The sequence below is a fragment of the Varanus komodoensis genome, unplaced genomic scaffold, assembly GCF_004798865.1.
Source record: "Varanus komodoensis strain SLA01 unplaced genomic scaffold, ASM479886v1 scaffold38, whole genome shotgun sequence".
NCBI classification, from domain to species: Eukaryota; Metazoa; Chordata; class Lepidosauria; order Squamata; family Varanidae; genus Varanus; species Varanus komodoensis.
Window position 1 is genome coordinate 1,498,884 of NW_025335909.1, and position 72,089 is coordinate 1,570,972.

At 46.1% G+C, this 72,089-nt stretch overlaps 1 protein-coding gene across 8 annotated transcripts; it reads right to left on the reverse strand.

The window, feature by feature from the left end:
• Positions 1 to 2,366: 2,366 nt before the first annotated feature.
• On the reverse strand, positions 2,367 to 58,565 carry GNB1L (G protein subunit beta 1 like). Of its 8 annotated transcripts, none has more exons than XM_044440895.1 (9): positions 58,505 to 58,565; positions 57,345 to 57,417; positions 31,909 to 31,978; positions 24,443 to 24,574; positions 22,254 to 22,382; positions 17,236 to 17,398; positions 13,368 to 13,466; positions 6,730 to 6,945; positions 2,367 to 3,136 (listed from the first exon to the last, which is right to left on the reverse strand). In XM_044440895.1, exons 3-9 carry the CDS (start codon positions 31,914 to 31,916, stop codon positions 2,870 to 2,872), a joined length of 1,014 nt encoding a protein of 337 aa, XP_044296830.1. In that variant the 5' UTR covers positions 31,917 to 31,978; positions 57,345 to 57,417; positions 58,505 to 58,565; the 3' UTR covers positions 2,367 to 2,869. The 8 variants fall into 8 exon arrangements, with proteins under 8 accessions (XP_044296830.1, XP_044296831.1, XP_044296832.1 ...); XM_044440896.1 differs by lacking the exon at positions 58,505 to 58,565 and adding an exon at positions 58,358 to 58,464; XM_044440897.1 differs by lacking the exon at positions 58,505 to 58,565 and adding an exon at positions 58,178 to 58,217.
• Between the last annotated feature and the right edge of the window lie 13,524 nt (positions 58,566 to 72,089).

Here is a 72,089-nt window from a genome sequence, read left to right on the forward strand (position 1 = left end):
ATGTAATGGCTGGAAATGTTCTCAGGTTAACCACACACTGCAATTGCTCATTAGGGGACAGCGGGTTTGGATTTTTCGCTGGAAACTGTGTGAGGTTTTTCACTGCAAATTATAATAAAAAGAACCATGCATAATATGTAATGAATGTAATTGAAGCTATAAGTTTAAAAGATTGGCTATAAAGTTTGCATTGTATAATGGGGTGGGAGTGGAATTTAGAACGCCAGTTCTAGAATAGGCATCGTTCCCCCTCCCAGTCCAGGGGCACGTTCAGGAAAAGCAGCAGCTTTGGATCTCAGGGGCCCAATGTCTTCTGTGACCTCTCCCAGACATGCCCCCAAATGCCTGGGGGAGCTGAGCCTCCCTCAGGGCGACAACTCCCATCTGCCCAGCCAGTTATGGATTGGGGGCATTGTTGTACAAAAGGTAACATGTGCCTGTTACAGCCCCCGAGGAGTCCTCACAATGCTGCCGGACAGCATCCGAAATTTCAGACGGAGGCTTTGAGATGGCTCTTCCCTCGAGATGTTTTCTGGCAGGGCGAGCACGAAAGCGGGCCTGGCTGGGCACACCGAGGGTCCACCCTCAATCAGGGGCCCAGCAGCAAGAGCTGCGTGGGTGTCCGCGATTGCAGGCCCCGGACTTGCGGGTCTTTGGGGCTGCCTCTTCAGGGCCTTGGGTAACCCTCACTTCCTGCTTCTGCTAGAACGTTGCAGAGCGGCTCACCTGCGCTGAGACGGAAAATGAGGCACGGCCTTGTTCAGATTTGCCCTTCAAACACGCCGAAGTCACAGGACCAGCGGGATGGCAGGAATAAAAGGGCAGTTGCTTCGCTGGCCCCCGCTGGGGCAGTGGCAGCTCCAAGACCCCCCAAGAAGCCCCCCCCATTCTCCACCACTGTCTCCTGCTCCTCACCCCCTTTCTCAGCATGGAGGCCTCCCGGTTGCCCAGTAGGTGCAGCAGGGAAGAGGAGGGACACCCTCCCCACCACTGTGGCGGCCTGAGCCAGCCTGAGGGGCGATTCCGGGGGGCTCATGCCCGTGGGGTTTGGGCTCTGGGCAGGTGCCTGGAGGTTGATCCCAGGGGCTTCAGCCTCGCAGTCCAGGCCGACCCCAGGGGCTCCCCGCACACGTGCAGGCGGCTGCTTGGCCTGCCCTGAAGTGATGCGCTCCAAGGACCCAGTCTCTGTCGGCAGAGCGAGCGAGCAAGGGGCAGCCATGAAGACCGAGCGGTTGAGGAGCAAGAACAGCTGGGTGGTGAGGAGGGAGGGTCCCTGGGATGTCGCAGGGGGTGTCCTGCCTGAGGGCCCCTCCAAACTGGCGCTGGGGCAACTCTCTGGGACCCCCTCGCTTCACGGGGCTTACGCGTCTCCGAGGCTCGTCCAGTTCCCAGTCCTGCCACTGCCCAGGCGGGGGCCCCTTGCCAGCACACGGGGCTTTGGAACTAATTGATTCATATGCAGGAAACGCCTGGGGGTCGGAGATCAGCATCCCCTTCGGCTGTGATAAATATCCCGTGTAATTGGTGGACAAAGGCGAGCGCTCGAGATTTATATCGATTAATTGAGGAATGTTCTCGCCCCTTTCCCCTTGTCGCAGGACTGCAGCCATCCCCTGGCTGGCAGGGGAGCCACGACGCCATAATTTAGCTGTCATCGCCGCCTTTCCCGAGTCCTTCGCTTCAGGTACAGCCAATGCTGTTCCCTTGGCCGGGGCAACCCAAGGGCGAGCTTTTGGTGTGGCTCCGAGGGCTGAGCAGCTCTCCGGCAAACGGCACCCACACTGGATTGCTCGCCCGGGAGCTCAGTGCTCACCTCTCCTTGGGCTCAGCTCCACCGTGGGTCGGCCCGCTTGCTCATTCGGCCTGGTTCTGGGTTCCTTGACCTGCCGCGGCATCTTCCTCCTCGCCTGCTCCCAGATCTCCACAAATGAGTGAAGGCAGGGGTCGCTGGGGCTTTCTGCCCGCATTGCAAGCGCCAGTCTCTAAGCTGTTCTCCCTAGAGCAGAGCTAAGAAGCCTCCACTGGTTGTTGGCCTCCCACTCCCATCAGCCCCAGCCCAAAGAGTGGGGGTTGGGAGTCCAACACCAGCTGGCAAGCCAGGGGTCTCCCCACCTTCCTGTGGAACATGTGCTATGCAAACACGTTCAGCCTGAAGGCCAGATTCCATTCCTGTTACGTTTTCAGGGCCCAGTGGATCCCAGCACCTAGCAAAGCAGTACAACGGACGGGAGTGAAAATCATTCTATTTGCATTTCAATCCAAACTTGCTTCATTTTGCACGTTTGGACTGCTACATGACTCCAAACTGTTCTCCTCTGAGGTTCACACTTCTCTGAATTTTGCAGTGGAGCTCCTCAATCAAAGAATGCAGGGGAAAATGCACTTATTGGGGGAAATAGCACTGGAAAATGTATTAGCATTGGCGGCAATTTAAGGGGAGGAAAAAAGCACCCACAGCATCCAAATGCGAGGAACCCAAGGTCGCCTGCAAGTTCTCCCCTTCTCCATATGTCTTAAAAGCATCGCAGACAAGAATGCTTGTAAAGTTTCATATAAGCTTCGAACAAATCTCAGAGTTTGGCTTGAACTGAACTTAAAACTGGTAAAGGAAAACTTGCAGATTTCAAGAGCAGCTGGACTTAAAGTCTGGAACGATGAAAAGCTCAGAGAAACTAAAATTGACTGGAACTGAACTCCAGCGACTCTGCTGCTTGTCTTGGAACTAATACTCCCTTTTCAGCTCAAGATTTTTCCAAGCGCCAGAGCAGTTGTCTCCATGTGGCTGCTTTCCCCTCACCTTGGCCTTGTCTTTCAGTCCTAAACTGCAAACTTTGGTGTGTCTCAGGCCGCTTGCCTTTCCAACTCCTTTTCACGCCTGGCTATATATTGACCAGAGACTGATGCGGTGGTCTTTTGAGCCCGCTGCCAACAGTCTCTCACTAGGCTGGGCATGGTCTGAGAAGGCAACACAGTGGATGGCGGCCGTGTGGTAGTCCAGGACGGCCAAGGGCTTGAGTTTTTTCCAGCCAAAGAGGCGGATACGATGGTCCCAGCCAGCTGTTGCCAAGATCTTCTTGTCGGGCCGGAGGGCCGTCTCAGCAATTCCAGGATTGGTGAGTTGGTGTGTTTGCTGAAGCTGAGGAAGAGACAGATAGCACATGGATAGATGGGGTGAGGCGCAAGGGAAAAGCCAGCAGTGTGACTGCACATTTTGGAGTGTGGGTGCTCCTGACAGCCACATCTGGAAAGTCATACAGCTGTACTGATCCATGTCGACAAGGGGGAAGGGCCCTTCCAATGGCGGCTCCCAACTATGGCATGCCCCCACCCCATGAGGTCAACCTGGACCTAACCTTATCACCCTTTTGGTGTCAGGTTAAGATGCCCCCCATGCCAATGGTATTCAAGGGTTTGAGAAGATTACCCAGCCGAGGTATTGCTCACATCTAACTCTCCATCCCATCTCATGTTAGCGGTCTTTAAGTTATGTTTACCAACTATTTTGGAAATTTTAATGGCATTTTATTGTACTGCTATACAAACCATTCTATACCACCTAAAGAGGTTCAACTATTGGGAAGTGTGGAAACAACAACAACAATGAAACAATTCTAGCACTTTTTGTCTCCACCGAGAGCAGGTGTACTATGTTGTTGCTTGTAAAGCAGATGGGCCTCGATTGTCCATTGAAGACTGAGCCGTCCCAACACACCCCGCCTTGCCACAGTGGACTCCCCTCCAAGCACTGGCCAGACCTAGGCCTGCTTAGCTTCAGGATGGTGACTCGCTCATGCACCTTCGCACCAGGACCTGGGAGCTGCTGGCAGGCAAAGACCTTTGAATTTCTGCAGGCCTTTGGCATGCAAGCAGCTCTGTGGCTCAAGGGGACAGGGCAGGGGTCTTCACCGGTTGAAGCTATTTCTTTTATTGCTGCTTTTCCTCCATGTCTTTTCTTCAGGTGAATTAAGATGTTCTTAGTGTGGCAGGAAGGCTGGCTATAAAGGAAACAAGCAAACAAGCCGGGAAGCGCATGCCAACGCCTTCGCTCCGCTTCGCGCACAGATGGAAAAGCCATCCTTGTCAGCAGACTGCAAGAGTCACGTCCAGTCTGACAGGCCGAAGCGTTACAAAAAATGAACACTACGATGGCCTTGGAGGGGAATGAACTATTAAGTCTTAACATGTGTGGTGGCTTTTTAAAAAGTGCTTGCTTCTAAGAGTTACTTGCCCTGAGCCTCAGGGGCAGGGCAGGCAAAGCTTCGGGACGTTTAATAAATGCACAAGTATGGCTTCAGTCCTAAGTTCGGATTACCGACGATCCTACAGGGATGCTCCATCGAAACCTTTGCAAAAAGTGCCAAAACTTCTTAAGAGGAAAAGCATCCAAAGGGCATGTGGTGGGAAGCAAAGCAGCCCCGTGAGGACTGGAGGGGAAATGTGGAAACCTGACTGGGAGCGTGAGCAGGAAAACCAAGCGGGGGCGATGGAATGGAGTGCCCTAGAAAAGGAAGTGTCTGGCTGGAGCACTGGACAGGAAAATGCGGGCCCCGCTTGCTAATTTTATAGGGGAAGGGAGGGCAAGGAACAGGTGGCAGGGGGTCCTGAGTGGTCTTACGGACCGTGGGATAGTGCTGCCGATTCAAAATTGATGCACTATATGCAGACCTGGAAAGAAGATCCCACAGAAACGGGCGGCCTTTGCATTGCTCGGGAATGCTGCGTTTCAAGGTGATGGGAGGTCACACGCACTCCCCTCCCCTCCGGACTGACTGTGAACTATGGACCCCATCTTTTTTCCTTCAGCCATGTGAGCAAACCTCCGAGATACCTACCCGTAATTAAATATCTCAACTACCCCTCACTGACGTGGTCTTTTATCTAGCCAGACCTTGGTATCATTGTGCGAGACCCTCTTCTTTGTGCCTCCGGTCCAATGAGGCAACGCTGGTGGCGGCGAGAGACAGGGCCTTTTTGGTGGTGGCACTCAAGGTGTGGCATGCCCTCGCCGGAGAGGCTGGGCTGGCGCCTACCGTATGGGGCCTCTTTTGCACCGGGCTAAGAACCGCAAACGTTGTGCGGTGTTCTACTGCTGGTTCTGCCTCGGGTGTGCCTTACGCTGGCATATGCTACTGCTTGGACGGTGTGTGTTTGTAATGCCCTGTGTGTTGCCCAGAGGACCGTGGGTCTTGGGCAATGAAATAATGGCTCCCCTGCTTCCTCACACAAACAGCTCCGAGAGCGGGGAAGAACTCCGGCGCTCCTGAAGGCCCGGACAGCGGCGAGCTGCCACAGCTTCGCCATCACACCGGATCGCGTCGCAACCGGCACTGCCCTGCTGCTGCTGCCGCATCGCCTCTTTCGAAAGAAAGCTGAGCAAGCGAGGGCCACCGAGCCCCCGTGCAGTAAAAATAACGTGCCACTGAGTGGCTTCTCAAGCACCGGCATTACCTCAGGAACGTGGAATGCCCCGGAAAAGCCCCATCTGGTTTGTGTTATTAATCCAATAGGAGAGCGAGCACGGGGGGGAGGGAGGGGGGAGTGGGGAGACCGCCACGTGTGGTTCTGATGCTCTCACTGGACAGCCAAGAGCAAAGCGGAGGAGAGGTGTGTGGGGGTGGTGGCTCAGGGTTGAGGATCCCTCCAGGTCAGAATATCACGTACGGGCGCTTGGTGCTTTTGTCCTTGCACCTGTGTCCGGCTTGCCATTCATGTGCTTGGATGACTGGTCACTCCATCATTGGGCTTAGGATCGGACAGTGTATGGCAAATCCAACTACTCCTAAGCAGGGGCTCCATACCGTGCAAAACACACCACATCTTTTCGGAAATTCTCCTTCCGAGCGCCTGCACTTCCAGTCCTGTTTGGCCCCGCAGCACGAAGGGGCTGCGGAGTCGTGCCCCTAATTAAGTTCTGCTTAACCTCTCGGCAGTGGCATGGTGTTTGTCGAAAGGACAGGTTACGCTCCAGCCATGATCCTTTGCTGTCATTAGGCGACCCTAGTTTCTCGAGAGATGTCTTAATGAAGCAGCTGCTGCTTAGGAAGACTGCAACAGCGTACACCGTTCATTCGTATTAATGAACTCCCTTTCCAAATACAGACAGGGATGTCCCAAGAAGCCCAGCCATGTCTTAACTGCAGATCACTGAAGACCGAAATTTCACCAGGCTCTTCCCAGAGATGCCGGGATGCCCCCAATGGCAGCTCCGTGGAATAAAGGACTGAACAATTGCCCATTTTTTGCCATTAGGAAAAAGTGCCATTTCATTCTTCTGAAACCTGGAAAAAGCTGGGTTGTGGGGTATGTTTGCCCTGTTCATCTCACCCGGGGCTGCAAGACTTGGCTCACTCCCACGTTAGCCTTCTGTGGATTCTCCAGAAAAACCAAAGCTTAAAAATACAAAGAAGCAAGAACTGACGAAAGATGAGGAGCCCTTTGCAGTCTGCCTTGTTTACAGCAAACGCAGGCAACATAGTGCCTGCTAGAGGCTTGGGACTACAACTCCCATCGCCCCAGCCAGCAGGCCCAGAAGTCAGGGTTCATGGAGGCTGCGGTCGGACACATTCTGGAGGGGACTGAATTGCCTGCCCTGTCTCGGAGCCTAACCAGTCTGTGATTAATTAGTGAGGGATCCGCAACAACTCGCCTTCATGGGTAAATATTTTTCCAGTCCATCGAACTGCTAGTGCGAAACAGACACAACGGCACAACGAGGGCAACTCCACTGACCTCGAGGTTCTGCTGCTCGTCGAGGCTCCAGACACAAAGTATCTTCTCAGACGAGCCCGAGACCCCCTTGGCCTTCTCTGCGTCAAAGTCAAGGCCCATGATGGGCTCCTGATGACATGCGAGCCGACTCAGAGTGCTCCCCGTCGACAAATTCCATAGGACCACTGAACCATCCTCGTAGCCCACCAGGAGGAGAGGCGAGGAACCGCTGCTGGGCTGATGGAAAACACAGCAAAACGCACAAAATCAGGACAAGGGAGCCGTGGTCATGAGCTGTATTGCCCATGCCACCCATCATGAGACGTTCTCTGGGCAGTTCGCAGAACTTCAACCCATAAAATATCGCAACACAGCCTAAAAGTCATATATAAACATGGTAGGACGAGAACAGAACAAGACCAAGATGCCAGCTGCAGCGAAACATCATAACTCCTTGTTTTAAAAGTTTGGGGAAATGAAGTCCTCCTGTAGTGCCCAGAAGACCACAAGGAAGCACCAAGGAAGCCTCTCTGGGGAGGGTGGTCTACAACCAGGGGGCCACCACGGAGGAGGTCTTAGCCTTGGAAAGCACCCTCCTCACATGATTCAGTGAGGGCACCTGGAGATCATCTTAGGATCCAGGCAGGTGTAGATGAAAGGGGATGACCCTTCCACATTCACCCACCTGAACAACTACGCCAATAGAGGCACAAGACCCACAAAAGTACAGAAGAACCTGCTACAAAAATGTGTCTCAGATACTCTCACTCACCCGGTTTGCATGACACGACGACCCGCTATGGGCAATCAGCCCTGTGGGTTGCCCAGCTGTCCCAGTCCAGAGTGCTTCGGGCAGAATGGCTTATTTTCGGGCAACGGGCACCTTGACAACCCATGGATTCTTCCAGGGACTGTCTGAGCCGTGATGGCTTGTTGCGTGGTCTGAACCCAGGACAAGAACTCTGTCCGCTGCCCACCTTTTGCCCTTGGACTCGCCGACGGCACCTTTTCTGCCCAAGCGGCATTTGGAGCAGCTATCCCTGTAGCCCCCTCCCTTCAACCACAAAATTGTACAAATATGCCTGCAATTTTTTTGTGTGGGGGAGGGGGAGAATCTTTTACAGTTGTGCTGTCCAATATGCAAAGTCTTGCTTGGATAACTTTCTTGTATGTTTCCAGGAAGCAGCCCAAGGCGGAGTAAGCAACACAGAAAGAAAATGACAACTATAGTGCAACTATAGTGCAACTGGTGCCTAGGTGCCAGAGTTGAGTTCTCAGCTGAAAAACTTCTCTACACACACACACACACACACACACACACACACACAATATTGGAGGAAAGCTGCCAAAGAAGGAGGGCCACATCTTCGATTTATTTTTAAATCTTTTACCTTTTTATTTCAACAATATTTTAATAACTTTGAACATCAGCTGATAGGTTTTAATCTGCAGCCAGGGTAGATCTGGATTTTATTTGTATTATGTTTTATTTTATTTTATGTAAGCCATCCCGAGGCTACGCGATGGGACGGCATACAAATGCTCTAAATAAATAACTAAATAAATTTAGCAGTCCTCTTGATTTTAAGCATTGATTGTGAACATTTTAAGCAGCCAGCTAGTCCAGAATGGGGAGATATTCTGCGACCCCTTTTTGCAGCCAGTTTTCAGAGTGCTCACTCCGATTCCGTGACAGTTCTAGAAACAGAATCATGAGAAGGTAGTGAAATAGGATGTCGCGTGCATGGGATGCCACAGGTGGGCAAAGAGAAGTACCACTGGTGCTGGTGGTGTATTTGCTCCATCTCGTTCTGTAAAATGTAAAGGTTTTTAAGACACGCAGGTAATTGTTGGGAGGGTTTGCACAATTTTTAAACTGGGAAATATATGCAATTTTAAAGGCTGAGAAGTAAATCAAGAGGAAAGTTACACCAATTTAAGGGCAAGGCAGCGAATGAAGGGGGCATTTTATTTATTTAAAGCGTTTATGTCCTGCCCTTCACAATGTTTCAGGGTGATAATTTGCAAAACAGTCAAGGCAGGTGCATACATTTCCTCTCCATGTGCCTCCTCCGGCTTCTTTCTGTGCCCTTGGAAAGCTGAAACAGACAAGGAGATGGAGCAGACATGACTACGTGTATCGGACAGCTCCAAGAGCACGCTTGGGCACTTTCCAAGGACACAAAATGATAAAGGAGCATGAATGCACCTGCGCAATTCTCTGGGCCTGAACACTGAAACAGCACTCCCAGCTGTACATCTCCGAGGCTCCAGAAACCAGAATCAAAGCGGCAGTGAATAAAAATGGGTGGTGGTTTGAGCAGAGACAGGAAGACAAGACAGCTTCTGCTAGAAAGAACAAGCAGATGTTGGGCTGAGAACTGGGAAGAGCAAAGGGGCTAACAAGACACAGAAGTCTCGTCACCGGACAGGTGGACCATGAGTGGCTTCTTTGTAGGGAGTGTTAGCCAGCCATGCGAACCAAACCACGGTGAAAAGCCAACATGCCTATCATGTTCTGGATGTGCCTAGGCTGACTTTTCAAGGAGGGGAAAAGACCATCAGAACTGTTATTCCTACACTTCATTAAAGCCTCATCTTGCCGATAATTTTAGAATTTTAATGTGATTATTTACAGTTTAACCTTGGGTTGGGCCTTTGTAAAACAGTCTGGCTGGAATTTGGCTGCCAGTGGAGCCAAATACCTCCTGTCCTCCTTTCAAAATGGGATGTCAAACATCTTTCCAACACTTCATCAGGAGAAAAAAATTTCTAACGGCACTTGTGCTCCATATGCAAACCAGCCCCTTTCTCAAATTATCTTCACGGCAAATTTTGGGTGCACCGCCACCAAGGGAATGAAATGCTCAAGACAAGCAGGTCATTTTTCCAAATACCATTTTGAAAATTTTCCAAAGTAGCTAGCACCCAAAGAGTTAACTGGTCTTGAGTCCCAGTGTAACCAATTGTGAGATATTTTGATTAATGATGTCACAGGTCAAAGGGCATGGCACCCTGGGCAGTCACCCAATTTATTAAAGCCTCTGAAATAACTCAAAGAAAGGAACGTTACTAGATTACATGTCACACTTAAGGAAAATATTCATCACTGCCTTGAACCAGTTGACTAATGACTCTGTAAATCGGAAGACTTGCCTTGTGAGGGAAGAGACAGAAGTCCTAATGAAAGCAAATTAAAAAACAAACGCCTGTTAACGCCAGTTATGGCTTTAAAAGGAGGAAACCTGGCTGAAAAAGGACACCAACTCCTTCCCACTGAACGTGTGAGCAGCTTATTTCAACAGAACAATGCCCTATTCTCTGCTCCCCTTTAAATCCAACCTCTCGCTAAATTTTAAAATACAATCTAAGCAAAGCAAAGCAAAGCAAACACACTGAAAGTCAGGTTCTTGCTTCATGGTCAGGATAACCCCGTATTGATCCCTGCTCAGTACCAGCACTACCTTTTCAGACTAATAGATCACATTTGTGCTATTATGTGGCTTGCTCTAGGAATAGTCATCTCCTTGCTATAATGGGTGGTCTTCCTGCTGGCGAGAATTTTCCTTGGGAAAAAAAAGGAAGCAAAAGAAAATAGCCTAGCAGGAGCCTTTGCTGTTAAAGTCTCCCTTCTCCCCAAATGGCTCCACGTTTTCTCCCTTGGGTATATTCCAGCCTTGGGAAAGTGCTCACAGGAGCTGTCTTCCCTCAACCTGGTACCCCCAGTTGTTTTGATTTACAAGCCACTTTATTCCTGATCATCGGCCATGCTGGCTGGGGCGCATGAGAGCTCAAGTCTAGAAAGTCTGGGAGAATCCATGTTGGGGGAAGGCCACACCGTAAGAACAATCCAACAGATGTGGGGCACACTGGGGATGCCACGGAACTGGAGAAAACATGTGTTGGAGCCAGGAGTTCCAAACATTTCCCTCTAGAGCTCTGGAGAAGGCAGGCTTGGTTTGGGAGCCAATAAATGCAACGCCCTGTCCCCATTCTTCTCTAAACACCCTCAACAGCTGCGAAACACAGAAGGGTTCCATGCTGAATCATCAGCATCTTCAGTACAAAGGATCTTGAGTCAGGCTTTATGATCTTAATCTAACCTACGCCACAGAGTTATTATGGAAATAAAATGGAGAGTTCCTTGAGGAAGGGCAGGATTAAAACAAGAACATGAAGTCCCTCCAAGGAGAATTCAATGACTCAGCCCTACACAGAAGATCAAGAGGAAACCACAATGTAATGTCAGATGGATCGTTCTAGATATTCGCTTCATATTCTCCAAAGTTTTCCCATTCTTGAACCAGTCTAGGGTGTCCCAGGAGATACGTTCATCCCATATTGTGCCTCCAGGCCTGTCTCGTTCCTTGTTTTGTGCAAGTTTGATCCGCTCCAGCATCTGATGGGGACTTTTCGGTGGCAACGCCTATGTTGTCAAGCACTCTCCCTAGCACTCCATACCTGGCCAACTTTCATGGCCAGTGGAAGCCTCCCAGAATGGAGGAAGAGACCAAAGGGTTGTCTAACCTAGCATCCCATTTTCCATAGCGAACCAGATGTCTCTCGGGAAGCATGGCACGATGGATCCCCGGCCAACTGGGATTAAAAGCCCACCCAATTTGTTGACTTGGGAAGGCCACTGATTCTGTCCATTTGAAGAGTTCTGGTGTTTACATGTCACCCCACACCAAGCTCTGATTGGACCATGTTGGTGCTGACCTGTTGAGAGTTCCTGAGCAGATTGCTTTGGGTTATTCCTGTGTTCTTGTGATGCTATGGCAAATTGGGTACCATTCTTGGGCAGAGAATCTGACTGGAGATTCCATTTCCATCAGGGATTCATCGAGCCCTTTCTTTGCAGGTTGTCAGGAAAGTTCGGAAGGCTCACCTGCTTTCAGTGGCTTTCCCACAATTTCCGGGCTGTCGGTTTTATTAGGGAATTTTATTCTTCATTTTTGCTTTTTGTTGACTATGTTATGGATGCTTATCATGTCTGCTTTGGTGAGCATTCAATGCTGCCGTCGCACCTGTGTGACTTACTACCAGCATAGCAAGGAGCTAGCAATTCTTCAGAAAACTGGGAATTAGGAAAAACACACATTCCTGCAACAGGGAAAGTCAGCAGAACTTTCGGGAAGAGCCCTCCCTAGGTCATCCCAATCCAGAAATATTGCTTTTAGGCTGTCCTGACTCAGGATCCCGTAGGCACATCAGCAGTCTTTGGATACCACCCTTTCTGTGGTTTATTTCTTGCATACCACCTTGGGAGAGTTCTACGCCTAAAGTCGGCCAACATTTTGAATGAATGAACGAACGAACGAACGAACGAACGAATGAATGAATGCACTTAGCAGCAGTTTCTCTGTGTCCAAGGCATCCAGGGGGGCAGTTTCTGCTTGAAATGGGATGGGCAATTTCTTCTCCTTTAAAGGAGGATGTTTTATAAATCTGACGCCTACCAAATGGTCCCATGCAAGGCGCACAGTTCACAGCCAACCGGGTGGGGCTGCATTTGCCCACATTCCCTTCATTTTCCCATCAGGAAAGGTGCTGCGTTGTGCAATGAGGATTTCTTTATTTATTTCAAGCATGAATGCATGTAGAGACTGGAAATGCAGCCAGCGCTTTATATACATTCCAACAATGCATATCCCAGTCAAGCTAATGCAGATTTTCCTTTGCTTCCTTCTTTGACGTGCTACAAAACTAAGAGGGGGAAAAAGTCGTCGTGCGCACACAGATTCATAAAAATAGCAATTAAACAAGTATCTCCTTGAATCAAACTGCTGATCAAGACTGACTGGCAAAAATGGAAGCACCACCAAATTGGGATATAGAATCTCAACCCAATAAACACACACATTACAGATATTTTACAGAAACACGCAACTACCAGAGCAAGAAGATTGATGCAGCTCTAAAGCCAACGTGGAAATACAAATATAAAACTAGCCCTGAACACACTTTGAGCATAAACGGATCTTCTTCAGCTGCTTAGTAATCTGAAAATCACAGCAGCTCACATGCATAAGGTGGATACTGTCTTTGCTCCAAGCCAGACTGAACAGAGACATTTCAAATGAGCTTCAATGGCTTTAATCCTCAGTGACCAAGTTGCAAGATGCTCCATTAACGCTTTCTTTTGAGGAGCAAAATGGCCTGAATCCCAGGAATGCGCAAGATCTTTCCAGCCAAGGGGCCAAATTCCAGTGGTGGAAGGGGCCCAAGCACGAGGCGTGGGGCTAAAGACACCACCCTATTAGAGGTTAAAGTAATGACACCTCAGGGGGGGAATCTCACCCGTTTAGAGTGGGGTGAAAAACTGCACAAACGCCAGGAAACCATGAAGCGATGGGTGGTTGGGGGAAGGAGGCAGAGTCCTGTGGGGAGCCCTGAAGAGCCGGACTGGCCCCTTGGCTTGAGATGCTAAAACGATGCTGCACCGTCGGCAGAAAGGTGGAATGTTCCGGCAGTTCTATGCAGGATGTTCAAATTTCCCTCCTGCTCTTAATAGCATAATTACTTGCCTGCTTTTGACAATCAATCAATCAATTCCCCCAAAGCAAACAAAAAGCCTTAGAGTGAAGACTGATTCATGTGTACCATGTAATCACAGGAGGGGAAAGCATTTCATAATTAGCAAGCTCCCGTTGGCTTACCTGCCACATTTTCAGGCACATGGGCATACCCAGTTTGGCATCAGCTTCTGGCTTCAAGGTACAGACTGACAGCTTGGACGGCAGCTCCAAAACCCAAACCTGACATTAAGCAAACAAGACTGATTGGCTGGAGGCCAGGCACAGAACGCGCGTCTTCCTGGGAGAGTTGCAAGAAGGATGTTGCACGCCTGGCCAGAGGTGAGGGGTGCGGGGGGGAAGGATCGATGCTCGTGCCTCTAATTTCGCAGGCCAGGTCTGGCTGAGGAAGCTCCACTGAAACAGAGGGGAGCAGCAAAGCCTTCCTTCTCGTCCAGTGGGAACAGAACTGGACCAGGACTTGAAGGATCTGGGTGCCAGTCTGGTCTCAGCCCACTGGGTGACTTAAGGCCAGTTGTGGACTCCCAGCCTAACCTACCTCACAGGGTGGTTGTTGTGAGATGGCTAGGAGGAGGAAGATTATGGAACTTGCTTTGGATTCCTTGCAGGAAGGAAAAAGGTGGGATATAAATGTAACGACAACAACTTCACTAACCCAGTGGAAACAGACTTAGAGGTAAAATCCCCAGTCTTTTATTGAGCAGAAGGCACGGCTGGGCCCCTCGCTAAAATGAGCCAGCTATCAGACGCTGCCCACTGTGACTGCGATCCTGTGTATAACTTCCCACGGACCTCAGTGGTGCCAACTTCTCGATGCCTCGTTTCCAAACTACATTGAGCTTTAAGCAAAAGAAACCGGGCCAGCTGAAAACTAACCTCCAGACTGTCATAAGCAATGCAAATGATCATGCAAAGATGCATGAGCCTTTGAATCAGTGGAGTGAAGAAGGTTCCCCAATCCACCTCCTCACTTTCCATATAAGTTGATCTGCCACAAACAAGAGTAAAACCTGAAAGCCTTGGCATCCCCTCATCCCCTTGCCAGGGCAAGGGAAGTCCCATTACCAGTGTCCCTCCATGCGATCGTTTAGTTCTTTGGCAGGAGTGCTCTGTCCCTCCCTGGCCAGCTGCCGGTAAGAGGAAGGAAGCGGGGGAACCATATTGCAAGCTTCAGATGATGCGCAGGATACAAATAACAGACATATGAGGAGACAGCCCCTCCCAGTATGAGCCCTGGCCTCCCCTGCCTGGTTTTATAAGCAGCTTCTGACAGATCCAGTCCAGGGAATACAGCTGTCCTCTGCGGATTGACAGCGGTTTTCCAGGCATCCTCAGTCCAACCTGGACACACCAGGATCAAACCTGGGACCCTTCAGACACAGACCTTATGTTTCACCACTGCGCTACGTCTCTTCCCCAAAGTCAGTGGGACTCGTGTTACGTATGCCTGGCAGTGTACGTACCTCCACATTCCTTTCTACTTTATCCCATTTAATTTCATGCTACTGACAAATGCTCTTGGGGAACTTTACCACCCAAACAATCCTAAAGTAACAACCAATTCAATAATACCACTCATGAAAGCAGCCAAATATTAAACTATTACGAAGCCAGCAAGGGTTAGTACTCAGAACAACAAATGTCTGCTGGGAGAAGAAGATCTTAACTACAGAAAAATACTTTAATAATGTGTGGAACAAGTGACCAGGAAGTATATTTCAGAAAAATACCAGTGTATAAAACGGCCCTTGAAACCAAAAATAGCAAAGCAAAAATTGGAGGTTGTTTTATACTACCAGTGTAAGACAAGCAACAGAATGTCCCCACAAATATGGACCTCATCTTACAGGTGAGTCACCTTATATGCTGGTATATACAGCACATGCCAGGTGGATCACCCTGGGAGGGGTGCGTGACAGCAATTGGGGGGGGGATGACACCTCGGCAGCCACCTGTCATGCCACTGTGGGTGGCGACACCCAAAGAAGAACTCCTGAAGATGTAACAGAGGTATGTGTCCAGCACATTGCCCAGCCAGCAAGCAGCAGCTTCTGACAGGCAATTTAAACCATGAAAAAGGCCTGCGGTAAGTTTTCACTCTGCCCTCCGTACTCCAGCACATTCTGGGTCAGTGCTGGCGAACCTATGGCCCGCGTGCCGCAGCGGGCACACAGAGCCCTCTCTGTTGGCACACGAGCCAAGTCGCCCCAGCATCGCCCCAGCAGCCGAGCATCGGGTAACAGCGCACTCAGGGGCCGTGCGCATTTTTGGAAAGGAGTAGTGGCACCAGGCGATGATGCCACAAGCCGCGACTCATTAGCTGCGGCTCGTCCGAGTTTTCGCATGGCCGGTCAGTGCGCTGCCAAGGATATAGATATATATTTATTTGGACTGGCTGTGAGTTTTAATACATTTGTTTTTATTAACACAAGATTTTAGCTTTGAGTTTTCTTATGGAAAATTGAAATTTAATATCTAAGATTTAGCAAGGAGATGTTCTCATTAAAAGACTGAGATTCTTCTTAATGTTGTGCTGTCCCCCTGGCCTATTTGAATCTGCAGCATCATATGCAGTTGTTTTTTTTCTAGACTAAAACCTCAATATTCAGGTTTTATTGCAGTGTTGTGTTAAAAATAAGTGGGTTTTGGGTTGCAGTTTGCGCACTCGGTCTCTAAAAGGTTCGCCATCACTGTTCTAGGCCACCCCTGGAAGGCAAGAAAGACATCTGAGGCGCATGTTCTGCACATCAGGTCTGGTCTGCCCTTCCATTCGCAAGGGAGAGGGAACATTTCAACAGCAATAGCAGCTTTTCTGCTTCTTACTCTTAGCCCCGCACGTACTTTGACAACTGTAACTTAAAACCAGAAGATGGTTCATGTGGACTGGGAGTGGGTTTTTTCTTCTTTTCTGCTTATTAGGAGAAAAAGTCTCTCTTTTGCCCAGGGTTAATAGCATTCCTGGGTGGATAAAGGTGGCCGTGAGGAAACACGCCCAGCTCCCTCTGAGCATTCAGAACGCGTTTTAAAATGTTTCTGGCAAATTGGCAGAAGAAGGGCTTGTAGCTCATAATTGGTGATTTAAATGCAATCGAGAACAAATAAATGCCTTTTTAGATCTTATTATTCACAGATTGAATGCTTCAAGACAAAATTATTCTTTTGGGGACCAGCCAAGCATAAACATGTATTAAGTCTTCATGTTAATCATAAACCTCAAAAGCGCTGCGGCTGGCAGGGTTACCGGTCTGAGGCTAATTAATAAATAAATGAAAGCTTGCAGGGATGTCATGGAATCTCTGACTTCAGGGTGTGTGTGTGTGTTTATTTATTTATTTGTTTGATGTGTATGCTGCCCCATTAGCCATAAGTCTCTCTGGAAGGCTCACAACATGTTTACCTCCATGTCTGTGACATGGAGTCCATGTCTGTGAACCGCAAAACCAATCCTCTGGCTTGGCAGGATGGGAGTTGTAACCCAACCCACCTGGACAGTACCGGGCTAGAGAGGGATAAACCAGAAGACACCACATCCTGCAGTTTCCTGCTGGCAATTAGGAACATCAGAGAAATCCACAAGGGACTCACATGATTTGTGGATGTCTCCAATTCTGCAGCAGACCAACTTTCTCAGGTTCCACAAAGTCCATGGGGCTGGCGGACTAATTTCTGTTATTTTGTGTATCTTTCCACAAATGTAAGAGGCAGAAAAGCAGACAAAATAAAAAACCACTGATCAAAAATGCACAAACTATAGATGCAAGCACAAACATGGGTGTCATGGGGAACACGTGTGTCTTTTCGCATGTCAGTGCCAATTCATGCACTTTCCGGAGCGCAAATCTCCACGTGCAAATTTACACAAATGTGGATGAATATCTTTGTGCTAATTCTGGGTGAGCCAATCGACAGTGCAAAAGTCACCTGAAAAGCCCAAAATTGCTGAGGAGCAGGGATCTTTTCAAGCATCTCTAACACAGATCAAATCACCTACCTCTTCCAGGTTCTTCCATGCGGTGGCCAGCAGCCACCGTCCCTCGGCCACCTCCAAGAGTGATCCCTTGCAGAAGCCGACGTTCCCGGTGCAAAGCGAGTCCGTTACAGAGTTCCTTCCTTCAGCTAAGTCCCACAAGCAGACATGTTGGTCTCGGCCCTGGCTTAGGTGATTAAAAACACAATCCGTCATACAGCAAAAGTGCCCTATCCAAACATCAGTTTGTTCTCTCTCTCCCCCCCACCCCCATTATCCAGTTTCATTGCAGATCCCCAGTGGAGCATCAGGCACCTATATAAACAATGCCCTGATATATCCAGGCATCTGATTATCCAAACAGAGTTGCCAGCTTCCTGGCAATTGAGATAACATGAACTGGTCTCACATTTCCTTCTTTACATGTCCAAGGGGGATCTGGAATTCGGTTATTGTTTTATCTCTACCAGATTAATTAAATTATCAGACGGATTACTGAGAGAGCACTCTGAACATTAAAGTGCCCCATGTGGGCCACACAAATGCTAATTATTAATTTGAGGGAAAGGGGAGAGGACATGCCTTCCGACTTAGACCTTGAACCTTGGCTGGGAGTCTGCGCAGAATGATGATCCACATGTTGGCTACGGGCTGGGGAGATCCAGCTTCTAGTCCCCACTCAGCCATGAAACTCACTGGGAAACTTTGGGCCAGTCACCCCTCTCAGCCTAGCCTCCCTCAAAAGGTTGTGAGGATGAAATGAAGCGGAGGAGGAGGAGGACCACCATGTAAACCACCTTGGGTTTCTTGCAAGAGGTGAAGAAATGGGATATTAATATGATAACAACAACAACAACAACTTTAAAAACAGGCACACCTGGAGAACCAGGTTATGAAAGGCTACCATAGATGATCCATGATACTCAGAATGCAGTGATGGCCACCAACTTGGAACAGCTGGAAAAGCCAGTTGGATAAATTCATGGAGGATCAATGGCTCTTCTTTGTGGTAGCTACATGCTACCTCTGGCATGGGGTTTGACCCAGCATGGCTAATCCTGTGCGCTTAAGGCATGACCTCAGAACTATCTTCAGGGCACAGGTATGCTTGCAAGGAAGGGAGGAATGAGGAAGCCAGAGATCGCCGCTGCCTGAAAAAGCTTCACTTTCGATTCATAGCTAAATGATGAATGTCTCAAGCAGCAACAGTAGCTGTGAGAGCAACAGGTGTTCTACTCATAGCAAACTCCTCCTCGGGGCAGAATCAAGGCTTGGGGGATACTTGCAACCAAAACACTGTAATCACACTGTAATCAGAATTCGTGGTCTTGACTGCAGAAACCAAGGTCTTGATTAATTCCAATACAAATGGGTTACGATCTGTGATCCCTAAACTAACATGCAGATCAGAAACTTGATGATCTGTTGCATTTTTGGCCGTCCCCTTTAAGGTACAGAGGCAACGCTTCACAGGAATTTGGGATGGCTGTGCCATCTCAGGCAAAAGAGTACTATTGTCAAACAGACTTCTGGATGAGAAAACCGGAAGCACCAAAAAGGCACTCCACCCTCCCAGAAAGTAATTGCACACCAAGATAAACTGCGGCAACAAAAACACTGGCGATATATTGACACAGAGTAATTAGAAAAAAACAAACAGTGATAACGATCGGAAGCTCAATTAACACCACAGAAGATGGGACTGAGATGCTGAAATCAAAAACATGAAAATACATGAAGCCCATTAGCGAGAAGAGCAAAATCTGCATGCCAACACAGGTGTGGAGATGGACTGGAAAACCCATTGATGCAAACCGGGTCTTGCTTCGCATTCTGAAAAGCATGGCTTCCTGAACAAACCCCAAGTTAGATGCCGAGGCCCAGATGCAGAAGTAGATTTTGGATCAGACCAAGGTCCACCGAGTCCAGCTTCTGCTCCCACGGTGGCCAAGTGGCTTTCAACCGAAAACCTTCAAGCAAGACATGGGTGCAACCGCCCCCACACCCATGATCCCCGGCAACTGATAGACATCGGCACGCTTCACTGGATATCGGAGGGAGCACAGAGCCAAGCACGCTAGTAGCCAGTATCTGTGTGTCTCCCTCCCCCCATGAATTTGCCTGATCCTCTTTTAAATCGGTCCAAATTGGTGGCCATCATGATGTCCCGAGGTAGTTAGTTCCGTAGACGGATGAGGTGCTCTGTAACAAAGCGCATCATTTTACGTGTCCCAAATCTCCCACTCATCAGCCTCATGGGATAGCTACAAATGCATGGTGGGATTGAATGACAGTGAATCTTCCTCCTCCTCCAGCATCCAAATCATGCTTTCCTGTTTTCCGTAGGATCCCCACATTGGGGTGGTCAGGAAGGGCCCAGAAGAGTGAAAAAAGAGGCCAGCACGCCTATAGGAACTGATTCCCTAACACAGCCCTCCCCAGATGCACAGGACTGCAAACCTGGACATCACCAGCATGCTGGCAGAGGATGATGGTAGTTGTAGTCCAATATGACTAGAGGGTCCCAGGCTATGGAAGGCTACCCTAAAGTCTCAACTCAGTCAATAGGCTGTTTTATACCACTTTGTTTATTTATTACCTTTATACATCTGCCTGTTGGGCATACTGTTTGACTATATATATACATAGAATCAGAAACAGGATAATTATATAATTCAATTATTATGTCGTTATTTGTTTTTCGGCACCAGGCTAAGACCTTTTTATTTAAACAATATTTTAACAACCTTTAATATTAACTATAGGTTTTAATTTGCAGCCGGAATGAATCACATTTTTAATTTGCATAATTTGCATTTTTTGTACCATGTTTGCTTATTTAGGTAAGCCGCTCCGAGGCGTTAAGCGATGGGACGGCATACAAAAACTCTAAATAAATAAAATAAATAATATAATATAATATAATTACAACCTGATAGATTCAGTGTAGTCTAGCATACAGAGGTTGCATGGAGGCTTGGAAGATCCGGGTTCTAGTCAAAGTTTGACTTGGGGCCACTCTAGGACTCTCCAGCTAAACTACCTCACAGGGCTGTTGTGCAATTAAAATGGAGAGGAAAAGGGCTGTGGAAGCCTCCTTGGGTTCCTTGCAGGAGGAAGAAAGGCAGGATGTACATGTAATTAATTAAATATGTGATACATTTTACTTACTATTTATTATATTTATATCGAATCTTTTTCCCTCTTTTTCAAAGAACTCAAAGCAGTTCACAACATTCTCCTTCCCCTGCTCTCTTATTTTGCAAATAAATACATACATGCATATTTTATATTATATGTTTTTCGGTGCCAGGTCAAGACCTTTTTATTTAATCAATATTTTAATATGTTTTAATGCTGAATTCTATTGTTGTATTTTATTAATTTGCAGCCAGAGTGGATTGTCAATTTATCTATGTTGCAAGCCGTCCAGAGACGCAAGTAATTCGACGGCATACTAATTTTATAAATAAATAATAAATAATAATAAATATTTTGGGAAGAGAAACATGGCTAAAAAGAGCATGCATTAGAAAGTTCAGGAAGAAAGATAACTGGAAGCCTGAACAGTTTCTGAAATGATACTTCCTTCACTGCACAGTACATGTGAGGTGAAAACCCTGTAATTAAGTTAACAACTCAAATTTAGCTCTAGTCTTTTGGGTGTGAATTGTGGTTATGCAGACGACAACAAATATCAATGCTAATCAGGTTGGCTACAGAAGATGTCTTTTCGTGATAAACATGTCAAAACATCCCCAAGTCCTACCACCGCTTTGGCAATCCGCTCCTGCAGAAGGCAGGGTGTTTTGTCTGTCAAAACAACCAGGAGTCCTGAGATACCCGGAAGGCAAACACTGTGGCAGGAGGTTTCCTGGACCCGACCAGCGCCCACATGGGCTTCTGCACGAGACGTTAAACTTGGTACAAATGGCCGCAAGTCTGGATGTGTGTGGGGATGCTGAGGGGGTCTGCGTGCACGGGGACAGGGGGAGCTTGCATCCCTCTCTCTCTCTCTCTCTCTCATACACACACACTGCAAACGGGGAGGCCTTGAAATGCATGAGGTAGAAGTAGTTTTGCAATGTTTCCTCGAACAACAACATGTTGCCTCATTCTAAGTTACGGTCCATAGGTCCATCTATCGCAGGGATGGGCGACTTTGCCATTTCTGCAACCCAGAATCTCCCATGGACAGCAGTCCACAGGTTGTCCCCAAACAGCAGCAATAACAGCAACAATAATATACCATCTTAGGCAGAAATGACATCTAGAGCACCACAGAGCATCTGAGGTGTCAGGTTTGGCTTGTTTGCAGGAAAGGATGCTGAAGAAATCTCCAACCGGCTCAGGCGAGTTTGAATTTCTAGGATTCTGCTGCAGAGTGGCTTTTTCCAAGTTGCACAGACTCCACAGACTCGCAGAGCCCTCGTAAATTTTATACAAGTCATAGAAATAATACATAAAATAGGCCAGAATTGCACATTTCTCTGATAGACTAAAGCATGATTTTTTTTCATGCATTCGCATAGTCAGGGGGAAGTCCTGTATTTTTGGGAATGCAAATTTGTGCAAAAGTGTACAAGCACCTGTACACATCAGTGAGAGGTTAACGGAATGCAAGCCACCTGACAAATCATGAAACATAAACAGAATGGATTTAGATTTGCAAGTTACATTTGATTTTCTTAACATTTTGTAGTGTTACAAATACCATTTTTTCTTTAGTTTAAAAAAACACTTGAAAAGCACATCGCAAATGTATGTGTGTGGGTGGGGGTGGGGGTGTTTATGGGCTGCATATTACCTCTGATCTAGTCCAGTATTGCCTACTTTGACTGGCAGGCTGGAATATGGGTCACAAGAACCCCTCTCAAATGGAGTTTAATCCTTGCGGTTACAGAGGTTCAACTTTATGCCAACAGCAGTCTTGTCTGAAGTCTGTATGCCAGAAGTACCTGGATTTCCAGAATTTCAGTGGGAAGTCCCTTACAAATCTATTATAAATCCAATAAAATACCAATTATGTTTGCATCACTCACCTAAGAATTGCCTCTCTTCTGTTGGGGAACGTTTTCACCCAGTAGACTGATTTTCCACCATGTCCATCCAACGTTCTATCTACTCTGCGTGTCTTCAAATTCCAGATATGGATCAGCCCATTAGCAGATCTAAATAAAAAAGTGTGGGAGAGGAGAGTGGAGAGGAAAACAAATGGCCATTGCTTCATGTACTGGGGGTTCAAGTGTGACAACTTTGTGATTTATTCCATGAAAATCCAAATGACTGCTCTCCCCTAAAAAATCTTTGTGAAAATGAATATCTGCATTCATGTGCCTTGCTTTCTTCTGGTTGTCAAAGAACTTGGAAGAGCATATATGCATTACCATTACCCTATCTTTTGATTTGCAAATGCACAAGGCAACAATATTCCTAAATCCACAGTCTCAAATGATACACAAGGATCAAGAGAACGACCAACAGCAGCCAATGAAATAACAAAATCCAGCAGATGTCCTGCTAGGCTGACATGGAAGTTCTTGGCATCAAGAAACATTTTGCAAATTGAGAGGTGATGGCTAGTGTGCAGCAGAGGATTCTGAGTAGAATGAAGCACAGAATGCTTCCTCGGGACTGAGCAGACCCGTATTCAGGATACTCCTGGCCAGAGGAAATGCCTTGCCATCAACCTGTGCCTCAGAGGATACATTTCAGACAGAGCTGCCATCTCCCCAGCCTCACAGAAGCCTCTAGCTACAAAATCAGTGGATGAACCCTTAATATTTCATTTGCTTCCTCCAAGTTCAGAGCTGGCCGTGCTCTAGGTCTCGTCAACCAACTTAAGGCCTCAGGTGGCTTTGACACCCTGCTGAGACAACATCCTCCTACTGCAATAGTTGAAAATTCTAGAACCCACTTGGAGGTCTCCACACTCCTGTTTTCTTTTAACTGCCCTTGGATGTTACCAGCTTCTTCTGAGAATCTTAGGGGACCACAGAAAAGCAACACCCTTGCTTAGCTCCCACGAGGCAGCCGGGGTGGAATGAAATGGACCTCTTTAGTGAGCCCCTCAGTCTTAGAGAAGACCCTACCCACCTCTTACCTGGGGAACCATGGAGCGAGACTGCCAACGTTTATGTGAGAGAAGGGGCAGATCTGTGTGAGGGATGGGGCTTCTTGGGCATTCTGCCCCCAGATGGTTCAGGGCTTTAAAAAGTGTGTAGCAGGGGTTAAAATAATGCAATAAATCAAACTTAGTAATGAGTGGGCAAACACGGCAGCGAAAGAGTAGCCAAATGAAAGGAGTCCCCATCTCTGCTTGCAGTTTCTGAACCTTAATCACACCTCCAAGTTCAAGTCTGCAGCCCTAAATCTATATTAGCTATGTGAGTTATTTTATATTTCCAGATATATTTCATTGCATCAACGTGCTATCCTTGTTAGAGCATTGGAGTGGGACTTGGGAAAGCAGGTTCAAGTCACCACTGCGTCATGAAGCTCATTGGGTGAATGTCGGCTGGTCACTTCCTCACACCCTAACCTACCTTACGGGGTCGTTGTAGGTAACCAAGACTTCGAACGCGACCATTCCACATGGCAGCGTTCTGCTGCAGGCCCTGCATTTCGTATTATTCTGATCTCATCTACAAAGATTGTTAAAGAGCAGCTAATCATAGCTGGCGTTCTCAGTAGAAAATACTCTATGGCCAGCGAGCTCAGATACACTTGACTTTGCACGTAATAACAGTGGCAAGGATTGCACATGCGCAATGTTGGAGAAATGAAGAGCTACTGGCTGAAGATTTGATCTCGAACAAGATCTTGGACTGTGCAGAAATGGATAGACTGACTTGATCTCTTCAGGAAAAAGAAGATACAGTTTACTACCAAACATGGGACTTTTTCTATCAATGGCTACAGAATCGGAACTCTATTTTGGGCTGAAATACATAGCATTTGTAGAGAGAAATAAGACAGTATGTTTGAAGTCTTTGGAATAATTATTTGTTTAGTGAGTAGAAAACAATAAAACTTTGAAACCTAACTAGAAAATGCTCTATGGGTTGATTCTAATGACAGCCCTATTTAGGACAGACCAATGAAATTAATGGGGCTTAAGTCTGACCGGTACAGGATACAAACTGATTGCACACTTTCCTAGATTGGTTCACACAGCAGCATATACACTCTTTAAGTGCCTGAAATGCCTTACCGTCCTTCTCAAACTCACCCGGAGAAAAGCATGGGGAATTCCGGCTCTGGATCTCTGCAGTGAAAGCACAATGTATTGACTGCATCATTTGCTCCCCGTAGAATGTACTGTGGATCTGGAGGAGGGAGGGCCATCGTGGATTTGAAACTCCTAGAAGGAAAAACATGGTCACAAGGAAGCACAAATCACACAAAGTTCTTGGTCTCTGGATGGAGAAATAAGCAGCTACTGACTTTCATGGTCTTAGGTAAGCTCCAAACAGTCCTGTGAATTAAGGGCTGATGGGCTTGGGCTTTTACCTGCCTTTCCCAGCAACTTTTTAGGTAATTGTAAAGAACTGCTTATTTTTCAATTGATAACATTATACAATCTGTAATTTAAACCTACTTTGAAAATGTGCAGCATGGATTTTTTAAACACATATTGGTTTTCAAAGCTCTTCACAACAATATCAGATAATAAACAAAAATTAATTCTTTAAAAAAAAAACCCAACAGACGGGACTTCAAAAACCAAGGCTCAGTGGGTTTATTTATTTATTTTTGCATCGATAAACTGCTCGCATAGCCCTTCGGGGCTCCCTGGGTGGTGTGCAAGACGCTCGTGGAACTCTGGTGAGACTGATAAAGAATAATCCGTCTTGCTTGAGAAATAATTCCACAAGCTTGTGCCTCTCCTGAAAAAATGGTCCCGCATTTCCACACCTCTGACTGAGGAGCAACATGCAGCTGGTTCTCCGGCAGGGAATCAAGAGTGCAGGCAGGTCCGTACAAGAAGAAGTCATCCATGCAGTTAATATGTACCCAACAAAATACATTTAATACAACGTGATATGTATGGGTACTGGTGAAAAGTCCTAGCTGAATTGGCCCAAAACCTACTGCTAGCAGATGAACTACAGTAATGTTTCTGAGGCCCACTGTTGGCATCCTGCCACTGGAAGGCAGCGAGTCGTGTTCCAGCATGGGATGGGCAACTAAGGAAGGCACAGGGGCCATGTGTGGCGTAGTGGTGAAGAGCACGGGACTGGGACTCAGACGGTCCGGGTTCGAGTCCCCGCTCAGCCACGGAGCCAACTTTGGGCCAGTCACAGACTCTCAGCCCAACCTACCGCACAGGTTTGTTATTGTGGGGATACAATGGAGGAGGAGAATGATGTAAGCTGCCTTGAGCCCTTTGTAGGAAAGAGGCAGGATATACATCGCAAAATAAATCAAAAATAAAAATGTGGTAGGAAAAATAAATACATGAAACGTGGCAGGTTGGGTCACTTGGTAGTGCTGAAAGGGTTAATTTAGCCAGTTTGCGAGCTAAAGTTGACCCCTTGACTGCCCCTTAGCAGCTATGGAGTGCTGACAGGGTCAGAAACGACATTTCTCCATTTTAATGGTCTGTAGCCAGTACCAAGTATTATTTTGTTTTTAAATATTTTTAACTTGAGGGTGGGGGGAAGATGTGGGCCACGAGCCATGTGGTACCCTCCACTGCTCTAGCGCATGAACTGCCACACATTTAAAACATCCGTCAACTAGGTCATTAAGAGAACCGTTAGGTCACAAATCGATCCCCTTGTTCAAAAATATTTCAATATGTCCTCAAAGCACAGCTTTTTTCCAGATGTCTTCGTATGCCACGATTTGATCTGGAATGGTTTCCCTAAGTGTTTACAGTTATATTTATTGAACATTCTTAAAGATTTTTCCAAATAAAATGCGTGGTTGTCCTCCAGCATTGTGCCTTTTATTTCGGTGGCCTTGCTACCATTTTGCTCAAGAGTCGAGACGCCATCACAATGGACACGAACCACTATGGATCTGCCCAAGAAGTTGGAGTTCGCTTTTCATGCCATGAGAGATGCAGACATTTTAAAAAGTGAAGGCCAATGATCTCTCTCTCTCTCTCATTCTCTCTCTCTCTCCCCCTCCCCCCCCCCCCCCCCGGTACTAGCCAAATAATCAAAAAAGGAGGCTATCAAACCAAAGAAGTTCTCAATCCAACCATGTTCAAAATGATACAAGTCTTCAAATGGGTGAGAATTATATTTGGTTCCTTTTTCTTTTATGAGAACTCATAAAATCCTATCTCCTCCTGCAGGAAGGGAGGGGAGGGCAGGGGAGGGCAGGGAAGGGAAGGGGAGGGCAGGGGAGGGACCTAAGATCAAGCGTATTAAGAGGAATGCAGGAGCCTGTCATATGATCTAGGCTGGACGTGGCTGTCCAAGATTTCAGACAAGGAATTTCTGCAGCCCGAAATGGAGATGCCAGGGACCGATCCTGGGTCTCCCGCCGGGTCACACCCCCTCACGTAAATGTGCAGGGATGGTGCAAAACTGTACATTCAACCACACGAATACATTTCCTGGTGGTGGCCCCCCATTTATGGAATAACCTCTCTGCTGTGTCCCGGCTGGCACGAAATTTATATCTTTTTGGTGTTAGGTTAAGATGGCCCTCTTTTCTGCAGGTTTAAACAAGGGGCCTGCAGAGGGGGCGATCACCAGGTGTCTGGCAGAGTCTCTCTCTTTTTTCTTTTTCCCTCTCTACTCTTTTGTTATTCCTTGTTATTGTCCATTTTTATTATTGCTTTTCAGCGGTTTTAAATTTGCTCCCTCTGATTTTATGGTATTTTTACTGTACTTTGTTTTTATGGACTGCGTAAACTGCCCAGAGAGCAACACACACACACACACACACACACACACACACACACACACCTATATATTCAACCACAGTAACACTTAATAAGGGTTACCACTTCTTTTTCCCCGGACCCAAAACAAAACAAAACCGCCACCGTTTCTTCACAGCAGAAGGCATGTAAAGGTCCTTACCATGCTGAGAAGAGCTGTGCCTACTGAATTTGGTTGGTGCAGATGGGTGAAACTTTCATCCATACTTGAAAAGGACTTGACAAAATCCACATACTTCTTCATGAAGAAAGAACTAGAAGATTCCCCCCCCCCCAAAACTGAATGTAGGAGAATGTGAAACTAACTGATTCATCTATCATTAGGTAAGACACATCGATTTTCTCCAGGATTTATTTGAAACAATTATGCTTGGGATCACAGTGTCACATCATGGAAAGTTAAGATGATTTTCAACCCAAATCCTAGTTTAGAGGTTTCGCTTCCTTTCTCCCCCTCTGTTTTACAGTCACAGTGAGGTCCTGGGATTTATAATGCATCGAATCTCCAAATTCCAACATGATCTGCATTGTGGAACAAATTTTATGAGCTATCCCGCTGTTTGCACACAACAGGATAACAAATCCAACATTCATCACTGTAATCCACTTTGGGAGTCAACTGATGTTCATTTCTTTGCTGTTTTGCTTTTACCCATTTAATTGGATTCGTTTTTCACTTTTTGATACAGTACAAACAATAAACCCTTCCCTTTTAGGTTTTGCCCTCTCCTCTTGATCTCATTTAAAGAGCACAGGTCTGTCTGTCTGTCTGTCTGTCTCTCTCTCTCGCGCGCGCTCACACATACAGAAATCACTAAGCAAAAAACTTGAAAAAACAGTATACACTAAATAAACAAAATTAAAGGCTTTTCCATCAGTGTATTTCAGTCCTGCACAGGTTTCTTGGTGGGTGACATGATGCTGCACATCAGTGAAGAAAATTGTCTTGATTGATTATAATATATTTGTTTTTCATGATTTGGTGCAATTTGGTGTTTTTCATAATTTGGTGCCTTTTCAAAGGCAGCAGATTGTGCCCTAAATTAAAGAATTCTAATTCCACGACTTTGCAAACATTCCCAGAAGAAGAATACCTGTTCATGGAATTGCCATACTAGAACGGAATTTTTCATTCGGGCCTGCATATTTTGGATTTTATTGGTTTTCTGCAGCTGTAGAACCATACGCTTAAGCATTTATGTGGCTTCACTAAGCCATGTAGCTTGCCCAGGTCCCACTGGCCGAACATGTCCTCCACATGGACATCTTCTACCCTGACTGGCTGCTTCAGGAACATTTTACATCCCCCATCACTTCTGAGTCAGTTGTCCCCCTTGGCACCCTCTGTGATAGGCTTCATCTTTACAAATAATGCCATGCAAAAATTCATGCTGAGCATGCAAAACCCTCTTTAATGGCACTACCTTGCAAATCTCTCTCTCTCTCTCTCTCTCTCTCTCTCTCTCTCTCTCTCTCTCTCTCACACACACACACACACACACACACGTACGTACGTACGTACGTACGTACGTACGACGTACGTATATAGGTATGTAAGTAAATACAAATATGCCTCGGCCCACAGTCTTCCTGGTTTTGTACCGTGCCTCTAAAGCTGGATTCCGCGAGACACGCTGGGGATCTGCCTTTTCTGCGAAGGAACAATTCTGAAGAGAAAGCCAAAATGAAGCAGAATTCCCAGAGGCAATCCAAAATTATGAGGCCTGATTTAACAGGGCTGCCCCCTGCCCAACTCCACATCACCTCCTCCTCCTTTTCCTAATTACTGACACAGAAGAATTTTGCTGATGACAGGCACTCTGGGTGCATGAATCTGGGGTTATTTCGCTGGCATAAAACTGAGGCTCCAAATATGCATCTTTACCAGGACCCCAAGCCTGGGCTTCTCAGATGTTCGGCACACATCAGGGAGGGGGAGGAATAACTGCAGCTTTGCTCCAAAGCCATCGATATATATAACGCTGAAAAGATGCTTTCTTGCTCTTATGAATACAATAGGAAAGCCTATTTGGCTTTGGGGGGGGGGGGGGACTTTTTTGTTACAGTATAGCAGAAACATAATCTTTTTGTTGCTTTCAAGCTGGGCTTGAAAAACAAAACACTGATCCTTGATGAAGGTCCTTGCAGTACCTCAGGCCCAAGCAAGCCAGCAAATATCTTTTATTGTGTTCTTAGAATTCCAAAGTTGTTTATTTCACCATCAATTACCAAAAACCCTTTGTTTTCTAATTCGTCATAGTCCTTCAAAAGAAAAGGTAAAAGGAAAGGGCTATTTAAGGTAATCTTTCTGACATCTGCCCCCCCCCCCAAAAAAAAAAAGATTCCTGAAGCCTTAAACATAATTGTTTCCCACAGGAAAAAAAATCCAGCAGAATCCAGCAATTCCCTTGTTCTCACTCCTATCACTTGCATTTCCATCACACACAGAACCCAAAACAACATTACAAGTAAAACCATACCGTTCCCTCCCTTCCCTTCCCTGCCCAGCCCAGCCCAGCCCCTGATAATCCCAATTACAGAGCCTAGTCCAAAAATAAGAATTTCTATTCACCTTTGGAGTAAGTCAAGGGATGGTGCCCAAGGAAAAAAAAAATTGTCAGGTATACCAGAAATAAATCTCTTTAGGTACATCTGGCAAACCAACTGGGGGACTCAAACCAGCAGGTGTGCAACCATAATTATGGCTGCAAAGGCATTTGACACATCCAGGTGTGCTGTTGCTCCGATATATGAAATCCCTGTTATTCTTTGGAAATTCCGAGCCTGCCAGGTGCCATTCTTGCGAAGGAAAGCAAGATTAAAGAATTAGCTGATCTTCAAAGTGCTGATGCAGGCAGGCGTATGTGTCACACACAAGCTTGCTCCCATTCTTCAGGTTCTTCATAGCACAACCATATGTGTGTCTACCCAGAAGTTCCCATTTATTTCAGAAGGGTTAACCCATCGGTAAGTGGACATAGGGTGGCCGACTTCATTGCCAAAGCACGTCTTACAGCTGGGCCTCTATACAGAAGTTTGGTGCGGCATTTGCATTAAACTGTGCGGCCGTCCTTGCAAAATATATAACCCACCGTCATCTCTGCCGCAAAAAGGGATGGAGAAGGAAGAGGGGCATCTTCCCCACAGCTCCCTCTGGTTTAAGTCTCCTTCTTACACCGCAACTTTTTTCGGCTTCCTCCTGTACTGATAACTATTCTTGGGAGTCTGATCCTAGTTCTATGCCTTTCTTTGCTGAGAATCTATTCATTTTGACTCTTGGTCTAGCAGGCTTATTTCTGCTGTACATGCCCCATTCCTGCACTAGAAGGAACAGGAGGAGGAACAGTTCAAAAACAAATGGCAGCTGCTTTTACAAGTGATAATTATGTCCTGTCTTGCTTCCATCACGGAACTCAGAGCAGCTTTGCAAAAGAGGTTCTAAGAAGGTCCCCCTCCCAACACTGACCGGATAGCCAAAACTGGTTGCTTCAGACCATGTTTCCCCCCATCATTCATCTTTCTAGGTAAAAGCTGACTAGCAATTACATGCAAGCATCATGTTATAGCTGAACTCACCTAAAACTGCTTAAAAACAAACAAAATTAATGTAATTTTGTAACGTAACTCATGCAGCAATAAAAGTTATTTTGTTTAAAACATTAGCGGTGCTTGGTTCAGGAGACTCACAAAAGGGTCCAACACTGTTTGTTGCCCTTGGAGGCAATGCACACAGGAGAGAGTTGATTTTTATCATCAGTCTATATGATAATTTTTGCTTTCTATATTTTTGTCATCACTTCTGCCTTGATGGACCTTTTTTTTCCCTTTACACACACACTGAAATAATAAATTCTGCCAGCACTTGCCATTTTAGACAGACGCTAGACAGACTTTAATGACCAGATCTTCTGCTCATTAAATCCTCATTAACTCCACCTACTAGGGAAGACTCAGGGCTGGAAGCAATTAAACACATATGCATACCATTTATCTTGTCTGCATTTAAGACCAGAGTAAAAGAGATACGCTTAAATCTGTCTACACATAGCCTGAGCCAAACAGAGCAAACCTGGTTGACACTGACAACGATAGCTTCCGAAGCCATGGTTCGCCAAGCTATTCCATGCCAAGGTGGTTCAGAGGTTAGGAATAACCATCATTTGCCTAATCAGGATGTCACAGCCAGAACCTGGAAACACACGATGAAACTGACAAGCTAGCAGAGGAACTGCATTGTGGGAAAAGATGGAAGACCATTCCGGTGTGGAATGGCCACGCTTCCCTCATTTCTGGGCCTTTTTTCTGTAGCCATTTTTTTCTTCATTCCTCTCCACTGAGGCCTGGGTTTGTTGTTCAACTGTGTTCATGATATTTAGATTCCTATGAGAAACCTGTTAATTAATTTTATTTTTGATAGCCTTGGGTATAATCTGAATGTCAGCTCAGACTTGGAAAGGTAACCCACTCTCTGTCGGCCATACTTCAGCTGTTACCCAAATACTGGGCTTGAATTAGGCGGCCCTGAGCAGCGCCTTAACCAACTTAAGCAGAAAGTGCTGCTTTCTACCATACTGGCCTGGCATGGGAATGTCCAAGAAGCAAAGGCAACTATCACTCAAGATTCTTCCCCAGTTAGTTTTGTGGAAAACATTAGCTTGGTCTAGTTTAGCAAGTGCAATTATGACACATGCTTTAAAAAAGCCTACATAAGGTTCAGGAATATTAGAACCGCAATACAGATCTAGCTTCTATGTTCTGTCCAAGACGCCCGATGGCAGCAGTGTAAATGTACCTACCTGGCCATTATAATTGCTTCTCTAGCATCTGCTCACAAAGCATCTTTACTTGAAAGTGTGCTTATTGTCTCTGGATCCAGAAAAAGGAATGAAAGAAAAGAAGGGGGAAAACGAAAAAACAGAAAAACAAAGGGAAAGAGGAAAGGAACCAATGTCACTGAAAGATCATGTACAGGCCCACAAAATGCTCGACAGCTGGGAAGTTTGTATGAATTAACCTAAGAAATCTGACAGAAGCAAACAAACTATTTCAAGTTATTATCAGCCACCTCTCTCCCATGCACACTCACCACCAACAGCCAACCCCCTCTAAAATTCGGAGTATTTTGCACAGAGTAAATTGTGCCCCGTAAGATCATGCTGTATCAAATGTGACTTTTGGAAAAGCTGGAATCTGAGCTGGGCCCTGGAAGATCATTTCCAAATGCTCCCATCTGTGTGCTGTGGAAGTTCACTGTAAGTATTTTCCGTATGAAAACACATTCAGCAAAGGAGCAAAACCAGGAGTGATGGTGATTATTTTTAGGATACCAAGCTAGCATATGGATCTCGTTGCCATTTATATATTTTAGTCACTGGAAGAAAAAAAAAGCTATTCATCAATATGGACATCCCATATATTAACATAAGCATTCATCATTCTAATGCTCCCGGTGTGTCACACTGATAATTTTTTTTCAGTCTTTCACTCCTGACACATTTGCCTTCAGCTATCAGCCGGCTGACCTTTCCAGACAAAGTTAAAACATTCTGTGCACTGAAAAACTCCTTAGAAAAAGCGCTGAAGGCAGCCCGATAGCACAGAAGGATGTTTCTATCCAAAAACAGAGGCACTGAATCCTTTACTTGGTCCCCGGTTTGAAATACGTATCAAAATGCAGCATGAAAACAGGTGAAGCTGGGCAGGCCTGATTTTTCATACATAAGTTCAACTTTGTTGATGATTTTTTTTTGGGGGGGGGAGAGGTGAATAGAAATGCAGCTGTTCTAATTTATAAAGCTATAAATCCTCCGATAAAATGCAGCGATGAAACTGAAGAAAGCCTAAACAAACCCCATAATAATTTAATTCCAAAGGAATAGGGCTTGTTGGCATGGCTTGTTCTCCTTTCCCAAGGTTAATCGCACTACGAACATAATGCACAGAAAGCCCAACCAGGCAGGTCCCAGCTGGGAAATGGTCCAGCCAAGCAGCTCAAACATGCTCCACTCGTGCAGCAGAAGGCTCCTCGTCTCTCTCTCATACTAGGGCCGTGTGCCACCCAACAAATGCAGCTGACAAGGGACGGCATGGCAGAAAAGGGCAACCCAAATAATTGGGGGGGGGGTTAGGAAAGGCTACAACATTTGGGGCTCTTTAGCTAAGAATGGAGGAGCCTCTTGGTATGGAGGATGCATGATCGAAGTGTATAAAGTTATGCGTGGTGTGGAGAAAATGGATTGGGGGAAGGTTTTCTCCCACTTTCATCTCATAATCCCAGAACCCAATGGGGCCATCCTAAGATGAGTGATGTGATGTTCAGGGCAGATGGAAGGAAGGAGGGCTCTTCCTCACGCAGCAGAGAGTTCAGCTGTGGAATTTGCTACCGCAAGATGTAACGAGAGCCGCCAACATGGGTGGCTTGCAAAGGAGAGTCAACACATTCATGGAGGAGGTGGTAATCAATGGGTCATAGTCATGAGGGTTACACTTTTCCTCCAGAATCAGAGGAGAGGCCTTATGGGGAACATGGCCAGAAGGTGCTGACATGCTCGCATCCTGCCTGTGGGCTTCCAATAGGCAGCTGGTTAGCCAGTGCGTGAACAGAACGTAGGACTAGACAGAGTGAGCTGTGGCTGTTGGGGGTACAGAAGTTAAATAAATAGACTCAGGCAGGCAGGCCGGCCTGTGGTCCCATCCATCAGGGGTCTTCTTAGCTTTTAATTTCATTTATGGAATTCTCTGAGGTAGGAGATAACAGGGACGGCCCTCTGAAGGGATTCCTCTCAGGGGCAGGGCTTGGTGGCTAACCCAGAGCATCCCTGGGAGCTTCTGCAGGCCAGAGGTCAGTTCTGGCCCATAGACAGGGAGTTCTGCACCCCCCCTCCCCATATATAGCACCACACAGTTTGTTGTTTTTAAGCTTATGGCTTTCCCCTCCAAAATTAGCCTCTGTCTTCTTATGCCTGCTGTTACATCTGCCACTTTTGATTTTTTGCGAAAGAGGTTTTGTTATTCTAAAGCATATTTTACCATTGCCCTCTCCCTGCAGCTTTAGCGATCGTTCTGGAGCGAAATGCAGAAAATAAATATGGCTAAGAAAACGTGCCATCCCACTCACTGTATATGCAGAAACTGCAAGGGTTCAGACTGCCAGTATATGGCACGGCTTGGGTTGACCCAAATAAGTACCTTTGACCCCTCAAATGAGAACCGTGTGGATGTGCCCTAGCAGGCGTTCACAGGAGAACGCCCAATCTCCTTGAAAAATCAAAGAATGCAAAACTGCACAAGCGTAAAGTGGAGAAGGGCCGTGTGTGGATCCACCTCACAATGGTCAGGCTCATAAGTCAATTTGGGTCTGCACACTTGATAAATCACGGAACTCTAGCAGAAAATTGGTAAGCCCGGGACCACGGAAAAGAAGTGGGGGTTGTCAGCCTTTCCCGTTCAGCCGTGCAGAGTCATCTGTCAGCCAGAGATCAGTCAGCCCGGCCCCCTTAATTATGGGTGCAGCAACATCAGGTACAAACTTTGTGTACCCAACAGCAAGATGGAGTTAAAAACATCCTTAGATAGCACAGGTTTAATTAAACACCTTCCAGACATTTTAGGAGACGTTTCCTGAAATCATCTCCTTGGAGAGGTTTTCTCATCCTCTCCCCCTTTTAATAAAAAGGGAGAAAACAGCAGAAGCAGTACTATATCAAGTTGTTACAATATCTGAAATTAATCGGGCCAAAGCTGCAATTAAGGACTGCATAATTTTCAGCAATCTAAAGCTACACTTCATTTGGAGACTAATTAATCCTAGACAAATATTTTTCCCATGACAAACCATTTTTTTATGATTGCTCGATTTATTCCCTTCTAATTACACTTTAATTAACCCAGCTTTAGTACAACATTATCGCAGGTTTTGGCACCCAACCAGGGGAAGATGGTAAGCGGATTGAAATTCAGTTGCACAAGAGCTCGGCTCACAGAATACCACTTTCAACACCCTGCTTATTTATTAGTCTGTTCTGTTACTTTCCTTTCCCTCCCACAGGACATAATACTTGATAGACATCTCGCATCGTTCTCTTCTTCTGAAAAGCAAAGAATGTCGCAAAAAGCATTTTTAAAATTTCAAATGGGAACCATGCGTACTTCTCCAGAAGAGGACGGGGCGTGAAGTATGTGTGCCATTGCAAATACTGCGGGTGACCCAAGGGTCAACATTCTGTCCAGTGGAAACAACGTTAGCTAGACACTGAGAGCCAGTGTGGTGTAGTGGTTAAGAGCACGGGACTCGGACTCAGACAATCTGGGTTCGAGTCCCCTCGCGGCCACAGAGCCCAATGGGTGACTTTGGGCCAGTCACAGACTCTCAACCCAACCTACCTCACAGGGTGGTTGTTGTGGGGATAAGATGGAGGAGGAGCATGATGTAAGCTGCCTTGAGCCCTTTGTAGGAAAAAGGCAGGATATAAATCGAAAAATAAATAAATAATAAATAGACTAGAGGCAGCTTCAGGTCAAAGATCTCTGAACCACAGTGTTGAGAAGTCTTATCAATAAAAGTCATCTTTATTCCAGAAGGCCCCATGGGCTAATATCCACACTTTATTGTAACCCCAAATGACTTTTTCATGGCCCTTACACATGAGAAGTCAACACTCCATCATGGTGCTGCAGCCCTTCTCCAAACCATCAAGCAGGGTTGAAAGGCTCGCTGGATCAGACGAAGGGCACACCCAGCCCAGTCTGTGACTCACACAGCAGCCGACAAGCTGCCCATGGGAAACTCACACACAGGATATGGGTGCAATAGCACCTTCCTGCCCACGCCCCCCAGAGATCAATGGACCCAGGCATACTCTCTTCGATACCAGATATGTATAGCCATCAGAGCCCGGAACCATTGATGACCTTCCCCTCCACAATTGTGTCTAATCCCTTTTTAAAGCTATGCAGAAGGATGTCCATCTCTGAATCACATGCCAGTGGACTCCATAATTTAACTACAATCTGCAGGTAAGTCCTTCCTTTCAGCTGTCTTGAATCCCCCACCAATCACCTTTGCTGGATGAGCCCACTGGTTTCCAGGATTATTGGAGAAGGCCCAGCAAGTGCACCTTGCATAATTGCACAGCTCTATCCTGTTTCCCCTTTCTTACCTTTTTTTTTTAAGGTAAACAAGCTCAGCTATTGTATGCTTTCCTCCTAGGTGAGTTTTATTTATTAATTTATTGTATTTATATCCTTCCTTCCTTCCTTCCTTCCTTCCTTCCTTCCAAGGAACTTGAGGTAGCTTACATCATTCTCTTCCTCCTCTCAATCTTGTCCTCACAACCACAACCCTGTGATGTAGGGTGGGCTGGGACTTGGCGACTGGCTGAACGTCACCCAGTTAGATCCATAGCTATGTGGGGACTAGTACACTGGATCTCCTGAGTCCCAGTCCCACACCCTTAAGCACTATACCACACTGCCTCTAACTGGTGGGTTGACCCAACTAGGCATCCGTCTGATTTGAGAATCTGTAGCAAGACTTGGAAGCTGCTGTTCACCAAATATTGTCAGATCCAGATGTGCAAAGCTGAGAAAGATTCACCTAAGATGACACACAGCTGACAAATGAGCTTTTACCAAGTATCAGCTCTGTGGGTGAAGATTTCCACAACCAGCAGCTGCCAGTAAAGTATATTAAGTATACTTTACTTAATAAAAATATTTTGCCCTTCAGAGCACTGACTATCTCCTGGGCACCAAGTGGTGAACAATGCCACCTAAATCCATTTCAAATCTAGGCTGCGCCAAAGCCACATCTGGAAAAGCCAAAGGGAGCGCCTTATAGGGAAGGCCACCGACATTTATAGGGAAGGCCACTGTCAAAAGCACCGAGTCTGAGTGTTTGGCCGGCAATAAGGCACAGCTTGCATTCCTGAGCCCACGCAGGTGCCAAGTCTTCCTATCCAGGGTAAAGGATCGGGAAATGTTATGTCTGCACCAGCCACAAAAGGAGGCACCATGAAACTAAGAGTGGTTTGTCATCACCCGGATTTCGCAGTATGTGAACTTGAACCACCGGCCTTTGAATACGCTTCGAAAAGGCCCCTTATTGTGCTCTGCGGTCAGGCTGGCAGGAACTGAAGCGTCAGTCTTTCATCAGATAATCAGATCATGTCCGTATTCCAACCAAATTTATTAAGGACTTTTACCAGCGCTATTAGCTCAAACCAGAAAATCTAGATCAAAGTAGGACCACGTTTACCGCACAATGAAACCGTTATAAATGTTTAAACATGAGTCAGACCCCCTCCATTGTTGCAACGGATTAATAATTGACATCCACGTCTCCTTTATCCCAACACGCTACCCTACGTTGCTGCAGCTCATGGGGTCAAGATTGGCGAGAGAAGCAGCACTGGCTAAGGTGGGGAGCACCTTCTACGTGCTCAGGTTGTTCTAGCTGACTGGTGTGTTCTTGAAATAATGGGCTTCAGAAATAGGACCTCACCGAACAAAGATGGACCTGGCAAGAAGCTGGAACCCAGCAGGAGAACACATGCTCTGGATGCCAAAGGTTCCAGGTTCGAACTTCGGGTTCCCCAGGTAGGGCTAGAACATCTGCCTGAAGCACTGCAGGACTTCCAACAGACCATGACAACAATACTCGGCTGGGTGGACCCAGGGTTTGACTCGGCTGCCTGGGTACTTCTAAGCCAACATATTTGTGTTGCAATCTTTATTTATCTGGGATATTTCTAACCTGTCCAATCTCTATGCGTCTCTGGATGGCTTGCAAACAAACGTCAATAAATATAACAATATGAAAAATCATAAATACCCCAAACAATACGAAGACTCACAACCCATGACTGAAATAAAACAATTACAGTCTTTTAAACATTAAAATACTGGGTGAATGAAAATAAAAAGATGCAAATTACTGCAACATAAATAATTAACTCCCTTAATCTGGAAAGCCAGATCAGCTCATTTTGCTAAAATTCAGTTTCGGGCTTCTGCCTTTGTGCCTATCATCCTTCCGCACCCGAAATACATCACTGCAGCATGTGCTTTCAACAGTGTCTCCTCTGGAATTAATTTCTTCCATTTCAGTGTAAATTATCTTCTACGCGTCATTGGTACGTCATGTCATACTTGCCAAAATGCTAAGAAAGAGCCACGGCGTTCCAAAGCATCTCCTTTACGAGAGGAGAGCAAAGGAAGCTAGAAAAACGAAAGGACGACTATTGTAACAACAACAGGAAAGAGACGGCCAATGTTCAATCCACAAACTGCCATAGTTTCTACTGAGACAAGTCACTGATACACGGCCGCCTTTGCTCCCAGTATGCCAAATCAGATTCTCCATCTGAAATTCAAACTTTAAAAACCTATGACAATTTACGAAAAGGGGATTACGTTAGCCATTTTCCCCCCTAATCAAAGACTTATTTCATGGCTTCATCCTGAATCCTGCATATTGTCCGGATCCCTTTTCGCCTTTGAAGACTTAGTGAATGATTGAAGTGTCTACTTTCTGAGAAACAGATAACACAAGCCTAGTAATCCAACTCTAAGCTACTGGATAAAGGCAGTTTGTTTCCTCTTAGCCCATCTGTCAACACCTCTTCTGTAATTAGTCCTAATTATTACAAAGGACTAGCCTCTCATTCGCATTATTAAATCAGAAATAGTATCATAGCCAGGTATCTTTCAACGCCTCCCCAACCAGCGACCTTCGATTTCATTGAATCTTCTATCAGTATCCGCCTTTGGAAGAACTTAGGCAGTAATTTTAGCCTCAGCTTCAAAAGATGCAGATCCCATAGTGGAATTCCAGGGATGCATTCACAAACACACCCACAGCATGCGACACGAAATGCAATTGACCTTTGCATTGTTCTCTAGCTAGCAGGAAAAAAGACACAGGCGGATAGAGACACACAGGTCTTCATTCTGCAAGGGAGAAATGCTTATGGCTTTCCAGACTGGCACTGGGTAGCCAAACGCAGAGGGCTATGGCAGGAGACAACTGAAAGCCAAGACACGTCCGGCCCTGTTTGTGATGCTGCATTTAGCAAAATTGGTGAGGAGGGGCAGGGGGAGGACAGCATCAAAATTAGATAAAAATCCATGGAAGAATCTCACAGTTGTGGTGGCTATACAACTTTCTTTTGAATATTCATTCAGCCATTCATTCCTAAGTTAGTTTTGGCCCAAAGGCGACTTACAGCTAAAACCTGCAACGATTCAGAACCTTAACACACTTCTAAAACATTAAATGTTGGTTAAAACTTGAATACTAATTTTAAAAGCTTTTAAACCACAGATCTTGAGAGCAGGAGAGAATGTTTAAAAAAGAAGTGATGCACTAAGGTGTAATCTTAGGCATTCCTTAAGCTAAGGCTCCATCCTATGCATGAGTAGACATGAATAAGGGGTACAACTCCCAGGATGCTGGGAATCGTGGGCTTTTTCTGTGTAAACATGGACAGAGCTTTGCCTTTAAAATACTAAAGAGAGAAAGCACACACAAACAAAATTGCTGCATTGCTGGGAAATGCAGCAGCTTTTGTACAGAAATCCTGTTTGTAGGATTCCTTAAGAATGGTTAGCCATTCTAGTTCTTTGGTCCAATCCAGCAAAGCTGCTCCTTTATTCTTAGGGAGTGTCCTTAGCCTGTATTAAGAAAGCTTTGCCACCAGTTTTTCCCAACGGAAGCTTTTCAAAGTTGGTGTCCTCCAGATGTTCTGGACTCCAACTTTCATGACTCCTAGCCAGCAAAGCCCATGGTCAGGAATGCTGGGAGTTCCGGTCCAAAACATCTGGCAGGGACCAGGTTTGGGAAGACTGCCTTAGAGACTTTGTTTAATTTCTCACCATTGCATATAAATTAGACAGGGATGTGTGTGTAGAGATTATCAGAACACTGATTAGAAGCTGGCAAAGATGCTAAACATATTTTTAAATGCTTGAGAGGAAGTTTTGTTATTGCTACTGGAAAATATATGCATACTCAAAACAACCTAAAGACTTTGCTGGGCTCAAATCGCTGTCTTTATTGCTGTTTACATTTGGGGTGGTGCTAAGTACCAAAAAGATTCAGAGCTCAGGCCCAAAGGGCCACCCCCTCACCCCGAAAAAAGCCTAAATATGAGCATTCCAATTTACACATGCTCTGAAGTCTGTGTGAACACTTGTGCGCTACTGTAAACGACCCTGTCGCCTAAGGACATCCTTATCTGTGGAAAAAAGAAAAGAAAGAAAGGCGAGAGGAAGGCACTGGATTTCAGAATAACCCTGCAGGATTTCAGTCAGGTAGAAAGAAAGATTCAGGGGAGGCAGCAGGAGATGAAGCGCATGTGAGCACAAGTCACTCCATCACCATCTGCTGGCGCTTCTGCAAAAGTTTTGTCATTGCTGCCTGGAAGTGCCTTAGGCGTGTGTGCTTCCCATTCAGCCACGAGGAGAGTAAAAGCCTCAATTTCTGTTTTTGATCCACCATAGTTCAGGTTACATCCAAACACCAAACCGCAGTTTACCTTAACTACAGTTTGTTGAAATAAGCCAGCTTCATAAACAAGTTGGCTTGTTTCTGTAAACCAGAGATGGGCATCAGGTAGGCAAAAAAAAATCCAGAGAACAACAATCCAGTTGACCCTAAGGAGCATGGCCACTGCTGAGGGAATGTGGGAGTTGTTGGCCAAAATATCTGAAGGGCCACAAGTTGCTTACCCTGGCTATAAACCATGGGTAAGAGCTGATAACCCCAGTTTATCTGGATGCAGACACAAACCTAGTTAACTAACTAACCCAGTTAATTAAAAACAGAAGCAAAAGCGGTCAATCTCTTCTTTGCAGTCACAAAACAGAAGATAGGAGAAGGAAGCATATGGACCCAAGACTCAGACATACAACAGTACCTCTCTCCCTTTATTATATGTTATTTTCTGCTCAGAGATTCTTTCCATATAGTGAATACGGTGCATAGATGGACTCATACAAAACAGGAACCATATGAGATAATATTGTTCACGGTCTGTGTAGGAAGGGTCCTTTTAAAATTTAAAGTACTTATTTGTTCAATGTTCCCAAATATTAAAATCTCAGCAAGATATTTATATACTGAGTAACAGTGCACTTACAAAATCTTATGGCCACATAAATTCCTCATGGGCAGTGTTTATGGCTGCATTTCATGCCAAGCAGATTGGGTCTTAATACATTCTTTGAGGATGAGGTTAGGAAAGCTTGCTCACATAAAAGCACAATGTTTATGTTTGTAAAATGCTCTTTTTTTCTGGGATAATTGGTTGGGTCCAGTCCAAGTTAGTTGCTCACAGGATCTGCCGAAATCAATGGGAAGAGTCACGGATGATTTTTAAGTCAAATGGAGCCTTTTTAAAATGGAAAACTGAGGGTACAGTTCAATTCCTACCCAAGTGTACATCTCAAGGAAGGCAACACAGTGTACTTCTAAATAGGCAAGTGTAAGGTTGCAGTACAAGTCCAGTTGACAAGTATGATACTGAATGGGATTGAGGGAGGTTGAGGATGAGCCCCTACCTTCTCTTCACCCCACCTGAACACCTGTCAGAGAACTGTCCAGGAGGGATTCGGGTTTCTCCACCCATTTGGACCCAACCCTATACATGTTTCCGCTTATGTATCTCAGATATCCTCCTGACATGAAAGAGCATCAAAATCAGAAAGCTAGGCTGCATTTACTGATTACTTTGATAGCCCTCTCTTCCTCCAAGGAGCTCATGGCCACCTCAACAACTCTGTGAGGTAGCCTGAGCTTAGAGAGACTAGTCCCCAGTCAACCAGTGAGTTTCAGAGGAGAGTGTGGACCTCCTCAGTTCCAGTCCAACATTCTGTCATGTGGAGTTCAGAGTATCCCAGCTCTCAAGACCATCCAAATTCTCTCTCCAGCAGGCACCAATCTTGCTCGTTCACACATGCTCATTCAGCACTCAACTGTTCACATTAATTCCCATGCAGTGGGGGTCCCCAACCTTTATGACTCTCCAAAATGGCTATTATGGGGGCCTTGCCAGACAAACTGAGCTGAAGAGTTGTGGAGAGGAGAAACATTAGAGGAAGAAGGGAACTTAGGGTTGTGAGGGGAGAGGCACAGCAGGCCAAGGAATAGAGTGGAGGAAAGCAGCAGGGCTAGAGACCAGAAGGGGGAGAAAGGGGCGCCCTATCATTTTCCAGGGATTTGCCTCAAATGTTCTTTTTAGGCAGCACCGAGGTTAAAGGTTGCCTTAAGAGGTCCCCTGTAGGCCTCTGACTTTTAAAGTAGTCCTTCCCCAACCTAGTTGATGAGAATATAGTAAGACGCAGCTGGACGAAAACAGGTTGGAGGTTGGGGGTGGTTGAAGTCTGGCTCCGTTTGCTTCGCTTATTGGTGGAGTCATTTATGATCTGGCAACGCAACTCCTTTTTCTAAAAAAAGTAAATTACATCTTTGTACATTAAATGCATAGTTTATACCAAATTGCCTTTGTAGAAACCACAACTAGTTTTTAATTTTTTTTAACTTTATGAAACTTGGCTGGGTTTTGTGGGCTGAACTTGAAGGTATTTTGCTAGTTCTGTTCCTCTGCAGTCCCCAGAGGGCCTTGGTATGGAATGCGACTGTATATCTAATTACAAAAATCTACTGCACGGTGTCGAAGACCAACTTCCCTGTGCTACTTCTCCTCGAATGTGTAGCCAGGAGGAGCAGCAGCAACAGCAGCTGGGTCAGTGGTGGTGAGAAGGTCATCTCACCACAGAAGTAGCCTACTAAGGGATCTTGACCAAGAGACCCTCAAAAACCCGCTTTCGAATATTCACAGTGAAATGGGATCAATTCCTTCACAGGCCCAGGATAGCAAAGCGCTCCAGAAAGTCCCATCCAAGGAGGTCAGAAGCATGCCTTGATCCCGGTAGAATATGGCTTGTTGCTCTGCTAATGAGCCAGGATTATGAAGCCAACTTCAAACTCTGATTTGTTGTAAATGGAATGTAGTAAGCTATGCAGATTCATTTAGTGGCTGCCACGGTAGGTGCAGCTCAGCAGGAGTTTCCAGTACCATGATTGCTTTTGAATACTACTACTAAAATTCTAATTAAATTTAATAATAATAATAATAATTTGTGCCCTCGAACAGTCAAATTTCTCTAGGTGGCTTAAAACCTTAAACATGCAGTACAAGATACAATACAAAAACATTTACATACAAAAATAATTGAAAAGCATTAAATCAAAATTTTAAAAATGTAGAACCAGTTAAGCCTTTATCATATGCTATGCTATGAATCATATGCTCGTAAGCAGAAGAAGATGAATCACATCTTTGTGGCTACTCAGAGAGGCATGCGTATCGCCCACAATGAAGGACCGAGACTGTGGCGATGGCTACACAGAACCAGCCAAGCCGCTCTTGCTCCCTCAGGTCACTCGACCTGGTTGGCCTGAAGAGCAGCAATACCGTTTCTGACCATTAGAAGGGAGGGCGCTGCAGCACAGTGGAGACCAGGCGGATGGCTTTCTGAAAGCCGCCCAATGCCATCTGCCAAGCTGCCATGCAGCAACACACACACACTAGACAACCGCTACACCCGCCATCACACGGGAGCAACACAACCGGAGACAGGGGCCAGCCTTCGCCAAAGGGAAACATCGCTGAAGACAAGTCTGCGTTTGATATGGTGCAACTGCTCACCGCCCAGCTGGCAGGTGAAGATGTAAACATCTGATTTCCCAAGCTCAGGAAAGAGGAAGCATTACTATTAAATTAGAATCACAGGCGGAAAGACTCCATAGCGTTTCTTTCGTCCCTACTTGCAAGTTGGCGCATTACCTAAAAAGTGTTCCTGACCGCAGTCTATGAAATCAAACAGAGGTGTCTGCATTGCACAATGCAGCGCCTGCACATCCCTGATGAGGGACAGATCAGATTACTTTATGCCTGCTTCTCTTCCCACAAGCCCCAGGTGGAACGAACCTCCTCCTCTCCTTTCTTATCCTTGCAACAAGCCTGCAAGATTGGCTGACAGTCAGCAACCGGCCCAAAGACACCCGGGCAGTTTCATAGCTTTGGGGGGGTCAGAACCCCCCCCCAAACTCCACACTGGCACCCTAAGTGCTATAGCATACACTCTCTGAGTAATATATATTATACACAACACACACACCAATGCACTCTCATGCAGTCAGCTAATCCAGCAGATCCAGCTTTTACTGAAATTGTTTCACAGTTTCTGCACTGAATTTTATACCGTACTTTATTGTACCTGAATTGTTCTTGTCACCCATTTTTATCACTGTACCTGTGGTTATGAACTGTGAACAGCCTAGAGAGCTTTGGCTAGTGGGCAGCAGAGACATGAAAATAATAATATTTTTTTAACACAGCAGCCGGAGTGCTAGCCTGTGATTTTTAGAGGATATTGTTCCGGCTCTGTTTCCTTTCATGGTGCAGAAATCCAGGTGTTTACTCAGCACCAAGCTGCTAGAATGTCAGTTTTCAGGATTGTTCATTTGTCTCCCAGCTGCCATTCTGCTGCATGTGCAGACGGAGTCCAGGAAACCAAGTCCCCTCCCTTTCATGTCTTTATGTCAAGGGCATAAAAAAACAAGCTGGGATCTACCAAGTTAACTCTGGGTAGCTCGTCCTATTGCTCCAAGGGATTCTGACTTAAAGGACATAGAAACAGAGCAAGTCAGAAGGGGTCTCTCAGGTCATCTAGTCTGACCCCTGGCTCCAGCCGGCTCTGCTCACGACATGCCCACCATGCGCATGTCCAGCCTATGTTTGAACACCCTCACCAAGGGGCCTCAACCACCTCCCACGGAAGCCCGTTCCACACCCTCGGGGGCCTGACTGTCAGGAAGTGCTTCCTGGCATCCAAATGGAACCTTAGTTCCCTGAGCTTTGCTCAGGACAGCAAGAGAAGAAATGTTTATTCATCTGATGCTCTCCAGATGTGTCAGACTACAACTCCCAGCATCTGCCGCCTCCTCCAGCACATCTGGCAGGCATCAGCTTGAAGAAGGGAGAAATAGTAATAGCAACACCACCACTTCTGCATGGCTGGTCATGTGCTAGTTGCTTCGCCCTTGGCCTCAGTCTTCTCATCTCTACAATGGGACAACTCACCTGCTAAGTTTGCCTAGGTCTTTGTTCATGTTTAGACTGATGACAAACAGCACAGCAGTTAAAATGTCGGTTTGCATATAAGGTGGTGCATGGTTTATGGGAAGCAAGAAGGGTTCCTTGGATAGGCCTCTGCATTCCAGGAAGAAAATTCCACACAACTCGGATCCTGCAAGCCTGGAATCTGCCCACCCGTTTTGCAGCATCCAGCCTCTCCCCAACTCAGCCCTACCAGAATAGCCTCTGCTATTCCAGGTGTAAATGCTGGCTTTTAGCTGAACTCACACATAAATGCCAAGGCAATGTGCCTAGCCTTTCATCCCTACAGGGAGAATCCTAATTAAAGTATCAACTAATGTTAATCAGTGCTAATTACAGTGAAGTTAAAGGGCTGAGGAGACACAAAAGGAAAAAAAAAATTTCACCCACATCCGCTCTTTTCATAAATGTCAAATTTTCAGAGATTACCCAAACAAACATGGGTTTGTACAGGTTACCCATTCCAACCTGTAAAGTCATTAAATCTTGACTTTTTTCAGGGGTGGGGAAATAAGCGAAAACAAATACAGTCTTGCTCAACCTGGGGCCCTGTGAGACTACAGCTCCCAACATCTCCCAACACAGTTAGAAAGCCACAGGCTGCACTAGAAGGTGTATCTTCCATTTAGGCATGGGGTCATTTGTATGAGCAAACCCAACTGTTACGAACGGGAGAAATATTTTCCGATCTTTCTTGTTTGCAGAGGACGGGGCACCGCTCCCAAGGAAGCTCGTAAGGGATGGAAAAAGCTTTTTATAAGAAGGTTCCCTTGCATAAACGCAAGAGGAAACCACCAACTCCTTCCATTGTTAGCATGAGATGGCCTTCTTCAGTTTCAGCTCAAAAGTAAACTGCCACAAACACTCACAAAAGAAATGCCCTCAGCCTGAAGCAGGACCGCTCCCATGACATCTGCTCTTTGTGAGCCCACCTCCATGGAAGCAAGCCCAAGAGGAGGGGTAGCAAATGGGGAGGAGAATATCCGAGGGTTTGAGATAACATGCCAACCCCACCACCGCTTCCTGTTATACAAGGATCTTGGAACAACAGCTGATCTGCAAGATCCTGCTGTTTTGAATGCACGTGAATCCCTCAATTCTATTCGAGAGGGAGGGAGGGATGGAGGGACGGAGGGAGATTTGCATCCATTTAAGTCAGAGCCGGGCAACTTTTATGGCCACAGACACGTTTGGCAATTTGAGGAACTGTCCCAGGCACCACCACAAAATGGCTGCCACGGGAGGCAAGGCAAAGGACAAGTAGCCGGCCCAAAAGAGCGAGTCGCAAGCAAAAGTGACATCTCGGCTCCAATTCCCTCGAACCCACTTTTTGGCACTGGAAGAAACCCATTCCGCAGCAATAGCAGCTGCCATTAAAAATGACTTTATTTAAAAAGTGGGAAGGGTAGAAAGGCGATTGGCAGCCCAGGGCTGTGTGGCAGCAGTAGGAAATCAGATGTTTTGAATGACAATGCCCATCATACCCAAATGCTGACTGGGGACGATGGGGGTTGTAGTCCAACATAACAGGAAGGCACCAGGCGGCCTACTGTTGGCATACAGTCACGTGTTCAAGCTTCACTTGGATTTGCAGGGGAAGCCTCCATACTTTCCTTAAGGGTTCGCCAGCGGAAAGAAAACTGGTGCTCATAGCGGGAGCCTGCACATCCTGAACTGGGAACTTTTGGCTTGGCTGCTCCTCATGGTAAACGGGCCAAAAGTTCCAGGCTCAGTCCCGAGCATCTCCCATCTGAATAGGACTGGTAGGTGGAGATGGAAAAGATCTCCACGGGGAGAATGGAACCAAGGTTCCATTTGGATGCCAGGAAGCATTTCCTGACAGTTAGGACCCCGAGGGTGTGGAATGGGCTTCCATGGGAGGTGGTTGAGGCCCCATCGGTGCGGGTGTTCAAGGGTAGGCTAGACATGCACATGGTGGGCATGTCATGAGTGGAGCTGGCTGGAGCCGGGAGTCAGACTAGGTAACTCGCTCTGTTTCTGTTTCTAAGACGTCTGAACTTGAAGTTCTGCACAACCACTACCAATCAGAGCAAAAGCCACGGGGCGAGGGGAACGTTTTGAGCCGGTCTGCGGCGATGCTGTACGATTCTTTGCGTGGAAGAGCTTTGAGTGCCAGCCCTGAAAACCAACAGTGCAGAACACCAAGGTGATCGAGTCCCAGTAAGTCCCCGACTAGGTGCATTTTACTCTATGTTTGGGGGGCCCTTTCAGGTTCCCTAGGTGGCCACATGCCCTGCCTCAATCTGCCCCCCCAGCTTTCCCAGTTTTTAATTCATAATTTATTATTATATTTATATCCCACCTTTCTCGCCTTGTGGCACCTGGCTACATGCAGTTCCCTCCCTCCAAGCTCCGGCCAGCCCCAGACCAGCTTAGCTTCCACAGAGCATGGGCTTTCAGATCATACTCTTGCCCTTCGTTGGTGGGGTGGGGGGTAGTCTTTCCCATATTCTGAAAGGTTGAAATGCCACTCTTGAGACCTAGCTACCGGCAGCAGGACACTTTAAAATGTTGGCATTTTTAGTATTTTGCCTCACCCCCCTTTTGTCCAGCTTGTAATCACGACTGCAGTGTGGATGTCCAACTTCCACTGGGGAAAGCCAAAGCAAAACAGACTTCATTTATTCCAAGGATGTATTAAGCTGCCCTTAAAGCAGCAAACCTAACATAAATGACAGTACTACTTTGAGTTGATCATTAGGTGTACAGCAGACTAGCAAAATCCAGCTTAAGATCATGCAGACATCCGTTCTCTTTAAGGAACTAGAGCACTGAAAGGTGTATTTTCAAGACCTTGAAAGCCTCCCAGGAGAAGGCCCAGCAAACATGAATGCAAAGGGGCTCCAATGCTGTGGGGCCACCACAAAGAAAGCCCTGTCTCTCCTTAGAAATCCAAGTGCTCAAGCCTAGCTGGTTTGTGGAACATGCTTTGCAAGAGCATCACCCTTTTAACAATAACAACATGCAAAGTTTATCTGCTACCTTAGAGACTTGCCTCAGGATAACATGACAGTTGTGAATGAAGAGCCAAGCCCAATCACACCACCCCAATTAAGGAGCAATTAATTAATTCCTCCACCCAGGACAGAGCAACCTTAAGAATCAACATAGCTTGTTTGTATGTGTGCGCGGGGTTAAGATTTCAAACGTGCTTGCCTGAAATATCAGTATTTACCTTTGGTTGAAAATTCCTTCCTGGGTTTCCAATTTTCCTTCCTTTATGCAATTAAACTCCCACCATCTAGCATAATGCAGAATTCAAAAAAGAGCCACCAGATTCGAATATACATTGAGGGTTTGCTGCAGCTGAGAGGATATTTGAAAAGTTGAAGATGTGTTTTATGCACAGGGTCTGCGTTACAAACAGATCTCTACAAAGTACAGAGACTGAATCCCACCTCATCACACCTCTAACTCATAAAAAATAAATTGCTTCAAGTATCTCAAAGGCCGATCTTGGGAAATATGCACATCATAATAAGCCTTTGGCTTCAGGCTCGGAGGCTGGAACAAGATGTGTTCCAAAACCAGCCTCTGCCAAGACAGCACACCTGCAGGGGGTGGAATATTTGACAGGGAGAAGCAGCAGGTGGAGGGGGACACTTCTGCAGCACCCAGTTTCATCCGCACAGACTCTCCAGCCTCGACACTTTCCCCTCCCCGGGTTGTTCCTTGTCTCTATGTCAGCAGAGGAAAGAAAGGGTTAAAAGGGTGGCACAGGAAATCCAAGGGGAGAACCCCCTTCCTGCCCAAGAAGCTTCCTTTGTTCAAGAACCCCGCACTGCTAGGATTGTAGTGGAACCGGGGCTCACAGGATCAAAGCACCAGGGCTTCGGGAGGAACCGGAAGGGTGAGACAATCTGCCATTCCCTCTGAGCTTATTTGAAATCCCCACAGCAGCTGCAAAGGCAAAGATTGATTTTTCCAGCGGCAAAATATCCTAGTCATTCATTTCTCGTGTAATGGAAGTACATTGTAAGGGCTTTGTTTGAAATGCAGAGGAAAGACCAACAGAAGATTCAAAATATGCACTCACAAAATGAAAGATCAACACATTTGCTTGTGTTCTTCACACACTTCTTGTGGGTGCAGCTATCGGGATTGTCATTATGGCGACGAGTACATAAATATTTACTATTATGTGCACTGAACTTAGTTAGGACTTAGTTTCCATTGAAGTCATTGGGATCTAAGCTCAACTACTGTAGCCTGGATCCAAGTCTGTGTCTACCCGATTCATTTACGATGTCCGTGTAGCTGAAATTACTTAACTACTTCAAAGGGAATCGCAAAGTATTTCTGATTACTGTCACTGAAATATAGTAGCTAAAGTGTTAGGAAATTTTAGGAAAGAATTTGTAGTTGGAGGGAAAGTCCTCTAAAAGTAATTAGTGTATCTTTCTCAAGCCGTCTTTGCAAACTCTTCGGTTCTTGCACAGAAAAAGAGAAAAGGAGCAAGCTGAAGCTTTTAGTCAGCCAGTGGCTAAGCAAAGTGAAATATTACTGGCCTGCGAGAAATAATGGAAACCCTAATCTGGCCATGCATTTTTGGATGAGCGTCTGAGCTCATGCGCCTTCGCATTTCTGGGAAGATTACATAAAAGGAGTTTCTCCACCCTTTCTCATCTGAACACTAAAGCAGATTTATGGCCCAGGTTATGTTCTGTGTTTTCTCCTGGGGAGGAAACAAAAACGAATAAGGAAAATAGTGGACCAAGCTCATTTATTTTTACAACCAGGATTTTCTTTCTAATCAACACAGAACCACAGTTTGGCCTTCCACTTAATATTCTGGGCTTCTCTTTCTACCATCAGCCTCGTAGAACAGATGGTTTCACTGGGGAAAGTCTACCAGCTGTCTGGGCCTGGCAAGCCTCCCCTGATCTTTAGAAGGAATACTTTCTCTTAAAGGGGTAGCCCCCAGGGGCCCTCCAGATGTTTTTGCCTTCAGCTTCATTCCTCACTATTGGCCATATACAGTGCTTCCATATAGCCTGAAGTGTCTGGTTCAGCCTAATCTTGGAAGCTAAGCAGGGTCACGCTTGGTCAGTGTTTGGATGGGAGACCTGAGTCTTGAACTCAGTAGGGGGTTGGACTCAATGGCCTTCTAGGTCCCTTCTAACTGTATGATGTGTTGATAGCAGAAATTGTAGCTCGCTCCTGCAAGAGTGCTAACCCAGCTTTCCCCAACCTTGTGCCCTCCGTATGCTTTGGCCTACAACTCACAGCATCCCTGACTCAATAGGCGTTGAAATCCAGCAGGAGAAGGCAGCCCTGGCCCCTGTATCAAAACACACATACTCAGTATTGAGGGGAGTCCAAGAGACCCCTTCTTCTTTAGCTAACCCATGATATGCACAACTAACCAAAACTGGCTGGTAGAAACTTCCAGGGTCCAGCATAGGCCAAGAGAACGAGCCATTGGTGCCAAACCCAGAAATCCTTGGTTAAATTATGCAGTGAAATCACTAGCTGCTTGGGCGTCTAGTCCCTGGTCTTCTCCAAGTTCTCAGGCAAGGTTCTTCCCTTCATTACTACCTGGGTCCTTTCACCTGAAGATGGGCACCTGGGACCTTTCCACACAAGGCACATGCTCTTCCCTAAGCGAGGAGCCTTCCCTGAAGGGCAGAATGGTGACTGGCTCAACCTGCCCTTCCCAAGACAGTTTCATGCAAAGTGTCTACTGCACCACGGAGCCTGGCCCCTCGCCACGGGACACACAGTGCATCCCCCTCAACCGCTGCCCCTCAAGAGCATCCCCAGTCAGCTTCTGACGCGTAAACACATTCACAGAGCAACCGTGCATGGATTGCCCCAGGCTGTGGCCCAGAACGCCACATGCCTCCAAAGCCCGTCGAATGCACATAGGTGGCACATTCAAAGCCCCCAAAATGCTCGTGCGATTTTTCATGGGAAGCTTGTCCCGAAGTCTCAGCAATCATGCTCAAGCAGCTTTTTAACAAGTTCATTTTATTCTTAAGTTTGGGGAGATTGCTTTAACCGCTCCCTGGAGACTCATAACTTTGAAACAGCCCTGAAGTCAAACATTGATTTTGAGCCTGTGTTAATTTGAAACCTTAGTTTGGCCCTGCCAACCACATTTTTTTGTACACCAACATTTTAATATTAAAGAAGCTATAAATCCATCCATCTGGGCTTGCTGGTTCAAACTCACATTCCCTTCCTTTCAAACCCCACCCATACACACACACACACACACACACACACACTACATTTGGGTTAGATTTGACATGTATGCAAATTTCCACTCGATTCTGTCTATCTTTGTCTAAATAAAGTGGGAGAGGGGAACACAGTTTAAACACCGACTGTTTTAACACTTAAGACTTAAGTCTCCTTGAATGTGAAGAGAACTTGGTCCATCCATCTCGGAGCAGGGGGTCTTGAGAACCGGTTTCTTTTCCTGACAAGAGCCAACTCGCTACAGCTGACTGGTTCGCAGCTTTTATGTTGCCAGTGGAACAGATCTGCATGTTTTTTATGGAAAAGCTTACGGAAAAATCTGTACCCCCGAGGAATAAAAATATATATAAAAGTCACAAGAAAAACAATACAACAGTGTTTGTGATTCATGGTTTATACAGAAGGAACAGGCAAACAGCTGGCTAGGGATCCTAACATATAAGTGGTAATGATGAAAAGATATAGAAACATAGAAACAGAGTGAGTCAGAAGGGGTATCCCGGGTCATCTAGTCTGACCCCCGGCTCCAGTCGGTGCCGCTCACGACATGCCCACCATGTGCATGTCCAGCCTATGTCTGAACACCCTCACCAAGGGGCCTCAATCACCTCCCGTGGAAACCCATTCCACGCCCTCGGGGTCCTAACTGTCAGGAAGTGCTTCCTGGCATCCAAACTGAACCTTGGCTCCCTGAGCTTTGCTCTGTTGGAGCGCATCCTGCTTTCCTCTGCAGGGGAGAACAGGTCTCTACCCACCTCTGTGAGAAAGAAAGTGAACATTTAGATTAACTGAATATCAAAAAAATTGCCCAAAATGTTACAGAAGTATTGTGTAGATGAACTTTAAAGACAGACAATTATATCTATTCTTTCTATTAAGTCCACACACTATTCATCTATTTTTCACAGTACTAATAACTTAGATGCTTTTTCATTCTTTCCAAAAAGCTAGATTCTCAAACTTTGTATTTAGCCACAAAAGTTAAACATGATGGGGAAAAAAGAGATTGCTCAAATGTCAATTGACAAGGTCTGGATTGAATTCCAGCAAGCATTAAAGGAGGAAAAAAAAACACTTCAAGTACTAAAAGGAGGGCCCACACTAAGAATAAGCCCCATTATCCACAATGAAACTTGGTTACATGGTGTGGCACTAGAAGACTTCTTTGAACTGGGAGACAGCCTGACAAACCCATATGAATTTGAAGTATTTCCCTGGCCTTCCTATCCGTGTCCTTCCCAAGACTTCTACACCCATGCTACTTCTCAAACCCTGCCCTATTTTTCTGCAAGGCAGTCGTTCCAAGTCCTTCAAAACACACACATGCTGCAGTGGGAATAAGCCATGAAGTCAGAGTAAGTTTGTGATAAACCCTTTTAAAAACGTGTAAGGTTTTCTAAAAGGCGGGAGCTGGGTTCCCTAGCACATGAGATTTACAAGAAATCTGCCACCTGGTATCCTTCAATAGTGTTCGAGTGCAACCTGCACCCTCCCCAGATACATGCCCACGGGCACCACAGCTGGGGATGGTGAGAGTTGTAGAACAACACATCTGGAAGTTGTTAGACTGGGGACAACATGGTTATAAGGATGCAAGAAAAGCCAAGCCGGATCAGGCCAAGGGTGTGTTGAATCCAAGGTGCTGCTCACACAGTGGCCAAACAGCCATCCATGGGAAACACACGAGAAGCCCATGTGTACAGCAGGTTCCCTCCTGCCCATGTTCCCCAGCTACTGGCACACATAGGCGTACTGCCTCCAATGTTGTTGGAAGCGTATAGCCAGAACGATCAGAAGCCCCTGATGGCCTCCACCTCCGTGAATCTGTCCAATCCCTTTCAAAAGCTCCCCAATGCACTTCATGGGAGCGGCTTCCATGTTTCACCTCTGTGCTGTGTGGAGGACTCCTTCCTTCATCTGTGCTAAATCTCCCACCAAGCAACTCCCGGGATGTGAGAGCATCATGGCAGAAAGAAGAAGTGCCTCCTTCTATCTCCTGCTTCCGCACCAGGCATAAATGTGTACATCTCCATCATGTCCCCTGTTCCTCACCTCTTTTCTAAGCTAAACAGTCCCAGATATTGTAACCTTTCCTCTTAGGGGAGTTGCTTCAGTCCCCTGATCATTTGCGTTGCCCTTTCTTGTGCTTTTTTCCCCAGCTCCACAATATCCTTTATTAGGCTATGCAAGAGCCCGGCCTTTTTACTCATCCCTGACCTCCTGACCCAAAAGGATTGTAGGTCAGTGGCTGTGGACAGATATGCTGGAATGATCTGGTGGATGGGAAACAGAGGGAAAAGAAAACGATCCATAATTCATTCTAACTCACAAACAAATTAGCTGCACAGTGCGAAACCGAGGCAACACTCCGGTTTGAGCTCCTCCTTAACCACCATGCCCATCCAAATGGTTAATTTGACCAATCCCCCATGCAGACTAGAACCAAGCCATGCTTTGGATATAGCCCTAAACATGTTTAGATGGATATGCTTCCAACAACACTAGTATTCCAACTTATTTCCATCAAATCATGCATCAGTTTGCACTCACGGGCATTTAAATTCCAGTTATTTCCAAGCGAAGTCTTTAAACCTGTGCTTGATGTTCAGACTGAAACGGATGTGACTTAAAAGTGCTATCTTGCTTCAAACAGATGTTGGAAATATAAACACAAACCTGGTACCTTCTATCATTTGAGGTGAACATGTGTATTTTAACCCAATATTTTTTGCCTAAACACAAGTACCTTGAGGAAATGCTGCATAAACAGTTAACATTTAAACCTGAAGTCTTTCTATTAGGTATTGTTCCTGATAATTTTGATAAACAAACTATATATTTGACATTACATATAACTACTGCGGCAAGGATTGCATTTGCTCAACGTTGGAGAAGCGAAGAGCCACCTAATGAAGAGTTGATTTTAAAAAAGATCTTGGATTGCGCAGAGATGGTTAGAGAAAGGGGACTACGCGTAGAACAGAATATAGTTCTTAAATGTAAAAAATAGTGTGATGTCGACCCAGTATATCCGATGTCCTGAATAACTGTTGTTTTTAGTTTTGGATTTATAGAGAAAATAATAAATTTTGTTTTTTAAAAAAGTGGTATCTTGCTGAACCAGTGTCCTTGCCATTCAACTCTACCTTTTCCCCTGCACAAGAGGCAAATCACATTTAATGTTCAGTTTTTTTTAAATGAAAAACACAAAATGCCAACAGCACCACCCAGCAGAACGGCAAAAGCCTTTGGCATGACTCCTTTCTAAAACGAGTCCCAAAATACACGCACAGGAATCACTCAAAAAGCCACCACCAAATTCAAACCACTCAGACGCATGAGATCTAGGTCATCTGTTTGGTATTTAGTGCTCATTGAGATTAAGTATCTGGGAGGTGGTTTGATGTGATCTCCAGGGACACAAAGATCACAACCACTGCCTGCTAGCAAGACACGTTGCCCTCTGGCGCTCCAAGGACGCCGGTTCAAGTCATCTCCAAACAATACATTTATGAGGTTTCCAAGCAGCTGCTTAACCAGAATTCGAAACTGCCACAGCATAAAAACGGTCAAATCCACACACATTTCATCTCCTATCAGTACAGACTTCCTGCTGGTCAGAGATGTTAAGAACGTTCCATAGGAGTTGATCCCCGTAAGTGAAGAGTAGAGAACTTCTGTTCAAAGGGATGAATCTAGTCCCTAGAAATTCAGTGCCCCCCTCACAGTCCCCAAACCCAACCCCTGAGTGATTCCCTTCTTTGTGCATTTTCTTCCCTGCTAAAAGGCTAGAATGCCTTTCTTAAGGCAGTTGGACCTTTCAGCTAAAATAGGCTGATAATTTCTGTTCAGCAACTCTTCCCTGTGGCTCCTCCCAACTCGAATGCAATCCCCAAGAGATTCTTCGAAGTGGGATTTAGCCCTTGGGCTGAAAGAGTCTCTGTGCTCTGCCAGAAAGAAACTGAAAGTTCAAAATGTGGCTACGATTTCCCTGACAGTGAAGGATGCCTCATCAAACCCAGTGGGACCGACCTTCAACTAAAACAGACATAATATGGGTCCTTATGATGCCACAGGAAAAAGCTATGCTTTTCCACATGGCTTCCTTCCAACCCACTGATTTTTCCTTAGTGCAAAAGTCTGTATCAGCGTATTTATTATATTTATATCCCACCTTTCTCCTGTTGTGCATCTCAAGGTGGCTCATGCGGTTCCCAGGGGATCTCCCCCAGGAAGCTACAGTTACCAGCTTCAGAACAGAACAGTCTGTTACCCCATGGAATATCCTGGCTTGTTCTGAAGAAGCTAACCATTTTTCTGGTTCAGTCAAAACAAGGAACTATAGTTAACTGAAGGCTTTCTGGATCAAAGAGCCTACATAAGCAGCAAAAGGTACATCAGTATCTTGGTTAATCAAGCCAAGATACAATCATTCAAACTTCACTACTGTGAAAACTATTGGAAATAGTAAGATTAAATGCAGCTCAATGCTGAATATTTACTTAGAAGTTCTACTGAGCTCAGAGGGACTTACTCCGTATATACATGATTGAATTTCCAGCCAGGCACTCAACTAAGGGGCTAGGATGGTCTCTGGGCTATCCACACACACACAACGGGCTCTCAAAGCACTCTCTTGCCATTAACAAAAGATCCAAGGGCCCCAGAGGGCAAAATCACCATTTGGATGCACTTACAGGCATGGCTTGCTGTCAAAAACTGGGATGTGCCAACTGGTATTAAACATCAACAAACTGTTGATACTAAACGTCAACAAACTGATCGACCTACAAAAAGAAAAGCTTCAAGTCATGGTACTTTTTTGAAAAAATACAAGTACCTATTCTAAGAACTGTTGAATGAAGCAATATTCAGGGACATTATCATATCCCTATTTATCGCTTTGAAAATCGCAGGTCACCTAGCTTAACTAATAAAATCACCTCTAGGCAATCAAGCTGAGCAGAAAAGGTGCAACAGCTATTTTTCAAGCTTATCTTCCATCTGTTCAGAAGAGAGACGTTCCCAGGGGACAACCTGAAAGCATACAATGCAGCAACCTACCTGAAGCCAAGCCAGCATGCGGCAGGGCCTGGAAGGCAACCCTGCATGGGCCATCTTGAAGTAGCCTTCATTTTTATCCAGACTATCACACAATCAAATTCACCTTCGCACACCCTTCCTCAAGCCGGTGCTCTTCATATTTGTAGAACTACAACTCCTATCATCCCCCAGCCAGCATGGCCAATGAGGAACCATCAGCCCATGGGAGAGAGGTCCATTTTCCCTAAGCAGTGTCTCTTCTCCCAGCAAGGACATTTGCTTATTTATTTAATATATCTTTTTGGCTGCCTTTAAAGGGAGACGACCTCCCAGGCTTGTGCAGAGCAGTGAAACTTGCAACATAAAAACCGGTATACCAGAAACATAGTAAAAGCAGCAGCAAACACTCTAAAAACAACAAACACAAACAGGAGACAAAACTTACAACAAACAGCTTGTCTGATAAAACAAAATAGCAAAGGCCGAAGGAAAGTAATGAACTTTCAGGGCCTTCTTAAAAGCCTGCAAGGATAGGGCCTAACAGATCCCAAATGACTTAGTCCAGCGATGGGGCTACTGTGCAAAAGGCCCTCTTAGCTCTGATCGGCCCCACACATTTTGGCTCTGCCCCAGAACTGCTCCCTCATAGCTTTCCCAGCTCTGAATTGGGCCCTGGCACTGGAAAGGTTTCCCATCCTGAGTTTTAGATTAGCTTAAACAATGCCCCCAATGAACTGAATAGCAGGTTAAAAATGTTTAAGATGAGCAACACAAATACTTACATGGAGTACAGCTTCCAGGGGTGATTCTTCAAAGCGAATATTTCTTTTGTACAAAAGCAAAGGGATGCAGCATCTAAAGATAAAGGAAATTAGCCATTTGCCGTTAACTCAATCCAGACAGGACCACCAGGTTTATTACTTGGGCTATGCTCTTGTGTATTTGCAAACAATTGACATTCCACAGCGGAAGCGTTTCCTACCACCAACCACTGCAAGTCCACAGGGAAGGCTGCACCTGTCAGATTTCCACCTGCAGGGGGTAAGGCACAACAGATGTGTGCGCAGGGACAAAAAGCAGTCCTCCCTCATTAGATGAGGTGAAGAGCTCATTTCCACAAGGGAAACCTAAGCCTGTTGGATCCCTGCCTGACCAGCTTCCCTTAGTTCAGAGGACAGCTCTATAGTGCAGTTCTCAAGAAAAGCAGAAAATGAATAACCCAGCCAGAAGCATATTAATGTAATATTTCAAAAAGTGGGGACATTAAGAAATAAAATAAGAGGATTATAAACACAGAGGTGCAGATGGACACTGTGTTATCTGAGTAATAATATTATTTTACTTAACTGGGAAAAATCTTTGTCCAAATCAAATTGTTGCTTTTAGAAGAGAAGACTGACACCACGTGAGCCTCACTGGGGAGACCAGTTCAGAGAAAGGGGATAACGGTGCACCAACCAAACATATACAGCCCGTATCATGAAATATGGCGAAGTCTTGCATCTCTACCGGAAAGACTACACCTGCTGTGCAACTGTGACAACACCAGCCTAGTGTGCGTGGGGTGAGGAAAGCCGTTAGCAACCCAAAGGGTGCAGCACCATAATGTCCCCACCTCCAGATGCGCTGGACCACAGCTCCTATCAGCTCCGGCCAGCAAGACAGGAATGCTAAGAGCTTTAACGCAAAACAGATGAAGGTCGCCGGATTTTGGGGCGCTGGGGGTGGGGTGCAAGTGAGATAATTAGGCAAAGCCGCTCTCTCCAAGGAAAGACTCTTCCTGTTGAATTTCTACCTGCTCTGCAGCCACTAAAAACCAAAGCCACCGTCTGGCTGGAAAGGGGACACTGGACAAGGTCCAGGCCCTTGCACAGTGGCTCCCCGCCCCATACAGGAAGCACAGAGAAACCTCGGCAACCCCCGTGCCGGGTGGGAGCCTCACCGTCCTCCGCTGCGAAGCGGGGCGAAAGAGAGGAGCGGCATCGATGAGCCGGCGATCTACACGCGATGCCCGCCCGGCTGGAGACGCTGAGATCGGGAGGCCAGGGAAGCGAGCCGAGCGCCGAGCTCGACAAGGGAGCCGGAGCGCTCCGTCACGTGACGGCCGCGGCGCCTCTGTTTGCTCGCCTTGATCAGCCTCCGCGCTCGGCTGGGCGAATGAGTGGCGCATGCGCGGTAATGTCGGTCCGGGCGTTGCTGCGCGTTCCATCTCTGGGTGGCTTCCTTGCTCCGCTGCAGTTAGCGGATGCTGGGAACTGTAGTCCGAAGCACCCGGAGAATAACATGGCTGTAGTGGAATGCAGTCTAACCAGTGTTCAGGGATGATGGGCGTTGTATTCTGGAAGCATGGTTGAGGGCGCAACTGTTATGCCCCCACCCAGATATTGTGGGACCACAACTCCCATCTCCCCAGATCTTTGGCCATGCTTTCCGGGGAAGAGCGGGAGTTAATAGCCCGAAATTTGGGGAGTCACACTTCCACTTGTGGCATCTTGTGTGGAAAATCCCTGCCTAAAACTTGGAAGAGCTGCCCCGTCAGTGTAGCCAATTCAGGGCTATATTACTGGTTTGATCCAACAAAATGGGGCAACCTGATGCCCTGCAACTCCCAGTATTCCCATACAGCCAGAAAAAAATCCCAACATTCCCCTTTGGAGTCTTTTTTCCTGTCTAAGATAAGATTTTTTTCTGTTCCATACAATTGTGCTCATCGCAAGCTGAAATTAAGATTGCCAGGAGAAATAACAACCTCAGATACACAGACGATACCATTCTAATGGCAGAAAGTGAAGAGGAACTAAAGAGCCTCTTGATGTGGGTCAAAGAGGAGCATGTAAAAGTTGGCTTGAAACTCAACATTAAGAAAATTAAGATCATGGCATCCAGTCCTATCACTTCCTGGCAAATAGATGGGGAAGAAATGAAAGTAGTGACAGATTTTATTTTCCTGGGCTCCAAGACCACCGCAGACAGGGACTGCAGCCAAGAAATTAAAAGACGCTTGCTCCTGGGGAGGAAAGCTATGGCAAACTTAGACAACATACTAAAAAGCAGAGACATCACCCTGCTGACAAAAGCTCATATAGTCAAAACTATGGTTTCCCCAGTTGTAATATATGGCTGTGAGAGTTGGACCATAAGGAAAACTGAGCTCTGAAGAACTGATGCTTTTGAATTGTGGTGTTGGAGAAGACTCCTGTGAGTCTCTTGGGCTGCAAAGAGATCATATCAGTCAATCATAAAGGAGATCAACCCTGACTGCTCTTTAGAAGGCCAGATACTGAAGATGAAACTGAAATACCACCTAATGAGAAGGAAGGACTCATGGGAAAAGATCCTGATGCTGGGAACGATTGAAGGCAAAAGGAGGAGGAGACGGCAGAGGCTGAGGTGGCTGGATGGAGTCATTGGGGAGGTGGGTGTGGGGTGGGTGGACTCCAAGGGATGGTCGAGGACAGGAAGGCCTGGAGAAATGTTGTCTATGGGGTCGCAAAGAGTCGGGCTTGACTTCACGGCTGAAAAACAACAAAGCCTGCAATCCGATGTAGCTGCCTAGGTGAAATCATAGCTTAGGAAGGGTCCTCAGCAAAGTGCTGAAGAGGACCCTTTGTTTTATTTTCCTTCAGTGCCCTGGAGTGATGGTATATGTAGAGCACTGTAGAAAATTTAAACGTCGAGCAGCTTTTGCTGCTGTTCTAGCCCATTATTTGCTTTGTTTCACTTAACACGTTAAACTGCCTGTCAACAAAGTTCCTATTTCTGCAAAAACAACGGCGTGGAGCTAATTACTAACCTAATTGTGCTTCTCATTTTAGGGCACCTTGCCAGGAGTTCCATTCTGTTCTATTTAGTAGCGCCCGTATTTAGTATTATTAAGAATCAGGTTTATAGTCTTCTGTGGATGCTTTGAACCGTCTATAAAATAAGAAATCAGCTTTGGGTTTTGTTTTGTTTTGCTGGAAGCTTGCGATGTCTAGACATGTTACTTGTTTCATCGTTTTCCTTGCATGCGTAACCTTCACTGAAGATCTTCTGTTTCTTTCTTCTTTTCCTCCCACGCCGCGCCCCCCAGCCAGTGAGACCTTCGCCCGATTGTCTGCAAAATAAACATTCTTACTGCGGACAAGGCCAAGCTCCTTTGGGAAAGCTTTAAGTCTCAAATCCAAAAGACACACTGTGTCCTTTTAATAATTTCATCGTGGAAGGCCTTTTATTTGCCCATTCCTGTGGTGTCACGAAGGTTTTCAAAGATTCTGGTTTAGGTTTCGGGATTAGGTGAAACTAGAGTGCCTTAACCCTCTTTAGAGGGCTCGAGATTAGGCCTACACCAGGCCTAATGCGGCCTTTTCTGTGCAAAGCTAAATTAAACAGCAAGCATATTTGTTGCACTGTTAACTGCACAGGTGTTTGGCAGCATACCAGAACGCATAAAGGAGCCACTGGAAAAAGCATGAAGGGAAAAGCCGTCGAAACATGAGTGTCCACTAAGTACTACCCGTATCGCTTGCAAGTGCAGGGTCCCCTCCCTCCTCGTAAGGCACCCCTGAGTGGCTTTAAGCGTGGATATCGTTTTTATGAGCACCTCTGGCACAAAGGCCAGAAAATGGAAGATCCATGACATAAATGGATCAAGGGCGCCATATCGCATGCGGGTGATTGCTGCCTGTTCTACAGCCAGCGAATCGACGCCGTTGGAACAACAGCCGATATGGCTGGAGTCCCCTTGCGTTACTAAAATACAAGAGAGACCTGCAGCATAACGCTGCAGCGGGGAACGCGCTTGTTCAGGGTCCCCCAGTCCGGCCATCTCAAAGACAAGCGGGATGGCTCCGTTCTCTTGGGCTGCCGTGCCACAACAATCCAGGATATTTGCAAACCCCGGTTTGTTCTGCACATAAGGAAATGAGTGAACATGCTAGCTTGTTCCCGCTGCAAGTATTTTGGGATTGCAAAGCCCCAGCAGGAACAATCAGGCAACAAGGATCCCGGCTGCACGCTCATTCCAAACAACCTAGGGTTTGTATCTTGCTTTTTACAAGCTTATTTTTAAAATCTGGAATGTAATAAAAAACAAAGGGAATCAGTCCACAATAACATCAGCAGAGATCCAGCACCCGTGTCTGAAAAAAGGCATTAATATATGTCTACCTATGTCTGGATTCTCAGCACCACTGAATAATAGTTGCTAGATATTCATCTTTCCAACCTTGTAGCATAACCATTTTTGCGAGTCTAAGGGTGATCAGGATCCTCTTGTCCGGTCCTTAATCCCCATCCTACAGGAACATAATTTAACCGCACATGGACACCCACAAATATCTAAGGTTTGTCTAAAAATGTGGATTCAACAGTTTTCCATTTGGACCAAAGATTAGCTGCCACCAAACAAGTCCAGATCATACACCTCAAAGAGACTTTTTCCATCTAGCAATTTTAGACTGAAGCTAAAGCTGCTTCCCATCGATCAGGTTACCTAGTACATTCTAATTCCCTTTTTTCATTCATGCTAAATCTCCAATTTATTACCTTCCAATAAGCATGTACAAAAAGCCATTATAGGTTTAGACTAATGCAGAGATCAAATTAATTCCTCAAGTAGTACAGATTGCTGGTTCTTTTGTGCAAAGTGTTTTGCACAAAGTACCATTTTTAAATTTTAACCTTCCCACCCTTGTGGGTTTTTACAATTTTGGGCAGGGGTACTTCTATAAATGTTGCAGTTCCTTATATCTGTTGATACCTCCCTTCGGTGATGCTATTTTGGTTATAGAAGGATCAGTATTTGATGGATATTAATTTTATTATACGAGTTTGCTTTTGGTAGCTAAGATAAAGCAACATCTTTAAAAAAAAAAAGTCCCCACAGAAAAATACAGCCGGGGCGGGGGGGGGGGGGGAATGTTGCATTACATTCACCCTTGCCAGCCAAAAGACATTGACTGGATCTCAAGGAATATCTTTGATATATGAACTAGAAAGGCCTATCAGAAGGACTTCATAAGACAGAAAACTGGACAACCATTGATTTATAGGAGAGGAGATGCAGGTGACTTAACCTTACAGTGGAAATGCTCCAAATGCGAAAAAGGAGGTTTTTTTCCAAATGCCCTTAATGGGTGAAGGGAAACACAGACAACTTTATCAGCTACCCCGTCAAGGTCATCATCTTAAAAGAAGGAAAATATTTCAGAGACAAGGTGGGAGTTTTCTTTCATACATGACTCTTCTGCTTATGAAAGGATTGGATAAAGTGGTTGAGCTTCAGTGGCAAATCCATCACCAAATATTACTCCAGTTCAAAATAAGGCTGTGCTCCTGATCTGGACGCTCAGTTCCCCTTCTGATATAGTATAGTTTATGGGCTGGGAACAAACAAAGAGAAAGCATGTCATTTCCTCTATCGCTCAGTGCATACATCCTAACTTAATTAAACTTAATTAAACATTAAGTCGAAGATAAGGACTGGTGATTTAATCCTCTATACAGGGGAGGAAACTTTGAGGTCCCATGGGGCTATTTTTGCTTCTCCCCACCCCTTGGTGAGCTGCAGCCGCTGACCCATTAGTAGCAAAAGCAAGGGTAAGATAATATATGTATATATCAGAACACCCAAAAGGCCTCCATTTCTTCTAGAAAGCACCAAAAGGGTCAAAATAAACTTGGAGCTGAAGCATCTCAGTGATCCTGTTGCTCAGCAAAGATTGCGATGAGAGAAATATTCTGGGCTCTGATTTTCTGAGTCAAGCCACCTCTCTGTCAGATTTTCAATTTACATGAAACCGTAAGGCACAACTTTCTAATCCAGATGTGGATTACAACTCCTATCGTCCACAGCCAGCATGTTCTTGGACCGTGCTGACTGGGAGTTACGGGAGATTTGGCTACACACCTGGAAGGAAGCAAGTTAGGAAAACAACCAGCTTGAAATTGGGTTGGATTAGATGCATTAAAAAAAGAAATCCTAAAACGCAGTACTGTCTGCATGGGTCTAGAAATGTCTTCCCTCCCCTCCGCATCATCATCATCAATTGCATTTCTATACTGCCCCTAGCCAAAGCTCTCCAGACAATTCACAACATTAAGGCACCCAAACCTGCTTAGCTTCCGAGATTAGGCAGGATCAGGCACTTCGGGCTAAGCACACATGTATAGTAAGCAACAGGGATCCACAGAGAGGAGATGTTTAATGGTAGCATGCCATCCCCAGCTGCCAGAAACCGGGTGTCACATAACTTAAAGTAGGACAGGGTGTGCAGTTTCTAGCATTCCACCCACACGCGCATGATGTGCTACTAGGTCGAACATCTGGCTTCCCAAGATTCTCTCTCTTTTCCTTTCAAGGACTCAAGTTTCTAGCCCTTGTTGTTCTGAAGACAGCTTCAGTGCTCAGGCTGTGGGAACTTCTTCTACACTTCCTATGGGGGTGGAGGGTGGGGGAATGCTTAAAACATTTTGTGGCGGTCAGATGTCAGAGTTGTAGCTATGTCCTCAGCCACCTTTTCTTTCTTAATAATCCTCATAATTGAGAGCCAGTGTGGCTTAACAGCTAGAGTATTGGATTTGGACTTGGGAGATCTGGGTTCTACTCTCTGCTCAGTCATGAAGCTCCCTGGGTGATTCTGGACCAGTCACTGGGCTCTCAGCATAACCTACTTCACAGGGCTGTTGTTGTGAGAAACAGAAGTGAGCTACCCCGGGTTCCTCGCATGAGGGGAAATGGTGGGATATAGATGTTATTTAGGAGCGAGAGATGAGTGTGGGAAACTGTAGGGAAGGACCTGTGGTCTGCCAACACCATAATGCTAGGCAGTCTTCTCAAATGTGATCCCCGTTAACTTTACACAGGGCTGTGCTGGACTGCGGTCCAAGAGCAATTTTGCCTCAATGACTAGCCAAAGAGATAATTCAAAACCCAACTGTTCTGTAAAATGAATGCAGATTGCAGAATCTGAACTACATGGGAGTAACTTTTGATGGATTTTGTACAGGCTATATGCAATCCAGCACACATCAGCACCAGAGACTCCATTGTACTACTGAGATTTGAAAGACCGGCCTTATTAATCATAGAATCATAGAATAATGGAGTTGAAAGGGCCAAGAAGGCCATCGGGTGTTGTCCCGTCCCCCCAATTCCATCAATGGCTGTAAGAAAGCAGAAACTTCACATAAAACAGCTACTCAGTTTTCACTCTACTCCCAAGTCAGCTTCCCAACTCCCATCTTTTCATTTCTGTTCACGAAATTGGACATTGTATAAGCTGGCTTTATCAGTTTGTTTGTTGTTGTGCATAGTTGTGCACACCCACACTGAATTTTGCTCTTGTTGTGGATGTATGGAGAAAGAATCTAGGGGCCTTCAAAACTCTGGAAATGGCTGTATATATGGCCTGCCCTTCCCCTGTCCCTATTTACCACAGTCTCTATTTTCCATTAACTGTCCCTCAAAAAGCACCGTGTTTGCACGGAAAGCCATGCTGAAGTGTTGGCACAGTGCTTCTCCTTCAGCACTGAATGCCCTTCTCAGGGCCTCTAGAAGTGAAATCTCACTCTATTTGTTTTTCACATGTAGCAACCGCAACAAAATATTATACCATACTCTGTAGCTAGACGCCATGTTCTTCTTACTGTCTGACACCCAGAACCAGACACTATATATTCTAGATGAAGAACCACCACCCAAGTACTAATTGCTCACTTCTGGCACTATGACAGCTGCAAGTGAGGAGATACACTACTATACAACTGCCAGAATTTTTCTCTCCAGCAACTTTTCACCATCCATTGAAGTGAATGGGCATGCTTTTAGAACTTGGTCTGTGCATCTGATAGCCATAGTCATTTATTCGTTCATTAAATTTTCATCCTACCCTTCCTCCAAGGAGCTCAAGGCCTCTCCCTCACACACATTTTATCCTCACAACAACCCAGAGAGGTAGGGTAGGCCAAGATCCTTCACTGAACTTCACAACCTATGGAAAGTGAATCTGGTCTATAACTCTGTGTCCAAAACTTTAATCACTGCACCAGATGGTTTTCTGAACCATTGCTCCTCAATTTCCTTATTCATATGCACATTCATGAGAACTAGGAGAGTGATTTTTAAAGAAGAATGAAAGAAAGCTGGTGTTCCCAGGGTGACTAATTTGGCACCGGTTGTCAGATTCCGCCCTAGAGTGGTAAACCCATGGATATGCAGGAAACAAAGCCTTGATAATTACAGACTATTAAAATGTCTCCCAATGTGTGATATAATCACATTATTCCTTCTTTGGCCATTGGCCCATAAACACTGCTCTTAAATAAAGCCAAGATCAGCAGAATCCAGAATTCATTGTCTCTCCAAAGCAAAGTTAAACCTATGTATCTTTGAGATGATATATACACACAAGATGAACAGCCTAATTAAGCAGATCTTTTCTTGGGTGAAAGTAAATTTTGGGACTATATTTACCTAGAGATATCATCGATCAATTTCCTTACAGCTGAAGAATGGTAATAAAAAAGAGAAAAATGAATTGTTGATTGTTGGCCTTCATCTTGCAGAAAGAACAAATGCTCTTAATGACAGATAGTGTGATTATTTCTTTAAAGAATTATTTGCCACCAGGCAGTACAATCACATTGGAACAATTATTGTATTAGTGAAGTCACTAAGTTCTAGAAAAGCAAGCGCTGTTCCTTCTCTCTCTCTCTCTTTAAAACAACGTTCTTTATTCTTTGTAAGGCTTTTCTTTTTTTCTTGGCGATGTAACAATTAAAACATGCTTTGGGGGTCAAAATGAGCTTGAGATTGCCAGAATCAGACACCCTGTTCCCCAGAGGGAACAGACATGCAAAGAAAGAAAAATCAATGTGTTTACTTTTCTGAGAAGAAAAGTACATTTTGGTTGAGTTTCAAGTAAGTAAAAATTACTAAAGTGAGATAGTTTGACAATACAGCATTGCAGACTATCAGGTGTCTTTTGTTCTGCCATCAGCTCATTGACAGAATTGGGTAAACAGATGGATGAAGATTTCATTCCTCTTGCACAAGTGCACATACTAATAAATATTAATATTCACTCTCACACACAAGAGCAAGATTTGCGCAAATCCCCCACCCAGAAAGTAAAAAGCAAAGCACCCTACAGACCCACATGATGCAGAAAAAGTGGGTTAGAATATCTAAGATTGTGGAAGGACAGAGTTGGGTACTGTTTGCTTTTCTTTACTGCTGGCAGCTGCCTAGGAGGAGATTGTCCTGAAAGATGGGATACAAATACTTAAAATATTCTGGGTGGTATATTTCTTCTTCCTCTGTTGATGCCTAAGCAGCCATCCTATTTCCAATTAGCGTTTTTCATATGCTTTTTGAAGCAATTCTTGCAGAACTTATGCATATACAGCAATACACCATTCTTACAAAAGTTTTTATGTATCTTACAGTTAAATCGTATTGCTGACTGTTATTTTAATTCAGACGATTGGTTAGATTTCTGCTTGCCACTTGGAGTAAGAAGAGGGAAAGCAGGGTCAATAAATATAGCAAGAAAAATGCAAATAATCACTGATATTTCTTTCTTGGGCCTGCTGACCACTACTTGGAAGATTTCTCCATTCCGTTTTGTTGAAGCTTGAGTCCAGCCCTGTGAATCTTTTGCGGGGTTAAAGAGCGAAGGTTTGGACATCCTCTTAATTACAATGCACAATGTACTATTGGAATCCTAGAACAAAGCCGCTCAGGGGATTTGGATGGCACCTCTTAGTCTTGGTCCCCCTTTCCTAGCTTCCCATTGTGGTTCGCCACTCTTTCCATGCAGCAGGGAAAACTCTGTGTCTCACTGCAGAGAGAGAGAGAGAGAGTTTACTTTGAGCGACCCTCTAGCCTTTGGAACAATGAAGTGTCAGGACCAGAGAGATTTTTTTTGCTTGTACACCAGGATCTTGGTCCGAACAGCTGATGAGGGGCAGGGGAAAAGATTCTGCAGAAGTTCCTCGAAACAAAAGCTGGATATTGAAATGGAACCTGTGTTACTGTGCTTCCTCCAGCAATGGAAGAAAACTCCTTTCTTATTTTTCCTGCGGAGAATGAGGTAGGGCTTTGTTTTTTGCCCCTTTTATATCCTGTTCTGGATGAGACCTTTTTGGTATAAGGATATCCTGAACCGTAGTGTAAGCTATACTTTATCTAATCCTATACTTTGGATACAGAGCGTGGGGCTTATTTATCTATAACCTTTTTTTAAATCCCATCTCTTAGTCAACAAGGCTCTCGGGACAGACAGACTTGCAATGTGAAGGACTCAAGACAGAACGAACGGGAAGGAGCCAGAGAAAAAGCAAATACAAGCACTGGATTCTTGTTTGGGTCCAAATAATTGTGAGCAGATAGGAAATGGCTACTAGCTCCATGCTGCTCATGTTAAAGAGTAAAATTGCGTTGCAAGTACTTTATAGCAGAGGCGCTCAGCTTGCGGGCAAATTCAATTTGAAGGACCCCTCTGGAGCTGTGTTCTAAAGGGGGGCACAACCAAAGGCAAAGGGGGCACAGCCCCTTTAAAGCTCCTACTGCCTGCTAACCCAACCCTTAGGAGAGCCAGGGTGGCATGATGGTTAGAGTGCTGGACTTGGAACCCGGGAGATCCGGGTTCTAGTCCCCACTTGGGCCAGTCGCTCCCCCTCAACCTAACCTACTTTGCAGGGTTGCTGTGAGGATACCAATGGAGGACAGTCTTGCACGTCATCTTGGATTCCTCACATGAAAGAAAAGGTGGCTACAAATCCAATGTAAGAAGAAGAATAATCAAATAGTAATTTGAATCATTTTGCATGGGAGGAATGCTGCACAAAAGCCGGGGAAATGGCAAAGAATCGTGGGAAAGGAGTGGAGCAAGCAGGACTGGATGAAGCCCTGTAGGGAACTCCAGGGGGCTGGACTGAGCCCCCAGGGGGACTGGATTTTGCCCACTGGTCTGAGGCTCTACAGCCTTGCTTTACACTCACTAGAACAATAAATCGATGGACCTAAGTGGAGAGGGGCCACCCCCAGAAAGACTGTCCTTCCCTTTTGCACCCCAGGTACCTCCAGTGGCAGGGAACACGGAGCCCAGCCCACTTCACAGAGTTCTCAGGGCAAAGCCAGATATGGCACAAACCGTAAGAATGCAATATCACACGCAGGGGGCTTCCATATGTGAATCAAAGCCATGGAGAAGTTTGGGTAGGCGGTCTCCATGGGGTAGGCTGCACTCTCTCTCTCCCTGACATGGTGCTGGCTAAAAAACCCCTTTCTGAACCTGCTTTTTCCATGTCACTTGATGCCGGGGCAGAGGGCTTCCCTTTAAATATTATTTCTTCCAAATCCTGAGAAGTAGTAGTTCCTCTATACTCCTCACTAGTCAGACCTCACCTGGAATACCACGTCCAGTTCTGGGCACCAAGATTTAAGAAAGATGCAGAACAATTAGAAAGGGTCCAGCAGGAGGGCAACAAAAATGATCCAGGGTTTGGAAACACTGCCCTGTGACGAGAGACTGAGGGAATTGGGCATGTTCGGCCTTGAGAAGGGAAGACTGAGGGGGACATGATATCCCTCTAGAAGTCCCTCCAAGGCTGTCACAAAGAGGAAGGCCAAGATCTCTTCTTGCTGAGGCCAGAGTGCAGGACACGGAATAATCAAGTCAAGTCGTGACAACCCAGATTCAGGCTGGACCTCAGGAAGAGCTTCCTCACTGTCAGAGCAATTGGACAGTGGAACCAGTAAGGTCTTCTGGTCCACAGTTTCCGGAATTCTACTCCTTCTCCTGAGCAGGATGGAGATATAAACTGTGTCGGGCAAGTTCAGCCTTTTGTATGAAAGGCGGGATGCTTCGTGTCACATGATTTGCCATTTGGATGCCTTCTCGGTCCACACACAGACACACAGCCACACCCCAAGGCTGAAAGCCCTTTACAGAATCACAACCCTTCTCCAGCCTAAGCCACTTAAATGAACTTGGGGAGAGGGATTTCATTTGGATTTAACTTTTTACTGGAAGCATTATGAATACCTACGTCGGTCAGCAAGCTAAATAAAAGAAACATATTGAATCAGATCTCTTCTAGGCTTTTATGAAGGCAAATAACCCACAAGTCTGTTTTCTATTTATATGTTGATTTGGGTTTCTCCTCTAAGCTTATATTTAAGGGGGATTGCGGTTTCCACATCTGCGAGGCTGATGCCCGGCTTAAGCCGTATCGCCAGATGAATCTGGGCACCTTCCAAAATGCTAAATGGAAAACACACCGCTTGGCATGGAGATCGCAGAGCTTGTGCCGAGCCTGAACCGCTGGGCCTGTGATGGCATGGAGGGATTTAGAAAGCGCCTCGGACAGAGCTGGCCCCAGGTTGGTGAGGGCACTCGGGCTGAGGCAGCCTCACCGAGGCTCCCTTCTCACCACCACGGTGCCCCTCTGCTCTTCCTCCTCGCCTTCTCGCTCATCCTGGCTTCCGCCTGCTTGCTTGACAGGCAGGGAGCCAGTAAGAAAGCAGGCCAAGCAATCTCTGGCTCCTTTTTCTCACCCCACCATTGTCTGGACCAGAGGGAAAGGCAGGTAAAGGGGCAGGAGGTGGGACAAGATGACCTAAGCAGTTCCTACCAGTTCTGTGATGCTGGAACTGTGTTGCTGCAGGGATCCCAAGCTGCCTCATGTCCCATGGGAGTCCACTTCTGAGGAGCAGAGGCTGGGGCAGAACCGCAAGGGACGGCGATCATTTCTATGGTCACCTCCAGGCAATCAGACATCCTGGAAACAGAAAGTTGGGTTAGACTCTCCTCTGTCTGACCCATCAAGGCAATTCTTTGGCTCTTCTTGCCGTGCTTCCTCCCCAACTCCCCGTTGGTCATAGGCAGGTTTATAGGTCCACACCGGAGGTGCAGAACCTCAGAGCTGGGGACAGATCTGGCCCCATGGTGTCCCAACGCAGCAAGCCACAGTGGTTTTCCACCATTGTCAATCTGTTTCAACTGGTTGAAGGGTCCCATGGAGGCCCCACGAGCTGACTAAGTGGAAGATCAGCGATGCAGGGGCCAACAGCAGCATTCCTGGAGGCTGGCCATCCAGCCTCTTTATGAATCCCTCCGGTGGAGAGTCTTCCCAAGGACGTGTGTCCCGACGCAGAACAGCTCTTGCCACAGTGACGTTTCTCCTGGTAATCACTCACTATTGCAGCCTGCTTATGCACACACCAAGGGGATCATCTTTTGCTTTGAAAGCCCTCCAAGAATCCCGAGTCCACTTTTGAGGTTCTCACCAAGGGCAGTTCGGCTGGGGGGTGCAAGGGAGAGGGCCTTTTCAGCGATGGCCCCACAGCTCTGGAATGGGCTTCTATCAGGGATTCATCACAGGCCTTTAAGGCTGCTCTGAAAACCCACCTGTTTTCCACTAATCTTGGAAATCCATGAGCAGAAGGTTTTATGGGCATCCCCTCTTGTTATACTATTTGCCAAATACCGGCTATAATTCAATAGTGTTGAGCATGCCTTGCTTTCCCACTTGTGTTGGCCTTCTTTTCTTGCTTTTGATCTTTTAGCCCACCTTGCGAGGGGTCCTACCCTTCGCAGAGGCCTTAAAAACACTTGAAATTAATACATCGTGTAGCATTATGATGTTTGTCCTTGGAAGGATTTATTACTGTTTTGATGCTCCCACCCAGCCTAATATGGTCAGCGCTTTTCGGACCGTTTTGTTGTTCTTCCAAGGCAGTCTGTCCTCAGCTAGCAATAAAAAGGGAGGCCTTGTTATCAGGACGGCGAAGTGCCCGCAAATGTTTTTACAGGCGCAGCCGTGGAGGCAATTTCGTTATCTCGGAGAGGAGCCTCGTCCTGCACCCGGAGGGTTTCGGAGGTGAATGGGACACGGAGGAGACCCAGCAGGCCTCCTTTATTCGTCCAAGGCTGCCCTCTACAAATGGGGGAAGTGGCCATTTGAGAGAGGCATCGGGGCTGGGGAGAATGACAGATAGCCTGGCCCGGGGGCGGGTGCCTCGAGGAGGAACCTGGCCGCCTTGGCATGGGAACAGGGCCGGCTGCGAGCAAACAGACGGGAGGTCAGGACAGAGCGGCGGAGCCATGGATGGCCCGAGAGGGATGCGGGAGGACACGTGCCTTTACTCACAGCCAGAGGAACAGCTAAACTCAATGGCGAGCAGGTGGGCGTGCTTCCACGCGTACCACGGTGAGAAGCCCTCAAGGAGTGCTGGAAAATGGCAGCTTCTCCAAGGCGGACCAGATGCAGGGCCAGGGGAAGAGTCCGTTCCCGTGCTGCTCTAAGCCACTTCGGTTGCGTCGTGCTTGATGCGACGTCCTTGAGCCGCACAGGTTGGCTCAGGCCACGCCTGTCCTGCAGTGCTGGCTGCAGTCCGGGGATCCCTCTCCCAGGGAGGCAGCCTTCCTGCCACCTTGCTCCCATCCTTTTTCTCATCAGAGCTGCCACTTGCTTGCTTGCTGGGGAGAGAGCCATGGGGTAAGGAGGCAGGCCAACTCGCTGCTGCTTCTCGCCACCAC

What these genes read in the sequence shown, in the direction of transcription:
- GNB1L (XM_044440895.1), bottom strand. An exon ending in AGAAGAGAGGCAATTCTTAG is followed by an intron (nt 17,399 to 22,253) that starts GTGAGTGATGCA and finishes TAATCACCTAAG; the next exon opens with CCAGGGCCGAGACCAACATG. An exon ending in ACGAGCAGCAGAACCTCGAG is followed by an intron (nt 3,137 to 6,729) that starts GTCAGTGGAGTT and finishes TCTCTTCCTCAG; the next exon opens with CTTCAGCAAACACACCAACT.